This window comes from Xyrauchen texanus, chromosome 28, assembly GCF_025860055.1.
Source record: "Xyrauchen texanus isolate HMW12.3.18 chromosome 28, RBS_HiC_50CHRs, whole genome shotgun sequence".
NCBI lineage: Eukaryota > Metazoa > Chordata > Actinopteri > Cypriniformes > Catostomidae > Xyrauchen > Xyrauchen texanus.
The window spans coordinates 24936005-24997395 of record NC_068303.1 but is presented as its reverse complement, the minus strand read 5'-3'; the positions used below and the strand labels follow the sequence as shown (position 1 = coordinate 24997395).

The 61391-nt window shown below is 38.4% G+C and overlaps 1 protein-coding gene across 1 annotated transcript; it reads right to left on the bottom strand.

The window, feature by feature from the left end:
* Nucleotides 1-3207: 3207 nt before the first annotated feature.
* prkchb (protein kinase C, eta, b) lies at nucleotides 3208-39114 on the bottom strand. Its single transcript, XM_052095570.1, has 14 exons — nucleotides 38262-39114; nucleotides 24458-24521; nucleotides 22281-22440; nucleotides 22125-22159; nucleotides 21867-21946; nucleotides 21560-21689; nucleotides 21327-21460; nucleotides 19429-19569; nucleotides 19025-19198; nucleotides 15963-16117; nucleotides 11562-11700; nucleotides 11261-11449; nucleotides 5304-5450; nucleotides 3208-4694 (listed from the first exon to the last, which is right to left on the bottom strand). Exons 1-14 carry the CDS (start codon nucleotides 38601-38603, stop codon nucleotides 4548-4550), a joined length of 2037 nt encoding a protein of 678 aa, XP_051951530.1. The 5' UTR covers nucleotides 38604-39114; the 3' UTR covers nucleotides 3208-4547.
* Nucleotides 39115-61391: the final 22277 nt, after the last annotated feature.

Below are 61391 nucleotides of genomic sequence, written 5' to 3'. Positions count from 1 at the left end.
TTTTCATAAAATGTATATTTGTAATATTTTCCATCAGATGGCGCCATTTGACTCATGTTTAGTCTATGGAGTAAATACATGCTTTTTCCCTATTTTCTGTTAGCAGCATTATAGAGCACTGCAGGCCAGTTGAATAAATGATGCAGCTAAAATTGTGTGGGTGTGTTGGTATGGATGTGTGTGTGTGTGTGTGTGTGTGTGTGTGTGTGTGTAAAACAACAGTGGTATTATATAAACAAACTGGCATTTAAAGGGTTAAAATCCTGAAAATGAATTCATATTTGTTAGTTATGATCAGGACTGATGTTGGTTAAAAAATTAACTAATTGAAAGTGGAAAATAATATTACCACTGGAGATATCACCACTATATACTATTATTATGGCAGTTTTTTGACATGGACATTTTTGTCCTCAAAGGACCTCTGAGTAACTTGAGTGACGCACAAGGGTAAAATGAATGGGGAAATTTATTAACGGTTTCCAGTCACCCTCTTTTTCTTTCTCTCATACTAGTCATATTTCTTGCATTCTTTCACTCACCTACTAAAATTATGTTTTACTGTTTTATTTGAATGTCTATAAACACTGAGTGGTTAACTTTGGGCAAATAAATGGTTGTACAAGGAAGTACAGGGGTGATGATGCAATATGTTTTGCAGAAGTGCAATTTCCTGAGGTGTATTGTTTTTAGATTTCTTCCTTGTGGTAAGCTCTCATCCTGCACTTCATATATATTTTCAGTTCCAGAATTAAGTCGAATACTCTTTGGCACAAACAGTGTCATGTTTCAAATGTTTCTAAGACCACAAGAGAGTTAAACAGATGGGAAAATTTTAGTCACAACCACTCTATTACAAAGGGACAGTATTGTGGGTCTTAAACATGAAATATAATTTCTGTTGAGGCCAGACATCTTAGGGAAATTAGTCTTGTTCATTTCCATGGAATCATACAGGGAATCGAAAACTCCAAAGAGCCAAGAAAATAATGTTAATAGAAGCAGTCCATGCAAAAGATTTACTTTAACCAGAAAGAGGGGATTATAGCTTTTATTTAAATTGCCTATTGTTGCCAGTAAGTCTGCTGTTTTAACCATCACAATGGCCTGGGTTTCAGTGTATAGCATCTGACAGCTTTGAGCAGGTGTTAAACTCTTTCAAGCTGGTTGTGAAGGGCTTAAACGATCTAAAAATAAGCATTTGCTTTTCCTCACCATTAAGGAAAGAGTAAATGAGGAATTGCCTGGTTGCTCCTGGGAGAGTATGTTTGAAAAACAATAACCGGTAAATCATCTTTTAGTGTAAAAAAAAGGAAAAAATTAAAAAATTAAAATTGGGTTGCAGTCAAGACCAGCTCATCCAAGTCAAGACAGAGACCAGAGTAGGTTGAATCCATGTCAAGACCAAGATCAGAAGAGGGTTGAGTGAGTCAAGACTGAGACCAGAAGAGGGTGGAGTCTGAGTGAGACCAACACCAGAAGAGAGTCTGTGTTAAAACCAAGACCAGAGTCTCTTATACAAGAATCTTAATGAAAAACTGAATCAAGACTGAGACCAGAAGAGGGTTGTGTCTGAGTCAAGACAGAGACCAGAAGAGGGTGGAGTCTGAGTGAGACCAACACCAGAAGAGGGTTGAGTCTGTGTTAAAACCAAGACCAGAAGAGGCAGAGTCTAATACAAGAATCTTTATGAAACACTCAATTAAAAAAAATCTTCTCAAGTGTTCTATTATTATTCCATCCATTGTAAGTCAAGTAAACATTCTAGCTATACTCATTTTTTGGTAATGTCCTATACTTTCCTGCACTACTACTATATTCCCCTCATCATAAGTCAAGTAAGCATTTCTGCTTAAGTCTAGCTGCAGAATTTCATCTTGGGATATGGTATGCACAGAACAACAATAAACCATTTAATTCTGATGATATTTAGAGAAGATTGTTTCTTCGGTATATGTAGCATTCATGTAAGACTTCAGTCTGAACACGTTCTTTAGCTGCAACGAATAGTAGAGCAGAGCACAGTTTTTAACAGTTGAATTTGTTTTGAAATTGAATTGTTTGGCCAATTCAATGAAAAAAAAAATCATTTGTGAATCAGGGATCACTATGATTCTAAACATCTGACAGAAATATGGGACAAAGGTCAGAATCGCTGAATGCTGAATCGCAGTCAGAGAAATGTTTGTCAGGTAAGTCGAAGCATCCATGGTATATATTTTCAAAGGGACACGACTGGTCTCGGGGTAAAGTCAGTGTCCACACGTGTTAGTCAAAACTGAGTCAAAACGCTCTAGAGTCCATGACTAGACCAGGACCAAAAAAATATGGCCTCAAGACTAAGTCTAATCTCCAGTACTACAGCACTCGTTTCAAGTATAGAATGGGCGATGAACCAAGGACTAAATTATAAAATCTAGAATACCACATATGTACTGTGCTACTCCACTTCTAAATATTACAGTATGTTCATCTCTGAGATCCAGCAAATCTTCAAAAATAACCTCTTTTCTAGTTGGTCGTGGGGAGAAAGGGCAGTTGATATCATGTTTTCAAAAAGTGTTTTTCTGTGGTTAGTGCAGGGTTTTTTCACCAAGGCAGTGTGATCTGGACTTTTGTTTAATTTATAGTTAAGCATGTGAGCATAGCATTTCTGAAGGTGATTGAAAATGAACAGCCAAACCATGCGATACACTGGAAAACTGCTTAGAGTAAATCCTCTCAATAAAATGAGCAGAGGCTTGTAATGAAAACATTACAAGTCAGTAAGATCATAATGTCCACTTGCCAACACCATGCAACTCTTGAATTTGAGCTGCTAAAAAACTACAATACCGTTGGCACATTTTCACAGAGGAACCCAATGAACTTCTCAGCAATGCTGACTCAATGAATGGTTTATGAAGCCACCTCCCAGCCAGACACGGCTGGTTTTTAGCAGTTTAACACTATAAGGCTAACTAGGAAAAATCCCAGACTGCCTGATTTACAAATATAAATATTTCCCTGCTTCATCACTGAGAATTTAGTAGTGAGTATTTTGTCATATGACCCGCAGAAGAATGGCACTGAAAACAATATAAATATTTAACTTGCTGTAAACATACACTCAAATTCATAAAAAAAAAAAAAAAAAAATATGCATTTAAATTTCACAAGTTATCTTTAACAAAATAAAATACAAAATATTTTACGTTTTATTAATTGAATTTGGTTAAAAATTACACAATTTTATTTGATGAAATTTGTAATTAAATTTAAATGCTTAACTCTTAGAAATTGGCCAAAATATCCTTTTATGTATGTATTTACTGTAACTAGTACATATTCTACCCTTTATCAAGAGTGCAGATATGTTTATCATGATGCCAAAAACATGCGTCACAATTCAGCCTTACTGTGTTTCCAGTTACAACCGGTTTGGGGCAAGTGCGTAAAAATCCCTGTTGGGTAATATTATCACAACGTCATTCTTTAAACAAGGCTTGGATAGAAAAAATATGCTGATTAACTACAATAAAATCTCCCAAAATTCAAATACAGCATAAACAAAAGCCAAAAAGAAACAGGGAGCGACAATGAAGAGTCTCCTGTGAATACTGGCTTTTACTCAAGTCGTACTTTGTCTAAGCTTTATGGTCACTTACTAATATGGCTATAGATTGACAGTGCAGGCATGAGCTTTATAAGGTTAAAAATGGCATGTTAATGGTGGATGACTTTCCATCGAAGACCACTTGTATTGCACTGGTATATGGGCTTCTTCAAATATAGTTTGAGATTGTGAGAACTGCAAATGACTAGAGGGCAATTAATCATTCATGGGAGGACTTGCGTGTCCACAGAGCTCTACTGTTAATTTGAGGTGAAAATTATGTTTTTTTTTGTTTGTTTGTTTTTCTCATGAGAATTTCATGCTCTTGCACAGGTTAAGCTCCCCTGATTCATTATTCAATAAACTGGACAGACATTATGATTTCTTGCAGTGCTATCGCATGAGGTTTAGATAAATACCTTTACAACCCTTTACAAAAGGATTCTCCTGTACAAGATGCGAAAGACAAATGTCTCTTTTCTACAGTTTATAACTCAGACTTTAGTTAGCAATATGACACAACTCATAACAATTTATGACATTTTGATACATGTCATTCACGTTCAGGTACTTGTGGTGCATTAATTCACATGCTCACTAAAAAGCTGCAAAACAAAGCACTTTGCAACTTCACAAGATAAGCAATTTGCTAATGAAAACACTCCAACACAAACTTAAATTAAAAAGCACACTTGGAAAAAAAAGCCTCAGTTCTTCTTAGAATATATTATATTCTCCCTTTCTTTGCTTTGGTCTGTATAGTCCTGGGGAAGTCTATTCCATAGTATGTATTAATAAACTGTTAGGAACTTAGTACCTTTGTGCTCAAAAAGCAGTAATTTAAAACTGTATATTTAGAGAAAAGCCTTAAAAGTGAATTACAGTTTATTAGGGAAAGAAACTAAGAATATCATCTGTGCAAGCTAAATACATGAGGCATGGTGGCTGTCTATTAACTCCATCGCAGCTCTGGAGCTGTGAAGGTGAAGTCTTTAAAATCATCCTGGTTGAAAGGGAAAAGTCCATCTTCTATTGGCGTAAGAGTGGGTTCCTCTTGGGTGAAATCTGGGTCAAAATTGCTCACATCCTCAATAGATTCCTGCATAACACAACAAAGAACGTTTCTAATGGAGCATTTACCGTTTTGATTAATTCACAAATACAGTACTGTGCAAAAGTCTTAGGAACATAAAATGTTTCTCAAAACCATTTGTCTTAAGATGGTTATTTATATCTTCCGCTTTAGTGTGTCAATAGGAAATATACATTTTTGACTACCAAACATTCCTTTTGCAAATAGAATAGAAGAACAGGGAGCCCTGCAACAGATGTCATGGCCCCACAGTGACCCCTACTGAACATCGGTCTGTCTGGGATTACATGAAGAGACAGAAGCAGTTGAGACAGCCCAAACAGATAGAAGAACTGTGGCAAATTATCCAAGAAGCTTGGAACATCCTATCTGTCAACAACTAAGAAAAAATTTGTCCATTTGTATGTAGGAGAATTGGTGCTGTTTTGAAGGCAAATGTGCTCACACCAAATATTTATCAAGATTTTTTTTATGTTTACTGGACTTATTATAACGTTATTTGATAAATGAAAACTATTTGTGGCATTTGTTTTTGAAGAAATCCTTACTATGCAACATTTTTCACAAGTGCCTAAAACATTTGCACAGGACAGTTGTGAGATGGGCTTGGCTTACTATTCGAGGTGTGAAAGGTGGTTTGATCTCTCGTTTGTTCAGCTTATCCCAGTCCAGTCCTGCAAAAAACACGTGCGCAGTGATGGCCTTTTCTCCTCCATTTCTTTGCATGCAGCCCAACCGGCATGCCGGATCTCTTGTCAGGAACTGGGGAGAAAGCAAGCAGCACTCACTAAGTTTCACTGTTCAAACAGAGTTAACAATCTTTCTGCATTATTAAGCTTTTGAATACATAAACAAGCTATTTCATAGCAACCAGAAAAAAGACTAACCTGTAAAAAAAAGGGGGAAATTATCTGCTGTCAAAATTGTTAGAACTAAACAGCCTAGAATGGTATATGATAGCATATGATCTCATTTGTTGCACATAATAATAAATGATAAATAGCGAGCATAATTTGCACATTATCAATATGCACGCTTGCTATTACAGTGGCCACAAAACATATTAGGACACTGAATAACACTGCACAGATTACAAAATATCAAAGAAAGTGTCATCTGCTAACAAATGAAGTATTTTCAAAAAGAGTATTTTATTACATTAGTCCTCAAGAGGTAATATTTAGCAATATTACAAAATATGTAGTAATATTACTCTTCAATTGCCCATTTAATACAGGTCTGCTAAGATTACCGTGTGCAAAACTACACATTTATTTAAATGACTTAAGCCTTTGGAAAGGAGACAGAATTAGGGGTATTACCACACTAATGCAAGGAAGAGCCCTCTATTTAGTCACATGCTGTTAATCCTTATACCATGACACAGCTTTTTAACACTTCCTGTGGCAGAAAGAAGCCAAAATCACGAGCACAACAGAAACAATACTTTTATTGATATTCCACATCAAACATTCTACAAATCTGGTGTCGGGACTCTAAAAATGTCTTAAATATAACCATTGTTAGCAACAAAACAAATAAATTAACACAAAACATCCATAGATCACAACCTTAACTTGACATGCTGTTATAAATGTTGTGATATCTTACACCTGATTTATTAGCATATCGTCTTTCCAATGAGGTCAAGTGCAAAGCAAAACAGATTATGTCCCTATCTCAGGCCTTTGCCAATGAGATCTTTGGGTATTAACTAGAGGGTTTACCTCTAATAATAGCTTATATAATAAGGTACAAAGGGCTGTAATACTAAGATCCTGTCTGACTGGGGATAGTAGCAATGAAGGTTAGTCTAAAGGCGGGTGCACACTGTATGATTTCTAATTGTCCTTTACGATTGTTGCTTGTCAGACTGTATGATCTGAACGCATTGATATCGCCATGACACACTGTGCAACATTATGTCAGACTGCACGATATACATCATAGCTGACTGTGGTCCCAATCATCCCGATCAGTGAATGTGACTCACGTTACTGGAGTGTTGCGGAATAGAAGCGAAATTTGGCCACCATGGAGGAGCATTTTTTTTCTCTCTCTGAAAGTCAGGACATCAGCATTTCCATTGCTCCAACACCACTCCATCACGAGCACTGGCTAACATTTACAAGAAAGTTGGATTTTGTCAAACAGGCCTAAGACAGCCTGATCCCAAATACAAAACAATTACTGATGTTGGGAATGAATGTGAGTGCAGGAAGTTGCCTATATTAATAATGAGCGTCCACAAGCAAATATTCATTGTGGAAATAAAAAGACTTGTGGCACGAAAAATTACAAACTTCTCCATTCACATTGGAGAAAACAAAAACTTCTAGGTTACGTATGTAACCTCCGTTCCCCGATGGAGGGAACGAGACGTTGTGTCAGAGAAGCGACACTAGGGGTCTCTCTTGAGAGCCGATATATACCTACGTTTTATGAAAAAAGGCCAATGAGAAGTTGGCAGACGGTATTTGCATATCCCGCCCCAGGACGTACGGGTATTTAAGCGGGGCGAATACGGGAGTTCATTCAGGATTTTTCTGAGGAGCCAGAAATGGTCCGGCCACAACAGTGGCTTGGCTCAGCAACGTGGCGGGGAAGACACAACGTCTCATTCCCTCCGTCGGGGAACGGAGGTTACATACGTAACCTAGACTTTCCCCTTCTGTCGCTCTCTCCACGTTGTGTCAGAGAAGCGACACTAGGGGTCCACTTTTAAACGTGCCATGCGCTGAGCCGTGTACGTGCTGCTGATACAGGAGTGGGCAGGTATTTCTTATGTGCAAAGGCGGCCAGCTGTATCAGGCTGCACGTACCCTTCCCCAATGCCCCATTAAAGCCATCAGAATCCTTCTGGTTACCCTGGAGAGGGGAACAAGGTGATGCTTGCCAACCTGGGAACAGGCCAAGCCTGGCTGGGCCTCGTTTCTCTCTATGTTTCTTGCATAGAGCAACTACGGCCGGGGCCCTTACATGCATTAAGGGAAGGGGGTCTTACCCCGTTTCCTATTCTTTCAGGGGGAGAAGACACTGCGGAGACCACACCTACCCTGCAGGGGAGGCAAAGAGTGGCGAATACATCACATGGCTGCTTAGGACCTATGTGGGAAAGTTGGTGCGTTAGTAGATCCAGCCTCGTAGAGGGGGGAAGCTTACAGCATGGCAACCGAGGCAGCTGTAACTGCCTAAGGGAACATGGGAGTCCGCTCGTGAGGGGACAGTACCGCGGAATACACACAGGGGGAGTCCGAACAGGAGGCCTTAACCTGTGGAGCACCTATTCCAGTACAGGGTAGAATGAGTACCCGTAGTGGCTTGGGTCGGCGAGTTCCTCCGCCGAACTGCGGACCCAAAAGGGCTAGGGAGGAGTCAACCAGGGATCCGAAGATGGGGTCTCCTGGGAATAAAGGCGCACTATTTTACCTCGGCTGAGGGAAAGAGCGCTAGGCACAAGCGATTCATCCGGCCAGAACGTCAGCGTGTTACCGAGTTCTACGGGCTCGGACCTGAGAAAACACGGGACGATACTGACTCAATTAGGAGATTGTAGAATCTCGTGAAAGTGTTGGGTGTTGCCCACCCTGCTGCTCTGCAGATGTCTGCTAGGGCCAGTGCCCATGAGGACGCAACACTCCTGGTTGAGTGAGCTCGGACCCGCAAGGGGGGGGCACGACCTGGGTGTGATAAGCCAGTGAGATGGCGTCGACAACCCAGTGGGCGAGCCTCTGTTTGGAGAGTTCCCTTTCTGCTGTCCCCCAAAGCAGACAAAGAGCTGCTCAGAATGTCTAGAGCTCTGGGTGTGGTCCAAATAGATACGCAAAACACGTACCGGACACAGCAAAGAAAGGGCTGAGTCTGCCTCCTCCCGGGGCAGCGCTTGCAGGTTCACTACCTGGTCCTGAAGGGCATGGTAGGAACCTTGGGCACGTAGCCCGGTCGCGGTCTTAGGATCACGTATGTGTCTGCCGGACCGAACTCCAGGCAAGTGTCGCTAACAGAGAACACTTGCAGGTCCCCGACCCTCTTGATGGAGGCGAGCGCGATCAGCAGGGCAGTCTTGAGAGAGAGGGCTCTGAGTCCAGCTGAATCTAGCGGCTCGAAGGGGGGTCTCTGGAGGCCCGTGAGGACGATCGAGAGATCCCAGGAGGGAAACAGGTTAGGCCGGGAGAGAGTTAGCCTCCGGGCACCGGACGGTAGGCCGTTAAGCGGACCGCACTAATCCCAAGCTCCGGGGAAGCAGGCAAGTGTGCTGGGGAGGCGGGAAGTTTTGAGGGGATTTACCCGGCGAAAGCGTCCCGTTATTCTCCCCAGATCGTCTCTTTCATCGCCCGCGGCGCCTGCCTCAATCCCGTAGGAAGGAGGCGAGGCGCGGGGGGCGGCTGAAATGGCTCTCTCTCACTACAAGAGAAAGCAGAGATCGCAACGCTGCTGAGGTTATGTTCTCACACTGAAAACATAACCCATTGGAGAGAATGCTCCATGGAAACAAGCAAGCTCGGACGGAAACAAGCAAGCGTGCCGGGGAGGCGGGGGGTTTCGAGGGGGTTCACCCGGCGAAACTGAGCCCGTCATTGTCCCTGGATCGTCTTCACCGCCCGCGGCGCCTTCCTCAATCCCGTAGGAAGGAGGCGAGGCGGGCGGCTGAAGTGGCTTTCTCTCACTACAAGAAAAAGCCTACGACCATAATGCTGTCATGGCTATGTTCTCGTACTGAAAACATAGACCATTCATAAAAACGCTGCCTGCGTGTGATCGCAACCCAGGTATGCAAGGCAGTTTTTATGACCGTCAGAGGTGGGGAGAATCAACCGCATCCAGAAACTACACAGGGGCGGAAAAATCGTCTTTAAAAAGAAGCGTCCTGAGAAGGACGTTCAACGCCGCTGTGTTTTGCTCTTTTTTTAGAGCGAAATTACTCTTTTAGAATAACTCTTTCGAGTTGTCTGCTCTGTCGAAGCGCCCAGGGGCAAGAATGCACAGCCGTGCACGAAGGAGAAAGCCGCTGTTGTCCAACAGCATGCAGAGCATCAGAGGATTTAAACAGGAACTTGGTGTGTAACTCGCAGCAGACTGCATGCACGACCATCGGCTCCGAAGAAATTTTCTGAATGAACTCCCATATTCGCCCGCTTAAATACCTGTATGTCCGGGGGCGGGATATGCAAATACCGTCTGCCAACTTCTCATTGGCCTTTTTCATAGAACAGAGGTATATATATATATATATATATATATATATATATATATATATATATATATATATATATATATATATATATATATATATATATCGGCTCAAGAGAGACCCCAAGTGTTGCTTCTCTGACACAACGTGGAGAGATGACAGAAGGGGAAAAGTGGGTTACTGTCTTTCTCCTCTTTTAGATTAGTAAACTAAGATTGCCAATTTTGCCCTTCAACGAGAGAAATCAATTTAGGATTCCTGAAATTTGTCTCAGATGGCAGAATCATGGCCAAAATCGTACAGTGTGCACCCGCCTTAAGTCTGGTCTTCACAAGGTGAATATGGGCAACTGTTACCTTAAAGGGACAGTTCACTTAATTTAAAATTATTTTATTTACTCATGTACTATGTTTGATATTGTTTCAAACATGTACTATTTTCTGTCTTCCACAGACCACTAAAGGTGGTCACAATTCACCTTTATATCATCTTTTTTCATGCAGTCAAAGTAACTGGTGACTGAGGCTGTAATAACCTAACATACAGCCTTACATATGTGTTATGTGTTCTATGGAAGAAAGAAAGTCATACAGGTTTGGCACAACATAAGGGTGAGTAAATGATGACATCATTTTCATTTTGGGGTGAACTGTCCCTGTAAGGAGCCATGTCTACCTCATCTAAACCTTACTTTCATTGTTGTAACTTAAAGTAGGCAGGTTTATTTAGATATATTAAATAATATTTTAGATCAAAACCAGTTAATTAAGAGGGTACCACATGAAGAACATTTCTATATTTCTTAACATCATGTTTTCCTGCTGCTTACTAACATCCTGTTCACTTGCTCTTATAATGAAGAACAGCGAAGTGCGGTTACAAAAGCTGGCCAAGACCTTCAAAACACCCGACTTACTGCATTGGTAAAAAAAAAACATGTTCACTGAGAGCTCTTAAACTTGGCAAGTTCTTCGGTTATTCAGAACTGGCTTTAGAGGAAGAGGGTGGTTTATTTATGAGAAGTCACTGCTAGGGAAGTCTGAAATTTCCCAACATAGACGTTAGTCAAATGATGACCTACATGATATGCAAAAATAATGCAAATTGCCCAGAACAAAAGAAGAAAGTGAAAATGTAGATTTATATTAAAAGGCCTTAAAAATGTATCTGTTTCTTAACCACACCTATCATATCTGGATTCTAACTGGAGTATTATGGATATTTTTTTTTGCTGCTTTTTAGAGCTGCAAAGTTTTGGTCACCATTCACTTGCATTGTATGGACCTACAGAGCTGAGATACTCTTCTGAAAATCTTCGCCCATTTATTTTGCTTGCATTGATGATCAACTGAATCTAAACATTGTATCTAACAAGACTCACCCCTTTAAGGATATCCTCTGCCTCATTACTGAGCCAAGATGGACAGATGACCTCATCTCTGAGGATACACTCAAAGAGCTCGTCCTCTGTCTCTGCTTCAAATGGAGCATGACCTGACAACATCTCAAACAGCAGCACGCCAAGAGCCCACCAGTCCACCGATACACCATATGGCTCCTCCAGGAGGATCTGAGAGAGACACACAGTATTAAACATCCATACACACTGCATTATATCAAGAGTGCACACACTCACAAATTAACCACAATCTTTCTTAAAATCTTCCTAGAGAGATGCTCACCTCTGGTGCAATGTAATCTGGAGTACCACAGAATGTGCTAGTCAGTTTTCCATCAAAGATATCCTCTTTGCACATGCCAAAATCTGCCAGTTTGCAGTGGCCATCTCTGTCCAAAAGTACATTGTCCAGCTTCAGGTCCCTTTTCCAGAAAATATAACACAGGACCATTATTACCATGTTACACCAAGTAATAACTGCAAGGATTTTTCACAACAGCAAAAACGCTGAATAATCACAGTCATCACAATTCGAAGGGTAGCCTGTGGTTGCATACATACAAGTTGACACAACATTTAAACAAGACACTGCAAATATAATGGTGATTAACTCAATGCTAAATTTAGCATGTAGCATGCATAGGTGTGGAGTAATCAGCATGATACGGAGCATTCTGTTTCCTATCATCAAAGAAAGAGAGGCAATATTGACCCAGTGGAAAAAAGAATGACAGGACATAAATGGATTAATAGCATCCTTGTGGACAACGGCTCACAATGTAATGGGATAATTTAATTAGAACGCAATTAACAGAGAACACATTGAGAGGTGACTTCTTAACAATGTTGTTAATAGTTCAAAACTGTGCCCTATTACCTAGTATGAAATACTGATTAAAGCGTTAAAGAGTAACATTAAACACATGCTTCATTATTCATTACATCCAATCAGGGTACACTGGGAATAATGGCCCTCATTCAAGAAAAATGGACAGAACGAATGTCTCTGTGTTTGCAAAATCATTCTCATGTAAACTGTGTCACACAATGCAACAATTAGCTAATAATGCACTGTAAAAAGTGGTAACCTGCAATTGTTAATTTAAGGAGCTATTCCTACTTAATCTAACCCTTACATTTCTTTGTTGATTCAGTTATGTTAAATAATATTTTAAAGTTCAATCAAACCAGTTGTTTTATAGGTTATCAAATGAAGGTTAACATTTCATTATGGAAATTCTGCTTGTGTTTTACCAATGTTGCTCAATGACACAAATGTCAGAGAGAGAAAGAGACAGAGATGAGAAATCAAAAATATATTTGAATTTTCTGTACTTCATCATGCCTAAAGAACAAGCACAGAGACGTGCTGAATCTCCCGCCCGCAGTGGTGGAAATTCTAGCACTGGTAGCATAGCACACTCGCCAGACTGGCCATCAGCCAGAGAGAAATTGTGCATCTTGAAAATAGTCAGCACTATCTGCAACCATCACACACTGCAATCTGGACAACTCTCAGTTCTGCCCATCCTGTGATTACATGTGATTACTCTTGCAACGTTGCAGCAAAAGCTTTATTTGTAACACTTTACAATAAGGTTGCACTCGTTAAAATACACTGTAAAAGTGGTAACCTGCAATTGTTACTTTAAGGAGCAACTTCTACCTGATCTAACCCTTAAATTAGGTTTGTTGGTGTAACCTTATGTAAACCAGATAATTGACAGTAGATGTTATCACATGAAGCACATTTTAGGCTACCAGACAAAATGTTTAAATAGCCCACTGAAAAAACAATTTAATTAAAAATGTGCTTCATGTGGTAACACCTAAATTAACTGATTTTTTCCAAGGCAAATTTTATTTATCTGGCTATATCAACCTAACAAATAATTATTACAACATTTATTAATATTAGGTAGTGTTCATTTACAAAAAGTAGCAGCAGTATGAAAAATAAATGTTAACACTTTACAATAAGTGCGGCCGAATCACAGCAGTGCTGATATAGGGCCATATCGCACTCTTGCTCGTGTGATATTGCTTAAATATAAATATATATTTATATATCGCACATAAACTGATTGAAATGGAGAAATGTTATACATTTATAGCAGAGTGCAGGGCAGTCTCTCTCTCTCCCCCTCTCTTACCCTCCCTCTCCCTTGCTCTCTGTGTAAACAGCTTATGTAAGAATAGCTCCATGCCATGACAGTCAGGGAATGAGCAGTCTAGTGACATCGGCTCAGGTCCACACTCAAAATGTCTCTACAGTGAATTCTAAAAGATGCAAAGTATTTTCCAGTAATAATAAAAAAATCTAAACCTTAAAACAGATACATTTACTTGAGATGCAAAATTGTGTAAGATAGTTATAGAGAATATATATTGAATTATTTGAAATTATATTTGAATGTTTTTAATTTTATTTTTAAATTTTTCTTACTCCATTGGTCCATCCAAGTACATACTTGTTTAAATTAGGTCTTTTTTTTTTACAAGAACAAGATGGTTTGCAGTGAGCCATCCTTCCCTAAATCCTATAGAATTCTACCCAGAAAGCACACTTAACTGAGACTTTATAACTGGCCTAAATTAATTGACTTAAAAAGCTAAACCAAATTAGAGAGTGGCTACAAATGAGGCTGTATCATCATAAAGATGACAGGGGTGTCAGCTAAGTTCACAGAGGCATTCTCGTAAAGGCCCCGAGAGGAAAGTTCGCAAATACTGCAATTCACGGAATGATTTGGATACAGTTTGTTAAATCGGTTTATTTTTGGGTTTGGCTCTGCTCTATCACAAGAGTGATTGCAAAGCTTATCCAAGAAGATAAAGGTTATGTGATTAGAGGCAGGAAGTGCATAATGTACAGGCACAGAAAGGAAGACTAAGCCAGGGGCGGGAACTGTCAGTAAAAACACACTAACTGTGCCAGGACATGCGCAGACAAGAATGAACACATGCATGTCAAAACAAATAACTGGGAGCAGCAGCACTGGGGTGTGAACATCAGCAGTAAAATCAGATGCACATTATGAATTTCGAATATTCTTTCCTTTTGACAATGGCATCGAAGGTTTTTGTACATTAAAACAGTGGAGAATTTTAAGCCATTAATGTAGCCACTTTAAAGACAACAGAAATGTTCAGCCATGGTGTCAATTTGTGGGTTCCCTTGGAGTTTTTAGAAAAGTGGTTTTGATCTATCAGTAAACTCAGGCTGTGATTAATATAACTTGAAGATACTTTTATGTTTTTCTTTACAGCATATATTAGTTATAAAGTGGCTAGAAAACTTATGTATACCCTTTGGAATTACCTGCATTTATGTATAAATTTGTCTTAAGATCTGATTTGATCTTCATCTAATTTACAATAATGAACAAACACAATCTGTTTTAACTAATAACACACAAATATTTGTATGGTTCTTGTACATACGGAATACTTCATTCAAACATTCACAGTGTAGGCTGGAAAAAAGTAAGGCTAAAGACTTAGATTCAGTACTGTGGTTCCTCTCCCAAGACGTAGCTGTCCAGCTCAAGATGACTCAAAGGACACACCGGAGAATGCTCAGTGAGGTAAAACAGAACACTAGAGTAACAGCTAAAGACTTAAAGGAATCATTGGAACTGGTTAACATCTCTGTTCATGAGTCTACTATACGGAAAACATTAAACAGGCATGGTGTCCATAGCAGGCCACCACGAAGGAAGCTGCTGCTTTCCAACAGAAACATTGCTGCTTGCCTGAAGTTTGCCAAAGACCACCGTGACACTCCACAAAGCTATTGGGAAAAATGTTTGTGGACTGATCAAACTATGGTTGAATTGTTTGGGAAGAACACTCAGCACTATGTATCACATAAAAAGGCACCGCATACCAACATGAAAACATCATCTCAGCGGAATGATGTTTTCTCAGTACGATGAAGGGAAAATCATGATTTGGGGCTGCTTTGGTGTTCCGGACCTGAAACACTTGCCATCATTGTAGGAAAAATATTGTCAAGATATCCAACAGGATAATGATAGGGTGGTTGTGTGCCAACTGAAGCTCAGTAGAAGTTGGGTGATGCATCAGGACAATGAACCTCAACATCGAAGTAAATCCACTATAGAATAGCTTAAAAAAAAAGTTTTTTTTTGGAGTGGCCCAGTCAGAGCCCAGACCTTAATCCAACAGAGATGCTGTGGAATGACCTCAAGAGAGCCGTTCCCATCAGACATTATAAGAATACAGCTGAGCTGAAGCAGTTCTGTAAGGAAGAATGGTCCTTCAAAGCGTTGTGCAAGTCTAGTCCGCAGCTACCAGAAACATTTGTTGAGGTTATTGCTGCCAAAGGAAGATCGACCAGTTATGAAATACAAGGGTTTACTTACATTTCCCATAGCACTGTGAATGTTTAATGGGATGTGTTCAATAAAGACACTAATGATTAGAATTATTTTTGTATTGTTAGCTTAAGCACATTGCGTTTGTCTATACTTGTGATTTTGATGAAGACGAGATCACATTTTATGAGCAATTAATGTAGAAAACCAGCTAATTTCAAGGGGTTCACATACATTTTATTTCCACTGTAGCTCTCTGTTAGAGGGAAATACATACATTCGGACACATGACACTTAAACATGTGTGAACACCATTCCATTCCATGACACACCAAATTCCTAACCTGTAAATGATGCCTTGGGAGTGAAGAAACATAAGGGCCGAAGAGATTTCTGCAGCATAAAACTGTGCTCGTGGCACTTCAAAACGCCTGACCTTCTGAATATGGAACATGAGGTCACCTCCATTTACAAACTCCATGACAAAGTATAACCGCTCCTGAGAAATGAAGAACAAATGAGGAATTGTTTGTAGGTCATACAAATGGAAAAACATTGTTGAAAATCATATAAATAGTACAAGAGTCAATTTAGAAAGGAATAATCATATTTAAACATGGTAAACCTGTAGCATCTGTGTGAATACATTTTTTAAAACACAGGGCAGTTTTTAATATACCAAAATATATGATTTGATGGGGTTAATTATCCCTTTAAAGCCATGTTTTGTAGTAGTGTTTTTGGTCAAGGCTGATAATATGTGTAAGTTGACAGAGGTCTTGCATAATTTCTCTCTAACAATTTCCCTTTGTGTGAATCAGACTGGCTGCACAGACTTACAGCTCTAGTATGCACAAGATGTGACCACATCTCCTCAGCAGGAAGTGATTACCTCAACTTATTAATCATGTGCTTCCATCTACTGTTAAGATGTAGTATTGCAATGGCGACCAACACTTTCATTACTGCTAAGTGCTAACCTAACCATTTAAGTTATCCTCAGGGGTTGTATTATTGAAGTAAATTACTTAAAAGGTGCACTCAGTAATATTTTTATTATGATGTGCTAGCGGTGCAGATGCAATATCTGCAAACGTTCTCAGTAGCCTCAGTACCCTCCAATCAAAAAAAAGATATCTGATGTAGAAGATTAAAGATAAAAACCAAGGCAGCCCAGGAATTTGAACTCTTTTCCTTTATCAAAATATCAAGATGTCAAGATAGATTTTTGCTTAATAACATGTTTCCTGGTTGATTGAGGGGAAACTGAGTGTCTATATTCAACAATACTTCTCTCCTGCTTGTCATTCAATAGTGGCAGTGGAGATGATATGGCAAAACAGTTCTTAGAAATCAACCTCTACTGGTACATCTAGTGAGATTTATTCTGGACTAATCTTACAGGATATCAACCTGAAGGCATGTCAAACCCTCATATCGTTCCAGCCCATTTTACTTGCTTTATCCGCTGGACACAAAAATATAAAGTATGTTAGACGACAAAAGGACAGCTTCAGTCATCATTCATTTATATTGTATGTGAAAAACGTGAATGGTGAATGAGGATAACATTCTAAAATCTCCTTTTGTGTTCAACTAAAGAAAGAAAGTCAAATGGGTTGGAACCATGAGAGGGTATAGATGTTTATTTTTGCATGAAATATCCCTTTAAAGGGGTCACATAATGAGAAACAAATCTTTTAATATATTATGAAAACATGTTACATGGCCTTAGAAGTTTGTGTGGCACATTTCAGCACAACTGTTTGTAAAAGTGTCACAAAGTAATGTAGGCTTTGCTAAAAGGCTGTTATTGAAGAATGTCAACAACATTTTGGTCATCTACCTTCCACTGTGGTGGACGACCTGTAACACATTTCGGAGTGACATATGACAAGAAAATCTGTTTTTTCTCACCAATTTGGAATGCCCAATTCCCAATGCCCTCTAAGTCCTCATGGCAGCGTTGTGACTCGCCTAAACCCGGGTGGCAGAAAACGAATATCAGTTGACTCAGTGTCTGAGACTGTCAACCCACGCATCTTATCACATGGCTTGTTGAGCGCGTTACCGCGGAGGCATAGTGCATGTGGTGGCTTCACGCTATTCTCCGCGGCATCCACACACAACTCACCAGGTGGCCCACCAAGAGTGAACCACATTATAACAACCATGAGGAGGTTACTCCATGTGACTCTACCCTCCCTAGCAACTGGGCCAATTTGGTTGCTTATGAGAGCAGGCTGGTTGGCTGGAGTCACTCAGCACACCCTGGATTTGAATTTCCGACTCCAGGTGTGGTAGTCGGCATCTTTGCTCACGGAGCTGCCCAGAACCCCACAAACGACGCTCGTTTGAAGAAACACACTTGATTAACTTTTTGAAGAACAGACGAAAGAAAAGCCATTGATGCGCGTGTCTGATTCGCTATGTGTACAGAGATTCAGTGCATAGAACTATACAGATGTGCATCCATAGAATTCTCACTCTCTCTTCAGTTTCAACCATCTTAAAAGAGTTTGGAAGAATAGTGTCCTCTATGAGAACGCTGCAAATGATCACATTTCAGAAGGTGCTCTGAGTTTAGTTCGCTTTATTTCCACCAAGCAGATCATGTTTTACATTCATTGTGAACACAACTCTACAGGTTCACTTTATTTCGACATTGCTTAATTCCAAATAGCTTTATATGTTACCATACATAGCAAACAACGTGCAATTGTATTAGGTGATTTGTTTTGTGTGTCATCATAATTACAGCCTCAGAAACAGCGCTTGAACAAGAAGTTTCTCTTCTGTGCTTTTCTACTCTTTAGCGTCCATTTGTTTGTTTCTAAATGATTATTATTATGATAATAATAATATGGTATTATATTTTATATGACAAAATAACACATTTGGCAATTGGACATTCACCCGTGGCTGGTGGGCAAAAAGTAAATTTCATACCCTGGTCATGATCAACTAAATTATTGCAAAACCTTGATAAATATAAGTGGCACAAAATATAAGTAATACAGTATAAGTGGACATCAGGGGGAAAATGTAATGATAAAAAAACTGCAAGATATGACCTCTTTATAGCCACTAAAACTATAAATAATTTAAAGGTGGAGATATATAACATTACATGTCATAATACATTAACTGCTAATGTGAAAATACAGGCAAATAAAGCTTAATTTGTATACTTGGATTGTTAATTAGCACCTTGAATCTACTTTACTTTACTTTATTGTCCAGTCTGTTTTCACAGAGCGGAAATTTTTCTTTGACACTGTAACATAAGACACATCACATATCAACAACACAAATACAAAAAATAATATAGTTAAACACTATAAAAAAGAAAAATTTAAAAAGGCAATCTATCTGTGGATGTGTGGGTGTAAGTATAAATTCTTACGGCAGTCTGAAAGCAGTAGAAGAGCTGTGTGAGGAATGGGTTCTGGTGGGCCAAAGTCAGCACTCTCTTCTCAATCATGGTTGATTCGACATCATCGTCCTGCAGTATGACATCCTTCTTCAGCATTTTCACAGCAAACACCCTGTGGTCACTTTTTAGACGGGCCAGCATCACCTACAGACATATATACTGTATATAATATATCATACACTTCTGGGATTTAAAAAAAGCATGCTTGTTTATGCTTGTTTGGTAACAGACTTTAAAATGTCTGACTGAGCTGATTTTTTAGATGAAAGTTCTGTAGACTTGCTAACACACAACACTTGCTGTTTATCAAATAGTAGTACAGGTAAGTAGCATTTATGAAATATAGCAACATGGGTGATACCATTGTGTCTCACCTTGCCAAAGCTGCCTTTCCCCAGCACCTGCAAGAAACTGAAGTCCTTCAGACCTACTTTAACAGTCTCTTCCTCAACCTCCTTAATCATTGGTGGTATCTTTTTAATAGAGTCTCGATGATTTGGTTTGGTACTGTGCATCTGTGAAAAGATATGGAGAAATGTACCCAAACACAAATTTGCACACATAAAAATGTAGGCTATTCTTAAAAAGAATGATCAATATATTTACAGTACATATACAGTTGAAGTCAGAGGTTTACATACATCTTAGCCAAATCCATTTAAACTCAGTTTTACACAATTCCTGACATTTAATCATAGAAAACATTCCCTGTCAGAGGTCAGTTAGGATCACTACTTAATTTAAGAATGTGAAATGTTAGAATAATAGTAGAGAGAATGATTTATTTCAGCTTTTATTTCTTTTATCACATTCCCAATGGGTCAGAAGTTTACGTACACTATTTTTAGTATTTAGTAGCATTGCCTTTATATTGTTTAACTTGAGTCAAATATTTTGGGTAGCCATCCACAATCTTCTCACAATGTAATTTTTGCCCATTCCTCCAGAGAGAACTGGTGTAACTGAGTCAGGTTTGAAGGCCTCCTTCCTCGCTTTTTCAGATCTGCGCACAAAATCGGATTAAGGTCAGGGCTTTGTGATGGACACCTTGACTTTATTGTCCTTAAGCCATTTTGGCACAAATTTGGAGGTATGCTTGGGGTCATTGTCTATTTGGAAAACCCATTTGTGATCGAGCTATAACTTCCTGGCTGGAGTACTGGTATGGGCTGCTATAATATTAAGGATGAGGTAGTTGGACCTTTTCGAGTAGAAGATGGACTGAAACTCAACTCTCAAACATACTGCCAGTTTCTGGAAAGTACTTTCTTCAAGCAGTGGTACAGGAAGAAGTCCTCGGCATTCAAGAAGGCAACGATATTTATGAAGGACAATGCTCCATCACATGCATCCAAGTACTCCACTGCTTGGCTAGCCAGCAAGGGCCTCAAAGATACCCAAATAATGACTTGGCCCCCTTCCTCACCTGAATTACATCCTACTGAGAACTTGTGGGCCCTTCTTAAATGTGAGATTTACATTGAGGGAAGACAATACACCTCTTTGAACAGCATTTGAGAGGCTGTGGTTGCTGCTTCAGCTCCATGGATGGAAGGCTCATGGCAGTTGGCTATATTGGTCAGTGAGTATTTTAGAAAGGTCAGAAATGTTATTTAATTGTCATTTTGTGTTTCTTACTTAGTGTTGCACCTACTCTAAAATTGAGAATAAACAATTGAGTTGGGAGAAATTATTTTTGTAAATATTTAGTTGCCTAATTATTGTGCACACATATATTCCACTGAGAAAGACAAAACTCACTTTTTCTGTGTTAAACATTCAGGTTTGAGGTTCAATAACATTTTGGATTGAATGAGAGCATTATGTTTGTTCAACAATAAAATGAATCCTAAGGAATACAATTTGCCTAATAATTGGGGACTAAGTGTATGTAGATAGATAGATAGATAGATAGATAGATAGATAGATAGATAGATAGATAGATACACACACTCAGTTGTAAACCTATTTTTCATGCTATTATGTAATCAGCCAATCATGTGGCAGTAGTGCAATGCATAAAATCATGCAGATATGGGCCAGGAGCTAATGTTCCATCAGCATTGTAATGAGCAGAATAGCATCTCAGAATGCACAACATTTCTGCCTTTTGGCGGATGGGCTACAACAGTAGATGACTACGTGAGGAACTTTTTTAGGACCATAGTTTTCCTAATAAAGTGCTAAGTGAATGTATATACATACATACATATATATATATATATATATATATAAGTACACATTCCCTTTGAGACAATTCTTATGAAGTTACCTGAGACTTTCGTTTGGAGAGCCTGCCTGCTTGCAAACCAATCTCAGCCAATTTGCTGGCCAGCTCTGCACTGTTCACCCCACAGTTTGGTGCAACATTCTGTTCACAACGTTTGTGAATGTTCATCTTGCAACCTAAATAAACCACACAAACACAGGTGAAAATAACAGTCTATAAACACAAAGCAGTGGTGTTGCATGTATACCAAACAATTCAGGGAAATATATGCTTACTCTTGCATTGGAGTCCCTGTCTCACAATCCCATAAAGGAGAGATCCGCAGTGGTTACAGTATGTGGGAACTCTGTAGTTGTGCTCTCGGAACTGGTGGGGTATGTTAATGCTGAAGCCCTGACTTGTACTCTGTGGAAATGGGAGTAAGTGGACAATTGGACCAACAGCATCATTTTGTTATAACAAACAAACAAACATTATGGAATTGGTAACACTTTACAATAAGGTTCCATTGTTAACATTAGTTAACCTGAACTAACAATTAACAATGCTTTTCAGCATTTATTAATTACCATGGAATCTTACCTCTTTTGAAGTTTCCTTCATACGTTGACACTCAGTTACAACCAAATCATGGCACTTCTTATGGACCACACATGTACACACTAATGAGTAATGACACAAAAAAGAAGCAAATTTGTGTAAGTGTGAATGTTTACATTTTCTATTTAGTTTATGTGCTAAAAGAATTACAGAGTGCCTATTTGCACTAAGTGAAGATAGCACTGGCCATATAGCGCAGCTATTTTATATATATATTCTGCCACTGCAAAACTTACTCACCTTGACATTGATATCCTTGCTTTCCAAATACACCCCTGGGAAAAATGAAAGTTAAATATTCAGAGAAGTTATAACCACATACCAGATAATGAACGAGGCAGACTTTTTTAGTTTGACTGTATGTGCATTAAGGCAAGCTCTCTGTGTAAGCCTCACCAGATGAAGTTTTTGCAATGACAGCAAAAAGTAGGCTGGGGAAGGAAAGTTGCCATAAACTTATGTCCATTGACTTGATGGATCTTTCTTCTTTTCAAAGCTTTTTGCCGCTTTCTAGTAAACCGTTTATGGTTCTTCAATCGATTTTCTACAGCTTCATCTGAAATTCATGGCAACACACTGTTACAATGTTTGTCAGGTAACCTAAAAATTGTGCTTTATGTGTTAACATCTAAATGTATTGTTTTTAGTAATAAAAAAACAAAAATAAAATCTTATTTAATATAAAGTAAACAACCTAATTACAGGTGAAACTCGAAAAATTAGAATATCGTGCAAAAGTTCATTAATTTCAGTAATTCAACTTAAAAGGTGAAACTAATATATTATATAGACTCATTACAAGCAAAGTAAGATATTTCAAGCCTTTATTTGATATAATTTTGATGATTATGGCTTACAGCTTATGAAAACCCCAAATTCAGAATCTCAGAAAATTAGAATATTACATGAAATCAATAAAAAAAAAGGATTTTAAATACAGAAATGTCGGCCCTCTGAAAAGTATAATCATGCATATGTACTCAGTACTTGGTTTGGGCCCCTTTTGCATTAATTACTGCCTCAATGCGGCGTGGCATGGATGCTATCAGCCTGTGGCACTGCTGAGGTGTTATGGATGACCAAGATGCTTCAATAGCGGCCTTCAGCTCTTCTGCATTGTTTGGTCTCATGTCTCTCATCTTTCTCATGGCAATGCCCCATAGATTCTCTATGGGGTTCAGGTCAGGCGAGTTTGCTGGCCAATCAAGCACAGTAATACCATGGTCATTGAACCAGGTTTTGGTACTTTTGGCAGTGTGGGCAGGTGCCAAGTCCTGCTGGAAAATGAAGTCAGCATCTCATTAAAGCTTGTCTGCTGAAGGAAGCATGAAGTGCTCTAAAATGTCCCGGTAGATGGCTGCGTTGACTCTGGACTTAATAAAGCACAGTGGACCAACACCAGCCGATGACATGGCTCCCCAAACCAACACAGACTGTGGAAACTTCACACTGGACTTCAAGCATCTTGGATTGTGTGCCTCTCCATTCTTCCTCCAGACTCTGGGACCTTGGTTTCCAAATGAGATGCAAAATTTGCTCTCATCAGAAAAGAGGACTTTGGACCACTGAGCAACAGACCAGTTCTTTTTTTCTTTAGCCCAGGTAAGACGCTTCTGACGTTGTTTGTTGTTAAGGAGCGGCTTGACAAGAGGAATACGACATTTGAAGCCCATGTCCAGGACCCGTCTGTGTGTGGTGGCTCTTGATGCAGTAACTCCAGCCTTAGTCCACTCCTTGTGAAGCTCCCCCACACATTTGAATGGCCTTTTCCTGACAATCCTCTCCCAGCTACGGTCATCCCTGCTGCTTGTGCACCTTTTTCTTCCACACTTTTCCCTTCCACTTAACTTTCTATTAATGTGCTTTGATACAGCACTTTGAGAACATCCAACTTCTTTTGCAATTACCTTTTGAGGCTTTCCCTCCTTGTGGAGGGTGTCAATGATGGTTTTCTGCACAGCTGTCAGGTCAGCAGTCTTCCCCATGATTGTGAATTCAACTGAACCAGACTGAGAGACCATTTAACGGCTCAGGAACCCTTTGCAGGTGTTTAGCTGATTAGTGTGTGACACTTTGAGCCTACCATACTGAACCTTTTCACAATATTCTAATTTTCTGAGATTCTGAATTTGGGGTTTTCATAAGCTGTAAGCCAAAATCATAAAAATTATATCAAATAAAGGCTTGAAATATCTTACTTTGCTTGTAATGAGTCTATATAATATATTAGTTTCACCTTTTAAGTTGAATTACTGAAATGAATGAACTTTTGCACGATATTCTAATTTTTCGAGTTTCACCTGTACACTAGGTTACACCAACGAAAGGAATTTTAATGATCAAATCAGGTAGAATTAGTTTCTTCAGGTAAAACTGCACATTTTCACTTTTACAGGAGGCTGCACTCGAAAAGCACAGTTGAACTGTTAAAACAAATGAAGCATAAAGTTCATGTGTTACCTGTTAACACAGTAACACCAAGAGTTCAGTGTTGAAGGCCAGTGTTGCAATAGGGAAATTAATAAAGGACAAAATCTGAATAAACTAATAATAGCACATGAAAAACAGCTTACCATCTGTAAAGGAGCCAGTGAGAGAGATTGAGATATACACACTGCCCTCTGGTTCCAGATTCACCTGGAAGAGGAGACACACAGTGAGTTATTACTTAACAATTTTAATTATAGCTATTAACGTTATAAATACCTAGCTGGGAACATTTAAAAAAGTTATTCTTTTAAATAATCAAACTTATTAACCACATAATTAAATATATAATTTTGTAAATATTTTATGCAGTACGGTCTATTATTTTTACACAATCACTGCTTAACTAATCAGGTGTTCATTTGCAATTTTTAATTTACAAAAATGTATCTGTGGCTGGTGCAAGCTTGTAAGGATTAACCGGGTGACCACTAGGGGTCGTGCCTTCTCCAACAGTACATAGATTATGCCCTACTTCTAAGTTCCTCCCCCTACACAGTGGGATAGTGCTCCAGTTCCCATGCGGCTCTCAAGGCTTCCTCCTGAGAGATTCAGAAAACAGAGGTCCCAATGGTCCCCAAATCGGTGGTCCAGCTGACCATGCCTGCCACAGTCAACGAGCCAGCGCCTGAAGCCTCGCCCATCCCAGAGCCAGTGCCTGAAGCCTTGTCCATCCCAGTGCCATGGGATGGACAAGGCTTGGGACATCCCAGTGCCATGGGATGGACAAGGCTTGGGACATCCCAGTGCCATGAAGGCTGTTCCCACATGCTATGTATGTTTATTGTTCATTTCATGACTTTTGTTTGTTTATGGGTTTTATAGTTCTTTTTCATGGTCTTTGTTCATTGGTCCTTGTGTTCATTAGTGTCAAGTGTCACTCGTTAGTTCTCTGTGAATTTCATCCATGTGTTTTCCTCTGTTCATTGTCAAGTCAATTTTATTTGTATAGCGTCTTTCACAACACACATCGTTTCAAAGCAGCTTTACAGAAGATCAGGCATTAACAGACAATAAAATTAATGTCTTTAATGTTGATGAATCATCATTGTGTAATTAGATAAAATACGATTGTTTATCGTGGTTAAAAATAAGTAATTATTTTTAAACATTGTTGGTTCTTGTTCTGTTAATTCAATCATCTAATGTACTTTGTGATCTAGTTTTCCATTGTCTCTAGTGTTCTGTGTTTCTTTTTGAGTTTTTAATAAAAAAAACCTGCAATTTGATACTGCCTTCTCCAGTCTGCCATCATTACAAAGCTTCAGGGTCAGTGAAGACTATACAAAAATATTCTGCCAGTAGGCCTATTGCAAGTGTCCAACAGAACGATGGAAGCACTTACATAGAGAACATGTGCTTAAATTCACTGATCAAGCAGATATCTGCTCCCAAACTGTTGACATTAGTGCAGCAAAACAATACTGTGGTGCGGGTTACAGCACCCTTTGGTGTCAGAGAGGAAGACGAGAAGGGTTGTAGAAAAAGAGAAAGGTGGGAAGATGAGCCAACAGAGACAATTTCCCTCTTAATTATAACATCCCCATTTCATCTGAATTTTATTTTCTATTAATTTGAATAGTAAGGCTAGACAATAAGGCTACAAATATTATATCTAGATATTTTTCAGCCTATTGATTATATCTGACATATTTGAGCAATAAGGCATTAGAGGCCTACTATATTGTAAATAAACTCACAGCTGAAGGGCCTTGTTAGGCACGAAGTGAAGCGGAGTACCTGCAACCCATTCAGCCGTAACTATATTAACAATATGGCACAACCTCAAGTAACTTATTGCTTTTCTAAAACAGTTATCACATAATAAAAATATTAAGGAAACAAATGTTCATTAACATTTTATATTTTAGACGTAAAATCATTAAATCCCATTCTTCCACCAGAAAATATACTCCCTGGCAGTAAACAGTAATAATGATTAAAAACAGAAGTTCTGTGAAGAGGGCAGAGCAGTGCTCTATCATGAAAAAAGCACAGCTGTTGACCAATCAGCATTAAGGATCGGCTCTATCCATTTTGTGAATTTCAATATAATTTTTTTATCTCTGAAATGGTTTGTTTTATTTTATTAGAGAAACCATAATTGTATTCATACAGCCATTGTAGCCAAGATGATTAATTATATTAAAGGCATTATATAAAACCTTTATTTAAAAACAATGAAGGCATGTTTCCCACAGGTTTTCACAAAGTGAACACAAGAGAGAATTAATAATTTTCTTTGATATGCACTTTTATATTTATGTACAATGATACATAGTATTATAATAAAAAGCAATATTTACATTTGTACAAAAATAAATGTATAAAGAGGTGTGCAAAATCTACTTGACTTTTTTGGAACCCAGTTGAATACTAAATATTACTGTGGTGCCCATTTAAGTGTCTTATAATACAGATTTTTCATTATATAAAATAAATCTAATCCTCAAAATAATACAGTATATATATATATATAATTTATTTCTGTCCTGTTTACTTCACATTCACCTAGAGCTTTTATTTTGACACTGAATCTGCATCGTCAGTGTAACGAACCAGACTGAGAGGCAGATGTAGGATCCATATGCAGATTTAATAGCGATCAAGCTGGCAAAAGGTCAACACCAGAAAACAGTCCAGCAAGGCAGACAAATCCAAAATGGAGAACGGAGGCAAAATCCACAATAAACAGGCACAGGTCAAAAATCCAAACAGGAATAAATGCTCAGAATAGTAGACTAAGAAAGAACTGGCAAGACTTCGCACAGACTGGTAGAACCCCAGGGCTTAAATACACCGATAATGAGCTATAATGAACAGTCCCATAGCCCTCCCAGTCCACTAAGTACTGAAGTTGAACCCCATGCCACCGAGATTTTAGGAGAGTTTACTCGAAATGCAATGTCTTCATTAACGTCCAGAGATGGTGGTGGAGGACTGTGGGAGAGATTTCCAGGTGACTCAACCAGGGGTTTGAGGGGGGAGACATGGAAAGTGGGAGAAATACGATAGTCAGGCAGTAGTTGGAGCTTGTAATAAACTGGGTTAATTTGTTTGATAACTTTGAACGGACCCACATACCTGGGTGAAAGCTTCTTGCAAGGTAGGCATAGGTGGAGGTCCCGAGTAGATAACCACACACGCTGGCCTGGTTGGAGAGTAGGAAAAGGTCTACAGTGTCGGCCTGCTTGTGATTCTGCAGCCCTTTGAAGGTGAACATGAGCGGATTCCCAAACCTGGTCACTTCGCTGCATTCAATGTTGGACAGAGGGCAATTCTGTGGGTTCTCCTGACCAAGGGAAGAGGGGTGGTTCATAGCCTAGCATGCACTGAAAAGGAGTCATACCAGTTGAGGAATTATGTAAGGAGTTCTGTGCATATTCAGCTCAGGGGAGAAACAGACACCAATCATACTAGTTAATGAGACAGAAGCTGCGAAGGAAGCGGCTCACCTCCTGATTTAGACGTCATGTCTGGGCATAAGATTGTGGATTGCTGATGTTGACATTGAGGAGTCTGCAGAATTCTCTCCACACCCTTGATGTAAACTGTGGACCCCGATCAGAGACAATGTCCTCAGGCAGGGCACAGAATTTAAATACATGATGAAAGAGGGCCTCTGCCATCTCTAGAGCAGAGGACAAATTTGGGAGAGGAATGAGGCGGCATGCCTTTGAGAACCGGTCCACAGTCACCATAATGGTGGTGTTACATTGTGAGGGAGGTAAATCTGTGAAGAAGTCAACTGCTATGTGTGACCAGGGTCGTTGAAGGACAAGTAGAAGGTGAAGAAGTCCTGTGGGGAGAAGCCTAGAAGACTTCGGCTTTAGAGTTTTTAAAGCCAGGACGTTAGGTAACTGAGAAGTTGAATCTTGAGAAGAGGCCAGCAGGCCTATCTTGAATTTGTCCTTATGGCAGACTTTAGATACTCAAGATTGCGGTGGTCAGTCAAGAGAGTAAAGGGATGGTTTGTGCCCTCTAACCAGTGCCGCCAGTCCTCCAGAGCAGCTTTCATTATCAAGAGTTCACGGTTTCCCACATCATAATTTTGTTCTGCTGGAGCTAGTTTGTGAATAGAAAGCGCATGGATACATTTTAGCAGGATTACCATGACGCTGGGAAAGAACTGCTCCGATGCCAATATTTGAGGCATCAACTTCAACAATAAAGGGCAGTGAAGGATCAGGGTGTTGGGAGTATGGGGGCCGTAATGAAGTGATATTTAAGTGATTGAAATGCAGAGGTGGCTTAGGAAGTCCAGACAAGAGCTTTTGGTTTGCCTTTGAGAAGAGAGGTGAGTGGGGCTGCGATGGAACTGAAGTTGCGAATAAATCTTCTATAGAAGTTTGCAAAGCCCAGAAACCTTTGGTGTTCCTTAACTGTGTTGGGATGGGGCCAGTTTCTGACACCTTCGACTTTGGCATTGTCCAGATGTGCCCCTTCTGGACTGATCACGTACCCCAGGAATGTAGTAGTGGACACATGAAACTCACATTTCTCAGCGTTGCGAAGCAAGACTTCCCATATTTCTTTCCTATGGACTTCCAGAGATGGGGAATATATGAGGACATCAATGTAAACAATGAAAAAGTGATTCAACAAGTCTCTGAAGATTTCATTCATAAAAGCTTGAAATACTGATGGCAAGCTAGATTGGCCTTAAGGCATGACACAGTATTCAAAGTGACCCGATTGTGTGATGAAGACAGTCTTCCATTCATCTCCCTCTTTGAAACGAATGAGGTTATATGCATGACGCAAGTCCAAATTGGTGAATAATTTAGCCTCTCGTAGTTATTCTAGGGCAGCAGCAACCAGAGGAAGAGGATAGGGGAACTTGATGATTGGATTTAGTCCACGGTAATCAATGCAAGGATGGAGAAGTGGGAGGATGAATATACCCACAGCGAAGGGCTTCCTCTATATACTCCTCTATGGCCTTAGTCTCAGGGTTGGATAAGGGGTATATGCAGCTTTTATGTGGCATGGTGCCCGGAAGGAAGTCATTTGCACAGTCAACCGAGCGATGAGGTGGTAATTGGGTGGCTTTGGTCTAGCTGAATACAGAGAGAAGATAGTGGTAGCATGCAGGAATGGATGAGGGTTCTGGTACTGGGGTGACTTTAGTGATGTGGAGTTCTACGGGTAGAATGGTTCTGAGGCATGAGGATAAACAGGATGCTCCTCACTTAGTAATATCTACATTAACACAGGAAATTTGTGGATCATGTTTAGCTAACCAAGGGTAACCAGAACGACAGGATTGGAGGGGGTGTTGGTGACCAAAAATTAAAGCTGTTCTTGATGTAGGCTTCCTACTTGCAGAGAGACAGGTTGTGTTAAGAGTTGAGTGGTGCCCGTGTACAGTGGTCATCCATCTAGCGCTGTAACAGACACTGAAGGTACACAAGGAATTGTCACTATGGAGAGTAGTTCACAAATGTGAGAATCAATGAAATTTTGCTTTGCAGCAAATTATCAATCTTAATGAGAGTGAGATGAATTGATCTAGGGAGAGTTTATCATCTCATCTGGCCATTTTGGTCTGTAGTTGGTGAGATAATCCATTACGGTATGTAGTCTTTAAAGGTGCATCTGGCCAACCACTCTGAGTGGTAAGTGTGTGGAAGGTGAGGGCATAATATGTTGTGGTGTCACCACCTTCTGTGAACTCTCCTCCACTGGAGTCTGAAAAACACTCTTAAATTGTGATGTGAACAAATCAAACGAATCTCAAATCTCAAGATTCTGATTTCACACTGCCGTTGCCCACTCTAATGCTCTGCCAATGAGTAGTGATGTAATGAAACCCACTTTTAAGGCTTCGGTGGGGAAATTGGAAGGGCATTGGGCAATATACATGGCTCTTTGCAGCAGAAAACCCTCACACTGACCTGGAGTGCCATATAATATTTCTGGAAGAACCAATTGAGGAGGACAAGAGTACTGCATCTGTGAAGGGGTGGTAGGTGATACAGGTTGTGGAGTCGCCGAGGCAGCATTATCATTCTGCCCTGAAGGTCTACTGGGAGAAGCAGCATACTTCTTCCATAGCAGTAGAGCATTGTTCTAGCCGATGGTGGTGGGAGGCTAGTAGTTCCGATGGAACATTGAATGCCTTATGTAAAGACAGATCTGCTAGATCCATTGGAGGTGAAGTCTTCTGTAACGAACCAGACTGAGAGGCAGACGTAGGATCCATATGCAGATTTAATAGAGTGATCAAGCAGGTAAAAGGTCAAAACCAGAAAAAAGTCCTGCAAGGCAGACAAATCCAAAATGGAGAACACAGTGGCAAAATCCACAATAAACAGGCACAGGTGGTGAAAGAAAGAAAGAAAGAAAAGGAAAGAAAAGAAGGAAAGAAGGAAAGAAGGAAAGAAGGAAAGAAGGAAAGAAGGAAAGAAGGAAAGAAGAAATCCAAACAGGAATAAACGCTAAGAACTGCAGACTACGAAAGAACTGGCAAGACTTCACACAAAATGGTAGAACCCCAGAGCTTAAATACACAGATAATGAGCAATAATGAACAGGTGTGAGAGATAATGGCAGGAGGCAATGCATGATTGGAGTTGTAGTCCAGTGAAGGATTAGTATTCAGGGGATGAGGATTGTTTGAATTTGCTAGCTGAAGAGACAGCAGATTATGTGACAGTCAGTGTGTATTTGCCAGTTTACAATGAATCGCATCTGGTGAAATGCTGTCATCTGTTATACTGTGCAGAGTTTCTAGATTTGTATAATAACTTGCATGCTTGAATCTGCAGTACATTTCTTTCAAAATTGTGTGCATAGGATAGCAACAGTGTGGGGGTTTCTCAACGCTAAGAACACATTCTTGTGTTCTTGTGAAAATCTGTCTTGCCTAACTACCTAGAAAGAGTGAACTTAGAAGACATAATGACGTAAAACACACCCATGTGAGTTTTGAGATGTGCTGCAATATGTAGATTCAACAACCTCTTAACTGTTTTATTTTTTTAAATAAACGTACACATAAACGTAAGAGCGCAAAAAGAACAGACATTGAGAAACAGAAGCATCTGTCTATAATCGCAGTCTTTTGGTGTTTAAAAATCCCATATGACCACATTGCCATATTGATGATATTTTGATTCATTGTGCAGCTCTGAATAACCGAGAAATTAGTCTGAAACTGATGCTCTTTATGAAACTTAATGGCCAAATAAAAAGCACATTAAAATCATGATAGCATTATTCAAGATATAGCTTAATTTTATATTGTCAGCAAAATCATCATGATTATGTTTATATTCAATATATATATTACCCAAACTTATTGTATAGGCTAATTTACATGATAAGTAGTAGACTTATATAATTAGATTATAATTAAATATAAACACATTTTTAAATGAAAGTATAATGGTCACATTGTATAAAGCTGACTCAACCTTAACTGTATTAAATTGTATGAAGTGTAATTTTGTGATTGTCCAACAAGTGTTTGCTTAAGTCTACATCCAATCTATGTTACGATGCTTTTAAAGAGGTCATGCGATTGTGGTGATGTGGGCATTGGCGAGCAACATCGGTGGAGAGCAAGGCCAGGAGAGGAAGAATGGTAAGGATTGACACCTGTGGGAAATTATCTCTAAAAACTGTTCTGTGTTACAGTGAGAGCTGGAGAGGTAGGGAGGAGAGAGACAAACACAGGAGAGTGTGTGATCATTTACATTGTGCTAAAAAAAAAAAAAGCAAAATGTTTTGTGTTAAGCTGAAACGCAGAATTATTTTTTTTAACGTGGACTGTTCACCTGGCCCCCGCTTCCTCTTCCAGTGTAGCAAGAGATCTGTCACAGTGGTGCCGAAACCCAGGATTAGGAGGAAGAAACACCATCATGGAGTCCTCACCATTATCCAAAGTCATCAAGCCTCTTGCCGGCAAACCTCCATCCACCAATGCTTTCTTCAATCCAAAGCTTTTGAATACGAGCCGGCGGTTGAAGGTAAGTTGTGTGCACAGGGATATTCAAATGTACCCTTTAGTGATGGTCATTATTACATTTCGGGGACAAAAGCATAGAGTCAAGGAGGCTGCGGTTAGTCCCAGACTCCCATCCACTAATTTTGGCTATGAATTGGCCGGAATTTACAACTTTATTGAAGGGAATTTATATGGATGGGTCCTATAACTAAACGTATCGGTGAGTGGTATGCAATTCGCTGGCTGGGGAGGCGGTGCTGGGGCCGTTTACGTCAGGATGACACCGTGGCTTCCCTGCTCTTAGAGAATAACCAGCAGGGGATTTCCCTCTGGAGCAGACACGAGATGAGACACTTAGGCATGCATTTGACTCTCATACCGTATTTTTTATTATTAAGTATCGGTTGTATCAATTGATGCAGGACACTCAGACAAAGGAGGATACAACCCCCTCATTAATCCCAAAGAGCCGTCGGGAAATGCTTTTCCAGACGGCTCATCGTAATCTGATGGCGGGTCACTTAGGGAAGGAAAAAACACTAAACTGTCTGATGCCCCATTTCTATTGGCCAGGCATACATGGGGATGTTTGCAGGTGTGTGAGGCATGCTGTTTATGTCAGCTGGTGAATCCCATGGCCAGCCCAAAAGCATAATTGTGCCCCCTTCCATTGATCAAGTTCACCTTCGAAAAAAAATGCACTGGACATTATCAGGCCATTAAAGCGGATGGCATGCGGGCATCGCTTTGTGTTGTTCTGGTGGACTACGCAACGCAATATCCAGAAGCAGTGCCTCTGTGTACCATCTTAGCACGAAGTGTTGCAGAGGCACTCTTCAGAATAATCCCAACGTCCTATGGGAAAATTGGGAGGGGGTCTTCAAACAGCAAAAACTAAATTCAATATGTTCTTGACCTGAGAGAAAAACTCCACACACTGGTCCATATATCAAGCTCTAACCCTTTCAGGTCACACGGCGAGTTGGGGAAATCATTCATAATGTTAAACAAATGGATAGAGGCAGAGCATGTCAGATTTACCTCCTAAAACAGTGGAGAGAGGCGTCCCCGAGGCTTTGGGGACGGTGGTTCCGGAGAGGGAGGAGCTCGGACCGGAGGTGAACTTAAAAGCCATTGATCGAGTCAACCTGGCCAATTGTGGAGACCACCTCTCACATCATAAGTCTTGTTCTCGCCTCTTCCCGGTCATACGAATCTCATAGTTTTCCCTGAGGTCCACTTATAAAGTTTTTTACACCAACAACAGTCAGAATTTTGTTATATACAATCATTTTAAACCCTGTCTCTGACTAAAACCTCTGACTAAAAGTTTTTGGCTCTCTTCCCCTTTAAGACTTCAAAGTGAATGCCCACTGTTATGATTGGCTAACATTGAACAACCCCTCGAATACAGCCATATATGCATATTTGAAACTCAATCAGAATATAGAATTAACCTGCTCCACAAAAACAAAACAAAAATATTTTGGGGTTTACACACAACGCACATCCAGCACGAAATAACAATAGCAAAGAAGTCAGTAAAACATTGCATCTAAATGAGTCGAACTGTTTACTTAAATCTGCATTATGTAACTGTGCTCTCTAGCGACATCTGTGGTTGAAACTTAAAATTGCAAACAATTTGCAGAAGAACTCATTATGTCAGTTGTGTTGTGGCATTGCTCTTCTGGTGGATGAATCCTCCAATTTGAGCTTACCTTGACACTGCCTGTGTGTGATCATGACTGGAGCCAGAGTCATAATGTGCTATTTTCATGTTGATATTATGTTATTAAATTAAATATTTGAAACGGAAATATTTCTTGCTTTGACTAATATAATCAACACTCTAAGTTACATATTTGAATGAATTTTACACTTAAATCGCATTTCTGACACTACACTCAAAGCACTTTTAAATATAGAACAGGAGACTCTCCTCAGCCACCACCAGTAGACCTTAATAAAGATTTTCAAGTGTATTATCTACTATTAATGGTTTAATTGTACTAAACTTTCAATTTAAGAGGTTAAACTCATGATATGGCTGATATGAGTTCAAAAGAAAACATCCTTTTTTTATACCATATTGTCCAGCCTCAGTTACTGCAATTTCATGTCTACACAATGCACACAATAAAACCCTAAAAATAAGAATTCAATAATGATGGTGATAAAATATACTTAATTAAATGTAAAAATAATATGCTTAAATATGCAATAAATAAGAAGTATAAGAAGTAGTAGTATAAGAATTCATATATATTAAATGTGTGACAGAAACTTAACCGGACAATGTAGACACATCGCGATCGTTTAACACACGAGTAATGTTCGATTCATAAATGCATGACAAGCAATATAAGCTTCAACAACCATACCAGAAAACATATCCAAGCATTATAGCAGGTAAACAACTTCACCAGACGGATAACAGATAAACATCCATCTAGACTGCAATGATGCTGTCCTTAACTGTGTGAGTGTTGCTGGACTGAGTTGAACAGCGTAGTTTCTCCAGCCGAAACATGAGACAGCCGGCACTTCTTTCCTGTGTGTGCTGACATGACGTAATGACGCAAGGTTGAATGTCATAAGCCAGCAATTTCGCGGCAAATTGAATCTGACAGCTCAAAATACAAATAATTTTTGTAGGCTTACGGTAAGGTAAGGACATTATTTTGAATGCTGATTGTTGATGTACTCAATCAGTAATGGCAATTTGTTCATTTTTAACCAAAAATTATTACATAGTGCAGCTTTAAGCCTAGCTGCATCATAAATATCAAACAGTCTTCATCAGATGAGATGTTTATGAATGAAACTGGTAACTTATGGTGTTGTGGTCAGGTCCAATAGTGTTTTTAACTGCCCTTAATCTTTAAATTACAGTTCCTTTGTTTCCAAGCAATCCACGCTGTAAAGCATGGATATAACCCACGGTGGCAACAGTGAAATGGAGCAGAACGAGACATGTTGAACTTGTTCCGCTCTTTAAACGTGGTGCACATCACTGGAATGCATCAAATTGACCCAAGACATCCATTTAGTGCATGTTTGCATAGACCAACAATCAAAAATAGTGAAACTGGGCCTAAGAATGCATCCAGGATGTGTTTATGTTTAAAACAACAAGAATAGCTGAATTCAAATGAAACAGAATAGGGGTCTCCTTTTAACTTGACATAAAGCCTTTTAAAAGCAGTGTGAGATGCATAACAACACAGCCAAAGACATCTTTCTAGTACACGTCCTGTGGAGGTGTCCTGCGTAGGTCCCTTTTGATGTGCAAGAATAATAGGCCTATCTGTCCTGCTCTCCCTCATGACATGACCCCATTAAGCGCTCTACAGTGTCCCACACCACTCGTAGATCTTTGATCTCCAATTTTCAAGTACTGGTACTTCATAAGTTATACACACTCGCAAAAGTGTCATTCCGTTGATGAGGGGGTTGGGGGTCTAGAGCATAAAGATAATTTGGGAGGGCAAAGCCCACCCCTGCACCCCACTAGATCGGTCCATGCATAAAATGAGGCCCTGACAAAGGACCCAAGAAAATATTTGAAAATAATAAAAAAACCCATCAGAATTTCATGTCCACTAAGCTGATAAACCTGATGTTCTATATGATACTATCAGCTAAATAGATTTTTTATCTTGAGTGGAAAGAAGAATGTGGTTACTTGAAAACCACGAGAGGTCACATAAGAACACTGATACTCTTATTATTTTCAGTATGAGTAATTGTTTTGTGTACAACAGAACATTAAATTAAACTTTGGCACATAAACTCAACAAAACGTCACGTCTCTGTGTATCTCGTTACATTGACCTTCTATCACGGTCTCATACACTATCTTGCAATCTCAGTCATTTTCTCAGCCTTTCAATTAGCTTGCACTGCAATGTGGGAGGAATTCCCGAAACAAGGAAATCAGGACAAGCTGGTTCTGGGAGTCAAGTCCATAGCACGCACCACAGAGCACAACAAGCACAGGTTAAAAAAAAAAAAACAGTTCATGTCAGTAAGACATTCCTTTTATGTTGAATAAACAACATGTATGTAATTCATAAGGAAAGCAAACATAACTAGTATTTCCTTGACAAATACTTTAGCTGCGAAGCCTATTAATGATAGCCGCACCAGCCACTCCAAAACATGTTTAAAAGCAGGCTTCGAAATCAAATGCCAAACCACAAACCTGTTAGGAAAATAATGTCAAGATACTTAAAGTCCTGGTGAAAAATATTGTATTAAACATGGGGGAACTTTAAATGTATAGGACATAAAATGAATGATTAATGGGAGATATAAGGGGAATTTTTTTAGCAACATGTCAAGAACAAAGTGAGAGAATCATACTTGCAAACTAGTTCCACTGACAATAATTCTCATCTGTGCCATTCATTGTGTTGTTATACATGTGTATTAGTAAGTCATTGCATAAAAAATGGTTATATTGAAAGATAATCCACAGGTCAAGTGTACTGTAATAAAATGTACATAACATAAATACACATAATCTTTCCTTACTGTTCTAATGAAGCATAAGTAAAGAATTATCTGCATATTTGCTGTACAATTAATGTAAATATAAGTGTAAAATGTACAGTAAAAGTGATTTAAAACTGAAGCCTACATATGCAGAATATGAATTACATATTCAACTCTTACACCAACCAGATGAGGCATTCACACTAAAAACGATTTTGTCAGGTAACCTAAAAAACATGTTTCACGTGGTAACATTTAAATTAACTGGTTTTATTCCAGTGAAAATGTTAATTTGATAAAATCAACCTGATAAACTATGTTATACCAACAAAAGTAACGTTTCTGGGTTAGATCAATTAGAAATAGATCCTCGAGGTAACAACGGCATATTACTATTTTTTTTTTTTTTTTGTTCTAAGCAAAAAGTTTTATAAATGTTTATGGATTTCTAATCCATGTGTAATTTTAAGCATGCTGTTTTCGAATTAAACACAATAACTTTATAGACCCGCACCATTATGGTGGGCTGTATTGCCAGCATCTTTAGAAAAAACAAACTCGGTAACACTTTACAATAATGTTTCATTTGTAAACATTAGTTAACATGAGCTAATAATGAACAATAGTTTTACAGCATGAACCTTGGTTAATGTTTATTTCAATATGTAGTAATAACTTTTGATTTAAAAAATGTATACATGTTAACATTAAAGCACTATGAACTGCATGAACTATGAACAATTATACTTTTGTTTACTAACATCAACAAAGATGAATTAATGCTATAAAATATATATTGTTTATTTTTAGTTCATGACTCCTAATGCATTAACTAATGTTAACAAATGGAACCATATTGTAAAGTGTTACCACAAACTGTATAATCAGATTTCCATATAGGCTACAAAATAAATAAATAAATAAATAAATAAATAAATAAAAAAAAATACATTTACAAAGGCCTTTACAAGCTAAGCCTGTTTGAAACTACACTTGAGTGCTTGGACTGAAGAAAATGCAAACATACAAAACCACACATCACAGTGCAACATTAAGCATAAGGCTGAGAGTTTTCGTGATGCATGATGGGGGGCATGTTTTTATTGTTAATTTTTTGCACAAGCTAGTTAATGCACAAATGAAAGAGACATGACCCTCAAACATGACCAGTGAGAGACATGCCTGAAATACAGCAGTAGGCTATAAGGAAAGAAACAAGGAGGTTCTTGTGGCATTGATGGTTTCCACATCTCTCATACGCATTTCAGTTTAATCTGCAAAGTTATCTCATACAGTAGGATACTGAATGTAAATGTCTAAAATAGCCTTTCATAACCAAAATAACACTTCTGCATTCATTTAAAAATCTATTAAACTCAGCAACACTACATAATGCCTTATGTATAACCATAATTCCATTCCATAGAGTAAAAACTCACCCATTCCTCAAATGTTTGTCTTGTGTTTGATGACTTTATTAACTCGTCAAGCTGGATTCTGTAATTGGCCACAAAATCATCATATCCTATTGGGGTGCTGTGAAAAACAGCCACTTCCAGTTCTTTGCCATTGGTGATGTATGGGCAGAATTCCTCATCGAATTTCGGTTTGTTTGTCTTCGAATGTGTAGCAGTCTGTCCAACTTTCACATTGTCTACTTTCACAACTATGTAAGGATCCAGCTGGACTTTCCTTTGTAAAGTGTGACGGGTTGAAGAAGTTGTTGGTTTCAAATCCACCGACTCCCCGATACGTAGCCTCAAGTATCCATTGAATTTCATATTGTACCTCCAATATTCAGTAGTCAAAAAATAGCAAATCTGTACAGTTTTTGAAAGTCATATATTAAATAAAGTATTATTTAAATGAACTAATAATAAAGGTCAAAACGACGATCCAGTTGAGATTTCAATTCAAGATAATTATGTGCTGCCCAAATATTGCTGAGCAAAATATTATGTTTCTACAAACGACGTGGAAACATCAAACAAGTCTCTACGCGTAGCGCAGTCAGTTAATAGTATTAAAACTAGAACAACCAAAAGCGGCAAACCACTGCTGAGTGCGAACTCCCGTCCTTTGAAAGAAACCATCAGTAGGACCCATTTTTCTCTTTCTCTCTGTGTTTGTTTAGTAGTATGAGCTGTGCATTTAAAGTACGCCGTCAGACTCGCATGATGAGTAGCCTACATGCCTCATTCAGTATCTATGCCGTCATCTTCAATAGAAAGTATTCAAACAATGCGACCTTCGCAAACACAAAGCTGGTGATTAGACACACCTGAGACTCTGCGCTTACCTTAGCAACGGAGAGCATGAAAATTAATTCATGCCGAATCAACTACATGTACGGGCAAGACTCCAGAATACGCCCAATGTAACAACGTTAAAGGGAGAGTACACCCCAAAAATAACGAACTGATCATTTTGTCATCCCAGATGTGGATGACTTTCTAGTTTCTTCTGCTTAACACAAACGAAGTGTTTTAGAATATTTTTTCTGCTATGTAGGTCCTCACAATGCAAGTGAATTGGTACCAACATTTCAAAGCTCCAAAAAGCACATAAAGGCAGCAAGAAAGTAATCCATACGACACCTGTGGTTAAATCTATATGATTAGAAGAAATATAATAGGTGTGGGTGAGAAACAGATCGACATTTAATCCCTTTTCTACTATAAATATCCACTTTCACTTTCACATTCTTCTTTTGTTTTTGGCAATTCGTATTTTTTGTGCATATTGCCACCTACTGGGCAGGGAGGATAATTTATAGTAAAAAAAAGTACTGTATATTGATCTGTTTCTCGCCCAAACCTATCAAATATCTTCTGAAAATATGGATTTAATTACTGGAGTCTTATTAATTACTTTTATGCTGCCTTTATGTGCTTTTTGGAACTTTACACATTTTGGTACCCATTCGCTTGTATTGTATGGACCTACAGAGCTGAAATAAGCATATTCTTCTAAAAATCTTTATTTGAGTTGAGCAGAAGAAAGAATGTCATACACATCTGGGATGTCATGAAGGTGAGTAAATTATGAGATCATTTTCATTTTTATATGAACTATCCCTTAAGGTTTCAAAAAGAGATTCACATACACTGTCTCATCACACAATACATGTTGTAAAATTCTCAACTCAACAAAGTCACTGGTTTCACAACGGTGTATATTTTATTCAAGGCTGTGTTTGGCCAAATTCACGCCATACACATAGGAATCTTGAATATATGAGGTAGAAGAACCCCTGGTACATCTTGCAGTAGTACTTTGCATAGTTGTCCAGGAGAGGGCAGTGTCGTGTAATGTTTCATAGTGAGATTAACCTATTCAGCCCTGAGATGGAGCACTTGTAAGAACATGAATAGGAGAAATTGGAACACCAAATATGGCCGGTGTACAAACGAAAGTAACAATCTAGCCTATATGTCTGTATGTTTGTGTGAGTGTAATCTAGGTGTGTCACATTGATGATTGCAAGCATTTCATATGTATTTGTTTGAGCATTCCATAGTATACATGTAGCCTACGTGTGAGTAATTTACATGCGTATGCAAGTATGTCATATATGAATTTGATTTACCCCCTATGCGGTGCCTCATAGATTTGTTTATGAATCAGATATCGTTATTTCTCTTATGAATGCGCCAAAGGAGAGCAATGGAGGATGTCAAGATTTTCAGTGAATAACGTCGTTAATGACTTAGATTTCGGTCTGTTCCTCACACAAAGACGAAGTCAACACACAGTCTAATTAACTACTTTTATTGTGTTTTATGGTGCTGTTGCGTTCTATTTGAAGCTTGACATCTTCAGTCCCCATTCTCTGTAAGTCATACAGGTATGCTGGCTGTAAAGTTGTCTGAACACAGGTGTTAAAGTAATATGCCCTTTAGTAAGAGAGGGATATGTTAGTCATTATTATGTCACAGCCATTGTTACATGTCCCATTAACAATTTATGATATATAATAAGTAAATAATTATGGCACATCTCACCACACAAATTACCATTCAGAAAGGACCTTTCTCGTGATAGCTGAAATAATTACTAATATCAATGTTATACAATGAATAATAATAATAATGGATAGATAGATGTTACATAGACAGCACTAGATGTCACTGCAGCTCAAGAAATTAATATTGTTAGACAATATTATTGTTAATATTGTTTTCACCTGAGACCAAACCTATTTACTGTTTCAGATTTGCACAGACAAAATGGCAATCAATAATTTGTGCTTCCTTGATGATAAACTGTTTTATTCTACATTGAGTGCATCACCTCAAAAGGTTCAGCATGTCGTAACAGCTCACAAAAATAAAGTAATCACGGCTGACTGTGAATAGGTATTTCTAGAAAGGCATCACTAAGCAAACAGGTGCTTTGCTTGATGCTCCACGGTGCTGGGGAGAAATAGAAAGGTGGCAATGCATTGTAATAACTGCAACAGGTGGTAACAAGACTGTGTGTGTGTGAGACATCAGCCAAAACATTACAGAGAAATTCTTGCATGCATGTAAGCATGTATGTATGTGTAACCGGCCATGCTGGCTCACGTTACATATGCACTGGGTAAAAAGTGAAAAAGAGATATTTGTAATAATGTTTGTGACAAAACAAACAACAACTTTAAATTAAGATAAAAAACTAAACACAACACCTGTTTTGCTATCACAGCCCTGCAATGTAAATGTCAGCGACTGGGCTACTGAGTTGGCAGATGAACAAGTCAGGCCTCAAACTGTGAATAGCACATCATTCATCATGCTCTGTAAAAAACCCTAGGGAACACATGCACCATAACACGGACATAAAAATAGACACTGCAGATTTACAAAGCCACCTCTAATACACCTTCATATTCATATATAGTTATATTGATTTGAGGAATTGAATGTACTGTATGTTTCTTTTTTGTGGAATTAGAGCAGACCATGCTTGATATCCATCTGATGTGCTTTTTGATTGTGATTCTTAATTGCGCCATATGGTGTCTGAAACCGAACCGAAGATTTAGTGGATACTTCTATCTCAAGTCAAGTCAAGTCAAGTGGTTTTTATCTGAGAGTAGTTTTCCAGTGTATCCAATGTACGCCACCCATTTTGCCTACAAATAGTGCACTACAAAGCCAAAATGCCGTAAGTGCTATGAAAATGTTTGAAAGTTTTTTGATTGTCAGGTCAAATGTGGATTATAAAATAGTTGACTACTAAATTTTGCCTTTTGCTTGCTATTCTTTTGTGGACACCCAAAATACATGTTTAAGTGATATACATTTTGGCTGTGTCTTGTTTCGAAGGCTGTGTGCTAGGTAGGACACGTCCTTTTGAAGGCTGCAGCGTCCTCCTAAACATGTCTCGTTTAAAGGAAAGGAACGTAACCTGGTTGCTATGACAGCACGCCACTCTTTAACAAGAGCAAGCGCTTCGAGTGAGACGGTAACAAATTCCACTTGGAAGGGAATGTATGAGGTAAATTTTAGGAGAGTAATAAAGAAGTTAAGAGAAAAGAAAGTAGATTTTATAGGTGTATTTTAGTCTAAGACTTAATTTTAATGATATAATAATATAATAATACATAATCATATACTCTGCACACATATAGTGAGGTACTTCAACTTGGGAATTAACATTACTTGCGTTTGAACATCATATTTACGGGAAAATTGGCGTTATTTTTTGTTGTTGTTTTTTTGTACATTTCTGTTGAACTAAAGAATTGTTGGTTGTGAGTGCCCACAAAGGATAGGCCTACACCTCATGCATCCTCTGAATTCCCGTGAAAGATCGTCGCATTCAAAGTGTTCTACTCGCATTTATGAACCGAGACAGCCTCGATGACATATGCGGCCGAGAAATGCGACCTCCGGAGGGCGCAGCCTTCCAAATGAGACAGTCCTAGTCACATTATTGCCTTTAAAGAACTTTAAAGTTTTATTAATCCTGTCTTGGACTTACAGTGCCACCTAGCTGTGTGGATACAGTGTCATTCAAATGCAATAGTTTTGAAATACATATGCCATTGTAGAAATTCACTAATCACAATCAGTCATGATTCATTTAATTCATGAGTGAAAATGTCCAATAAAAGGTTACTGAGATTAAGCAAGTAATATTCGACTGGTCATGTGATCCAAACATGGTAGCCTCCATGAGACTTTTAAAAGGTTACTATTATGCCTAGAGTGATCATGATTTTATACATATGTTTCAAAATTACCTTTAATTTCTTTAAGAGTAAAACTTCTTAATAAGGAAAATTACTTAGTGCACCTTTAAGAGTTATCGACCTCATCTGTAAAGATTGCCAGCAGGTCATCTTAATTCACCTTTGAAGGAAAAAAAAAAAAAGCATCTTAAGGATCCGATTTAGGAAATTATGTGTACACATGTAATCCAAGCTCCCTGCTGCACTTTCAGATGATAGATAGGACCCAATAAAAGCTTCATCTGTTCCCTTCACTTATTCCTTCAAGGGCAAATAAGCTTGCATGTCTGTAAGTGTGTATATGTGTGAGAGCGAAAGAAAGAAAGAAAGAAAGATAAAGTTCTGATTACATTAGAAATTAGAAAATATGTTTTGCACTCAATCAATATACATATTGTACAGATGCCAGTAAAGAGGTTTGTTGAAATATGTTTTATAGACTCCTGCTTTTAGGACAAAGACAAAGATCCCCCATTTAGCCTTAACAGACTGTAGGGGCAAGTGCTGTTAGCGAGGTCTATGAAGGCCAGAACGGTACACGAGGGGGTGGGTGGCCAGCACCACGCCCGACCGCCTTTGTCTCCCCAGTGGCAATGTCACACACACACACACACACACACACACACACACACACACACACACACACACACACACACACACACACACACACACACACACACACACACACACACACGTTAGTGCGTCTATCCTTATGAGGACTCTCCATAGACATGTGGAGTACTGTACTAACTACAGATTCTATCCCCTAACCCTACACCTAAACCTAACCCTCACAAAAAAAATTCTGCTTTAATATATTTTCAAAAGAACATAATTTTGTATGTTTTTTAAATGACTTGAATTATGGGGACACTAGAAATGTCCTCATTAACCACATTTATAGCATAATACCCTTGTAATACCCCAGTTTGTAACATAAAAAAATGTCTTTGTGAACCACTTAAACCCGCACACACACACACACACACACACACACACACACACACACACACACACACACACACACACACACACACACACACACCCAAATACAAGCAAATATGTCACCTGTACTTGTAAATGAGCAGAGGTGGGTAGTAACAAGCTACATTTACTCCATTACATTTACTTGAGTAACTTTAAAAAAAAAAAAGTGGGCACTTTTTACTCTCAAGTAAATTTCTAATATGTTTTCTTCGCTCCGCACAGTGAACAAAATAATAGTTTCATCATGCAATGCCTTCATTTAACACCAAGACAATCTTATATTTCAAGATTAAAATCACAGCTTCAATTTAAGGCAGCACGCTGAGGTAAGATTTAGCTCTAATCCTAATGCAGGCTTTTCTGTGAAATGTGATGGTCTTTTTCAGGGTAATAAGGTAACTGGGCTCTTATGACACCAGTTTTTAAGTGCACATTTTTATATCAGTGCAGCAATGTATCAGTGCGCTTTGTCCCGTGTCCCGCATGTCATGAGCTGTATTTATGCATTTATCTTGCTTGGATACTGGAAAATATTGCAGCTTCTTCAGGCAGATTAACTGTATATATATCCATGTAAACATCCAAATTGAGAGTAAATTAATTCCTTTTGCTCTGCCATTGATCGACAACTGGAGCATGAACAGACAGCAGTTCTGCATGTGCACAGCGAGGTGTGAGATGTGCGGGCATGAGGCAATGGTCTAGCAAAGAGAGTGGCTGAAATCGTTCACTCATTCACTATTTCCTATATAGTGAATGGCAGATAGTGCACTATATCTCAGCAGTAAGTGAACAAAATGAGTGAGTGATTTGGACGCTGATGTATACACCGAGCATCGTAGCTCTAATGCTGTTGCAGATACAAAGTCACATATGAAATTTTTAAATACTTGTTATTCTTATTAAATATTATATTAATACAATAAATCTTCATTCTGTTTGTCATTTTTAGTATATACTGTGTGTTAATATTAAGAGTAAACACATTTTATCAAATAAAAAGTATATTTTAAAATGTATCTGTAAGTTTTGCCTCTCTATATGTTATTATGTTATTTTAATCAAGTAATGATTTATTAAAAAACATCCAGATCTGACAAGAGCCTTTAAGAGATAAAATTAAAATTCTCATTATTTACTCACCCTCATGCCACCACAGATGTGTATGACTTTCATCTGCTGAACTCCAGTGAAGATTTTAGAAGAATTTCTCAGCTCTGTAGATCCATACAATGCAAGTGAATTAGTGGCAAGATTTTAAAGCTAAACAAATTCACATACGTCAGCATAAAAATAATCCATAAGACTCTAGTGGTTAAATCAATATCTTCAGAAGTGATTGGTGTGGATGAGAAACAGATCACTTTCACATTCTTCTTCTTGTATTTTTGGTGATTCACATTATTCTCTGTATATCACCTCCTGCTTTGTAGCAAAAAAATGACAAATATTGATTTGTGAAATTTATGTGCTTTTTGGAGCATCACAATTTTGGCCTACAGAACAAAAAATTCTTCTATAAATCTTAATTTGTGTTCTGCAGAAGAAAGGAAGTCATACACATCTGGGATGGCATGAGGGTGAGTAAATGATCAGAGATTCTCATTTTTGGGTAAACTATCTCTTTAAAGTTATAGCTCAGCCGTAATTTAATATTATGCCATAATTTCACTACCCTCATGTTGTTTCAAACCAGTGTAATGCTTTGTATTATGTGGAACACAAAAGTGTTAGGAGTGTTAGGGGCTGACAGTATCAGTCACCATTCACTTTCAAAATATGGAGAAAAACATTAATTGAAAATAAATTCTGTCTAAAATCTCCTTACTGTGTTGTATGGAAGAAAGAAAGTAAAACGAATTTGGAACAACATGATGGTGAATGATGACAGAATTTCCATTCATAATAATAATAATCCTGTGGTACATGTTCAATGTGTATTATGTAATGGAACATAGGGGAGTTAACATCTATTATGTCATTTGTGAAAGTAACAAGTTACTCACTACTTGAATACTCTTTTAATTGGATACTTTCTTACTCTTACTCAAGTAATTATTTTTGTCAGTACTTTTACTTCTACTTGAGTAATAATGTTTTTAAGTAATTGTACTTTTACTTCAGTACAGATTTTGGCTATACTCTACCCACCTCTGTAAATGAGAATAGTGCAAAGCTGTACTTGATATCAATTTGGTGTAGAATATCAGCTGTATTAGTATTCATCTTAGTCTGTTTTCAAATTCTGAAGCAAGGACTTTATTACATTTGCTAATATGACTTAACATGTTTGGAATGTATCAGGCAGTGCCACACAATTGAGGAGGGCTCACTGTAAAATGAAAAAACTAAAATCTTCAGTAGTATTTACTGTAATTTCCTACAATTTGTGGAAACATCTCTGTGTAATAAGAAAGTAAAGCTTTGGATATGCAAGTCTGTACACTGACAATCCTACTTTCAAAAGTCAAAGTTGTGTTTCTTTACCTTTAGCTAAATTTCCACACTTATGCAATATGAAGCCATATGTCCATGACTGTGAAACACGTGGAGCGTTTGCCAAACAGAGTCGAATACAGCCCAGCTGTGTGGAGATGCAACTGTGAGGATGAGGCTTCAGACACTGCATGAATTTACTCTCACCAGAGGAAAGAAAAATCAGATCAAAATGTAATTTTCTCAACCCGGATCTTAGTAGCACTTTCCAGTAGAGCCTTATCACAAGCTGCATTAAAATCCTGGTCTGGACTCAAGAGGTCTGCCTTGGTTTGTAATTAATTAGATTGTTTCTCACAGTAATACTGTGAATGATTTTTGAATGATTTAGTGGATTTGCTGCAATAAATGTATAAATCTGAATTAAACTATAAATCTGAAGCTCAATGTGCAGTCTAAAATAAAGTGTAGAAATAAGTGTAACTAGTAGCACCTAATAAATATATTTCTGCACAGGAAAGCTATAGGGTGCTCCATTGTTCCCTATTTCAGTAGTTTGTATGTTAATATAATCTTGTATAGAAGAGGTAAACATATTTGGCTTGTTGTCCATATACTGGAGGGCTCAGAGCTGGAGACTCGAAATGTTGAATCTAGAGAACAGGTGGAGATGTGGTGGAGGAGGGATATCAGGAGAATTGTCAGAGGAAGCAGGTAAGCAGCGGTTTATATGCTCCTAACCACGGGCTGTGATTTGTCATATTAAAATTAACATTCTCCTCCCGAACCTCTGTTAATTAACTCCATTTAGCGATTTAACCTCCATTGTGCTATCTGTCTGCACTGTTCTCAAAACAATTGGAAATGCACCGTATTTCCATCCTACCTCCATGTACAGCCTCTGACAGCAACAATGTTCAGATTTTGGATGAACCCATTGAATCTCAATGTGATAATGCACAGTAAATATAGGATTTCTAAGGAAAACGTTTGCTAAAGTACACATTAGTGTACATTATGTTTTGCAGCTTGAGGTTTTTCAATAAAACGCTCAAATTTTAAAATTGGCGTATCAGATGAATCTAGGGACTTTAATTTTTTGACTCAAACAGGTTTCAATGTAAAATCGTAATTACATTTCTTACCATGATATAGTTGTGTTGCCCAAAAATTTCTCCCAAAGACAAAGTACGCTGTGATCAGGGCACCATATTGTTTTTTCACATGACTAACCCTCAGTTTGAATTAATGTAAATTTTGCACTGCGTTTATCAAAGCCAAACTACCACATCCACGCATCAAAATAATAATTTAAATTTTTTTGTGGTTTTATACAGTGCATCGTGCCCCAACCAGCCTTGAACCTGAGCCAATCTGCATTTTTTGTGCTTCATGAAAATAAACACATCCAAAGCCATTCTTATTCACAGTCACACTGCATACCAAAGTTTAGCCACAGTTATTAATACCAGGCCTCAAGCTCTATACATCAACTTGTGAACCTTTGAAAAGTTTACTATGAACCCAGATGGAAAGGCACATTCCAGTTTCAACGTCTTCACTGTAAAGGCAGGTAATCAAGGTGCATGTTGATTTGTGGTCAGTAAATTTGGCCATGAGGTCAAGCCTGAGGTGAACGGCTATTTCTGGAATGACTGAGCGCTGAGGACTACAGTTCAGAGACATTTCAAAAATTATCTATGAACTTTCTCCAAAACAAACATTTTTCTGTGACCTAATAAGAAATAGTGATAACCATTCAAAATAAAATAAAAAATTGGATTTGAGCCAAGAGGCATTTTCCGCATCTTACAGAGAGAGTGGACCAGCAGGTTCAGGAAATCTCTTGGAAAGCCATGAGTATTAGTATCCAGGCCTCGACCGGATGCCCAAAAGCTCAGGGTTAAAGGCTTTTTCAGTTTTTCCATGTTCCAGTGTTGAAGATGTGGAAACAGAAAAAATAGAGATGAAAAGAGAAAGAGTGGGATAAAATAGAAAACAGAAATCTTTTGCAAAGTTTTTTACTATGTTTATTCACTATGTGAATTGTTGTTACTGTGACTGTACACATATTTTCATATTTAAATGGCAATCCCACTCTATCCAATTCTATCCCATAAGCTTCACATCATCCATGAGACTTAAGCTTTCACAACACTGCACACCATCCTTCAGGGATGTTTTACTCCAGGTCTCTGCAAATGTTATCCCCAGGCCTTAGACAACATGTAGTTCTCTTACACTGTCCCATTCAGAACCACCCTCCCTCCTTGGCCACTCCCTTTTCCCCCACCATCAGCAGGCCAGCTGTCACTGTAAACCGAGCCGGGCATACCCTCATGAACAGCTCAGCCTCTGCCCAGCTGCCGCTTCGGGATCTTATCAGCCACAAGACCATGCAGCATGTGCAATCTGGACCTGGTTTGGGTTTCAAGGCCATGCTCAGAACATTCTGGACTGACCTATTTGATATCAATAACACACTTGTAGTGGAAACAGGTGAAAAAAATAGACTTATACCTATGTGTTGTGTGCCATTCTCTTGATCGATAGCATTCAAAATCAGACAACAGCAAAAGTGAGATCTTAAAGGGTTAATTCACCCAAAAATGAGAATTCTCTCATCATTTACTCACCCTCATGCCATCCCAGACATGTATGATTTTCTTTAGAAGAATATCTCAGTTCTGTATGTCCATGTGAATGGTGGCCAGAAATTTGAAGGTCAAAAAAGCACATAAAGGCAGGATAAAAGTAATCCATATGACTCCAGTTGTTAAATCCATGTATTCTGAAATTATATGATAGGTGTGGGTAAGAAACAGATCAATATTAAAGTCCTTTTATAACTATAAATTCTCCTCTCTGCCCAGTGGGTGGCGATATGCACAATGAATGCAATTTGCCAAAAACAAAAGAAGAAGAATGTGAAAGTGAATGTGGAGATTTATAGGACTGTAATTAATTGACATCAAAGAATAAAAGAATGACTCTCTGAAAGTGGTGGAGGCCCTCATCAAAGCAGTGGAATTCATGAAACACCATCTCCTCAAACAGCAGTGAACAGCTCCCCCTCTTAATTAGAACAAATGCCTTTCCTCCAGGCTTTCTTTCCATAACAGTGGGACTGTAATTAAACTCAATTAGCTCATCAGCTTTAGACTGGGTTAAGTGATGTTTACTCAACATGGGCTAATTGTGTGGCAGATGGTAAGCTTGGTAGATGGAAGTGTAGAGGTGGGTTTGTTATTGGAAATTTTGGGATAGGTCTACTGAGCTCTTGCATGAAGGCAATTGAGGATTACCTGATTAATGGTGGTAGTCCTGATGGCCCTGAGGGGACGTGGGGTTTGAGAATTCTGATTCCGCCCTGTAAAATTAGCAATAGGCTTCAAGGAAAATAAAACATTTGTGCATGTAGAATATATGAAATATAAAATATACACTTAATATGTGATATTTACATTGCTATCTAAAATGTATAGTTTTGATACAGAGGCTAACTAAGCTCTCTAATGGCATCCATGGTAAACAAACTGATGTTAAACAATGTATTTAAGCATCATTGAACACGATAGCCTATGTAGTTGTTTAAGAGAAGACAGGGACACTCCTTTCCTCAAACCCAGGGCACAGTGACAGCTGTGGGGGCACCAGTGGGCCAAAGCTCCCCTGCAGCTGTCCTGCGTGCCTAGGGTGGAATGATTTGGTGATCCTCCTCTAACTGGACAGATCCGGACCACCACAACACCTGCTCTTTTCTGACAAAGCACACATTGGGCAACCTTGGCATGGGGTTATTGTGCAACATTAACATAGTGTGAATCATAAGATTACAAGCTTTGATTTGAAGCAAAAATTTTTTTGAAAATTAGACAAAAAGACAAAAGTACAAGACTGTGTATTTAAAGTCTTTAATGAAGGAATGAACTACAATCCCATAAAGCATTGTGACATACATTAAAATTAAAAACTATGGAAACTGAAAACTCTTTTAAGATGTTGATTATGAGAATAGAAGCATTTTTTTAATTATTATAAAATAATACACAAATACTGTACATAAGTATTTTGAGAGTGTAAATTGACTCAGTTGCATCATTCGGAATGCATCATGAAAGTGAGCGGTCACTGCAGGGCTCTTTTGCTGTGCCTTCACTGATTTGTGGATTCTCAATCCTCAGGATCATGGGTAGTGTAGTTTTTTACCAGGAATTCTGCTATTAAACAAAAAATTTTTTACCAATAAAGTTGAAACAATGCTGACTGATGGCTTCAACAGAAGCATTAACTATCTTATTCCCTATCGATTAACAACCTCGGATCCCACTGTTGCACTCAGTTGTGTTGTTCTCTCATTTGGTCTCCTTTAGATTTTTCAAGCAGAGCTACATGAGTGCAGAAGCACAGAGGGATGCTGGTGGAGCAGAGAGAACAATAGGCTGGAATGCCCTCTGTGCTCCTAGATTTGCAACGCTCAGTATTTTCGGTTTCAGTTAGTCAGCGAATGAATCATATTAAAAATTCTGATGACTGCAGAATAACTGGTGCCTTTTTTCCCTCCTTTTTATCAGAGGCCCAAAGGAATTGACTTTGAAAAAAGGTGGTCACTAGATCTTTTTCCTTGAGCTGGTGTAGCTTGATTTATCTCCATGTCTCATCATCTTCTATAAAAATTGGTAGCTTTCTGATGATTTTTCTTACTGTGTTTCTTAGAGGTTAGGTGATTTCTTTATGTAGAGTCAGCAGAAAAGGACAGCAAGGTGTGTGGCCTTTAGGGTCCTGTTGGGGTCTGAAGTCTACAAAGTACAAAGTAAAATCAGATTCAGTACACTTTAATCCAGCTCTAAAGGACACAAGGTTACACACAACAAAACAACTTTGATTCTCATTCATCCTCTACATATTCTTGGGTAGCAAACATTACTGAGGTGTTGAGAAATAAGAGTAAGGGTTTCGGAGTTCTTGGAAATTGTTGAAGTTTGTCAACAGTATCTGAAGTTTGCACAGAAACTACCCATTGTTGCCGATTGAATATGCAGATGTAAAATAAAGAACCTTTAACACAACCTCTCCTTGGAGGATGTGTGTTAGCTATGTTGACAGACAGATATTTGGCATGGCTACCATCCGCAAGGGAGTGAAAGGCTTAGCAAAGGCTTTTTTGGGATCCTACCCTTGCCAGGTTTGAGGAAGTATGTATTTAGAGCATTCATAAGGATTGCCCTCTGGAGCTTATGATTATTGACATGTGAGAATATATGGACTACCATACTGGTGCCCTTCTGAATAATAACCTGAAGTATGGAGGAAGAGTTTTGGAGAGAACAAAATGCTGACATGCCAAGGTGATGCGGTAAGACGAGAAGAGCATGGCACAGCGTAAATTGAGTTGGTACCACACAGAGAGACAAAAAAGATTCACAGTAAACGACCCACTAGCTGGCTGGCACTTTTTCGCAGCTTTCCAGCAGAAAACAGCATCCATCCATCCATCCATCCATCCATCGTCCATCTGTCCATCCATCCATCCATCATCCATCCATCCGTCCATCCGTCTATCCGTCTGTCTGTCTGTCTTTCTTTCTTTCTTTCTTTCATTCTTCCTTTGATCACACATCAATCCTTTCTTTCTTCCATCCATCCATTCTTCCTTCTTTGATCACACATCAATTCTTTCTTTCTTTCTTTCTTTCTTTCTTTCTTTCTTTCTTTCTTCCATCCATGAATACATCCTTCCTTCCTCCCTTCATTACTTTCTTTCTTTCTTTCTTTCTTTTCTTTCTTTCTTTCTTTCTTTCTTTCTTTCTTTCTTTCTTCTATCCATTCATCCATCCATCCATCCAGCCTTCCTTCCTTCCATCTATTCAGCCTCCCTTCCTTCCTGTCATCCATCCATCCTTCTATCCATCCATCCATCCATCCTTCCTTCCTGACTTGAGAGTTTTCTAAATTTTTATTAGTGATGAAATCTGATAAATGAAATAACTAAGAAGTACATAAAAAAAAATAGAAAGGGATGAAAAAAGTACTGCAAGTAAGCATAAGCATCATTACAGTAAATAATTCCTAAGACTCAACAAGCAAACAAAGTTAAAAAAGAAAAAGTTTTGACAGGATGTGGTAATCTGGAATTAATTGTTTAAATAAATCTAAAAGTATTTTCTTAAAAAGGGGGTCTTGAACATTTGAGGTTTACTAGAAAATGAGTTCCCAGACATGAACTATAAAAACATAAAGTAGTTACACAATATTAACAAATGTGAGTGTACAATTTGCTGTATAAGGATTTTTATTACTTCAACATGTCAGAATGTGAATAAGAATACATTTTCAGATGCTATAAGAGAACTATGGACCCCACATGCATCACATCAAACTGAGGGTTCACCTCATCGAAACCAGACACCAATATAACTGTCAAACAGCTGACCTCTGACCTCAAATTACACTAATACTTCCTGTGTTTATTACATCATACCTCCTAGCACAGACTGACATGAGGGAATTTCAAAACACAGACTAGATATTCTACCAAATGGGAATAAACACAGTTTGAACATACTGGGTGATGTGATTGAACACATGTATAAGGAGATACTGGTGGGTGAACCACATTATGAGGTAAGCAAAACTTAAAAGCATATCATCTCTAAGAGTCCATCAGCATATTGATTTGCTCATGCTTTTTTTTTTCTCTGTCAGAGCCAAGGCTATTTCCAGCTCAACCGGGGCGGCTGTCCTTCCTGGTTTGATCCCCTAGGCAACCCGTGCGGTCATTCCTTCCAGAAAATGGAGTGCTATGTGTAACCAAACACCAACAGGGGCCCCTGCAAAATCAGTGGTGTGTTTATATGTGGGTGGGTGAGGTACATTATGGGTGAAAAGGGGAAAAAATGTCAGATTTTCCCCCCCTAAAAGCAGAATATAATGACATATATCTGTAATTGTAAACCAATTTTACAATTGTCATTATTTTCTTTTTACATTACTCTATATAACATTCTATTCCACTATATAACATTTGAACAATCCACTTACTGTTAGGGTACATTTCACATTGTTATGTGCAGAAATACATACACCAAACCCACATATATCCACCTACACTGACACAAATCTACTCTTGTATTAATGCACACATGCAGTCACACACAGTTACTATATGAATACTGCTTAATTTTCTTTGTTTCCGTCTCCCATCCTGCACATTTATTTTTTCATCATCTATTTTATTTTCCTTCCCCCTCTCAGTTTCTCCCCCTCCCTCCATCTCTTACAGTCTATTTCATGCACAATCATTTCACCTCCCTGTCCTTCCCTTCCTGCCCAAGTGGCTTTCATATTCTCTTTCACCCTCCCTTTTGCCCTCCCTTTTTATTTCCCAACTCTCCCTCTGTATAATTTCCTTTCCACAGGCAGTGCTCTGCTTTGTTAGGTACCTTGAAACCCTAGCTGTTTCAAATAGCAATGTCTTTCAGCAGCAGGTCCTTGCTATAGCATTAGGTGCAACTCGATCTGGGCCTTCAAGCAGAGCCTTATTATTGGATAAATACAGGTCCTCCTGCCATTACCAGTCTTTCCCACAGGGGGCACTAGAGGAGAGAAGATTCAATAACCACACAAAGAAAAGTGTTCTCATGACCTGTGAACTTTATCTTTTTGCAGTATCTGATAAATAGCATCTTGCTAGTTTTTATATATTGTCCATTTAAGTGTATATTTATCAGTCTAAACTGTTAAAGGGACATCTAGCTTCTCCATTGGAAGCCATTTTACCCTAAGTAAACAGTCACAGTGGGAGGCTGAAGATGTCCGCCGGCCCCACATCAGCAGACACTCTCTTAGCTCCATTAGGGGCATAATGAAGATACAAATCAATCTAATCCTATTGTGGAGTCGTTCCCTCCCACTCATCCACATAATCCCACTGCAGTGAGGCTGAGTTCTGCTGGAATGCCATGCTGAGGGAATACAGATCTCTTGCTGAGATAATTAGCATCTCGCAGCTCAGAGTAAAGCTTGCCTCACCCTTAAAGCACTGCCACTGCCAGGGATCCCACACCTTTTGACTAGTTCATTTGCATCACTGTTCAATGACATTTCCATTATTTTTTGTGATTATTGGGTAAGGAATTAAATATATATATATATATATATATATATATATATATATATATATATATATATATATATATATTACAGACATTGCTCTGACAGCAATTTAAGCTGATTGAGTATTTTAAACTGAGCATAACTGAAACAACCCAAAAAATAACTTTTGTGTACTACAGACGGAATACATCAGGGTTTGTAAAAAGACGAGGGAAGCGTGTTACAGGTTGTTGACATAAACCAGTAATTTGATGCCTATTGGATTAATAAATATGGAATGAGTAACCAAATGTAATAACAGACATTTCCTTTTTTATATAAAGTGTTGTATAGGAGGCTACCTAAAATTTGATGGCTGTATCAGTTTAATATTCTATGTGTTGATTGGTTTGTCTCTATGGGAATAAGAGTAGTAGTACCTTTTCAAGTAAAGTTGCACTCTATCTTATGATTTCTCATAAAAATGATTATGAGTTGTCATGAGACTGAGTTGATAAAAGTTTTTTTTTTTCTGTTAAAGTCTCTTTAAGTTGTGTGTTTTTTCCCCATTATAATAGAGAGGAAGATTTAGGTCATGATTGAGAAGGGAGAGTGAGAATAGGGGCCTGTGTGAGACTGATGGGAAGCGATGCAGAAGAGAGTGAATTGGGGAGCCGGGTCTTCAGGTTCTCTCCCACATGTGTTCCACATAAAGACTTTCAAAGTCTGAGACACCCTCCCTCCCCTCGGAGCAACAAGCCTGCCCTGCTGTAAAGAGCCATCAAACGAAAGTGTGACAGACTGAAGGAGCTGTAATGGGTAAATGAGGGGCTGCAGAGAGTCCAGACACACACACACACACACACACACATGTTGTGTTTCCATGTTTTATGGGGACTTTCCATAGACATAATGGTTTTTATACTGTACAAACTTTATATTCTATCCCCTAAACCTAACCCTACCCCTAAACCTAACCCTCACAGAAAACTTTCTGCATTTTTACATTTTCAAAAAACATAATTTAGTATGATTTATAAGCTGTTTTCCTCATGGGGACCGACAAAATGTCCCCACAAGGTCAAAAATTTCGGGTTTTACTATCCTTATGGGGACATTTGGTCCCCACAAAGTGATAAATACACGCTCACACACACACACACACACACACACACACACACACACACACACACACACCACGCACACACACACACACACACATTGTACACATGTTGGTCTACCTATCATTATGAGGACTTTCCATAGACATAATGATTTTTATACTGTACAAACTAAATATTCTATCCCCTAAACCTAACACAACCCCTAACCCACCTAACCCTCACAAAAAACTTTCTGCAGTTTTACATTTTCAATAAAACATCATTTAATATGTTTCTAAAGCTATTTAAATTATGGGGACACTAGAAATGTCCTCATAAACCACATTTTTAGCATAATACCCTTGTAATTACCAGTTTGTAACAAATGTTTTTTTCCTTTTAAAGAACCCCCATCACACACACAAATGCAGGTCGCATGCAGACATAAACTTCAGTTTTTCCTCTATTACTGTCACTTTGTCTCACTCACACACACTGGCATACTTTTTAGGCCTGCAGTTAAATGAGAAAAACACTGAACTTGTACCTGCTAACCTATTATTTATGGCGCTCTTGAAATATCAAAGGGTTTGACTGAATTTGAAATAACAGGCCCTTCTTTGTTGTGCTTCAGTCTCTTTATTAGTTACAGTAGTTCTTAACTGGGAAGTTCTGTATTTTGGCTGATAAGATGAACTCATGGTTAAGTTTTGTGGCAAAGCTTTATTAGGGGAGCACTGACTTCTTAGATCTCAGGGCAGAACTAGCATCAGTTTTGCCTTTAAAAATATAAAATCAAAATTCACTCCTCATTTACTCACCCTCATGACATCCCAGATGTGTATGACTTTTTTTCATCTGCTGAATGTAAACAAAGATATTATAAGAATATTTCAGCTCTGTAGGTCCATACAATACAAGTGCATAGGTACCAACATTTTGAAGCTTGGCTGCAGCATCATTTAAAATCAATAGTTTTCAGTTTCAGATGCTTTTGTAGAAAGTAGTGTAGTATTCACAGTCAGCCATGATTCAATGAATCAATGAATCAGTGAGTAAAAGTGTCAAATAACAGGATGGTTACTGAGATTAAGCGGGTCATGTGATTCTAACATTGCAGACTCCGTGTGCTGACCCTCTCCATGTAGAATAAAACAGCTTTTACAAGGTTACTGACATGACTGGAGTCTTCATTTTAATGTGAGTGCTCATGATTTTCTACATATATTGCAAAATTACAGTTCATGTCTTTTGGAGTTAAATCTTTTTTTATTCTTTTAAAATTAGAGAGTGTTCCTTTAAATATTGATGATGGGATGGCATGAGAGTGAGTAAATGATGAGAGGATTACAATTTTTGGGTGAAGTATGTCCCTATCCCTTAATACACTGATAAATCTGCTTATATGAATAAAACGTGACCTGATCCTAGAATATTGTGGGTATGGAACTGTGCCTGAAAGCTGTAGAGTTGTGCGGTATACAGCAGTAGTGTTGGCTCTAGTATGAGGGATGAGTCGCACACCTGCTGAGTAATCTGTCATTACAGCTGGGGGACAAATCTCAGCTGCCCACACTAATCAACCTCTCCCCTGCCCACCCCTGAAACACCCCTTACATTCCTCACACAGCTCTGTTTTCAGACCTCTCTGTGTGCGTGAATTTATATGTGTGATCTGTCCTGTTGTTTATGTGGGCACATTTAAATAAGGTTGGGTACCTGATGTGAGAACAAATATTACATAAGAACAATGTACATATGGTTATACAAATAAACACATAATAAGTGAAATAATAATAAAGATATAATAATTAGCATGAAAAGCCCTGAATGTTATGACAAGGTTACCTAATCTTTCATTACTTACACATTTACATGACATGTAACTAGCCTCTTTCAATGAATGAAAGGTGCAAATTAGTGACAGTTTCAACATATTCTCTTGACAACTTGTAATCATTTGTATAAAAGGCAAATCGTAACATATTTTTAGACTTGGTTTCTCTTTCATCCGTGGTACACAACAACAATTTTCCTTATAAAATCATTTATAAGTTTAGAGTTTGGGTATAGACTGATCTTACAGTGAAATCGGAAACAGTAGATTAACTTTTCTTCAGGAAAAATCAGGCTGTGCTTAGTAAAATGCAAAACACTGCCCCCAGTGGCCAAATCAGTAAGTGTTGTTGGACGTATGGGCACATCAGTGGAGTAAAGATCTAATGTTAGTGGGGAAAAATACAACCTCTGAATCGCACTCATCAATGAGTATGCTAATGCAATTACTTCTTCTGGTTTCAACACATAATCCAAATTCGGGTCTTCCACACTGCTGACACAATGTGCTTCCAGTTGTGCCACAAGTATGTATGTAGGAATGTAAACACGCTGGAGCCGATGCAAAAATGTCTGAAAGGAGATTGCGCTTGTCAGTGAGTCGATAATAGGGTACTGGAACTCTTGAAAACAACAAGTCGACTTCCTGTGTGCTCGTGGTTGTTTGGTTGTTTGCAATTATAGTTAGGTGTAGGTTTGGATTAAATTTTGGGAACATCAGAATCGTATTTTTCTCCATTTTTCGCCATCTCATACTAGTTATTACAACTTGTGTATATATATATATATATATATATATATATATATATATATATATATATATATTTGCCTTTAATACAAAGGATTACGAGTTGTCAAGAGAATATGTTGAAACTGTCACTAATTGGCACCTTTCATTCATTGAAACAGGCTAGTTATATGTCAAAAATGTGTAAGTAGTGGTAGATTAAATAACCTTGTCATAACATTCAGGGCTTTTCATGCTAATTATTATATCTTTATTATTATTTCACTTATTTTGTGTTTATTTGTATAACCATATGTACATTGTTCTTCTGTAATATTTGTTCTCACATCAGGTACCCAACCTTATTTAAATATGCCCACATAAACAACAGGACAGATCACACATATAAAGACACGTACACAGAGAGGTCTGAATTACTTCTTACCCCTATATATAAAGCAAAACAAAGTCACTTTTTGACCATTTGTATTGTCATGTACCAAGTTTTAAAGTTGAAGGTTCTAATTGATTATTCTATGATAGCTACTGGTTTTTGCCTATTTGTCCTGGTGTAAAGACCACTCCGACTTTCTCACTCCATCAGTTGTCAAGTCAGTGTCCATAGGTACAGAAAACATGACCAGACATGCAGTCCAGGCAGATAATGGTTTCATTCACCTCATCTGACTCTGTCTAACATATCACATCACACTTTGGTTTTGGCCCTACAGCCAAACCTCAAGAAAAAACAAACTGTCCAACCTGGTCTAACTAGTGATGGTGAAATTGTAAGAAATTGTACAAGATGGCTCATACAAAAATGTACGACTTGAAAGGTGTTGGGATATAGAGGTTGTTGAATTTAAAAAAATGAAGAAGAGCAATTAGAAGTTACCTTTCTGAATGGTTTACATTAAAGCGGTGTGGTTGCACTTTAAATGATGAACTTTAGGCATCCTACAAATTTGCATGCTTCCACCCCTGCCTAATTTACTACCATAACTACCATATTTAATATGATATATCTTCCTTCCCACCACCACACTCAAACACACACACACTTACACACACATATACATGTTGGTGAGGCTATCCTTACGAGGACTCTCCATAGATATAATGATTTTTATACTGTAGAAATTATAGATTCTAAACCCTACCCCTAACCCTAACCCTAAACCACCCAAACCCGCACACATGCACACACACACACACACACACACACTGATACAGTTGCATGTCCATTAACAGCATAGTATATTGAGTGCACTCTGTTTTGATTGCACTCGGTTAATATATAAAAAAAAGAAATCATGAAAACACGGCATAACCATGTGACATATATCAAATTGGGCCTACAGAAAGAGAGCCACTTGAGACTCCCTCCTGTTAGTGAAGCAAGGGCGTTAGCTAAACTAATAAACATTAAATTATTAATTATGACCTTTTCCAGCCACTCAGTTTCCCAAAGGTCCATAAGGAGGGTTGGCTGAGGCTGAACTTCTTGCTTTGTTGTCATGTTGCTGTTACTTGGAGAAAGGGTGAGAGCAGACTAAACATTCATCACTGCTGTCCTTCTCTTCTCCCTAAGAGGATTAAAGATGATTTCCGACAACTGCTAAAAAAAAGAAAAAAGAAAAAGAAGGTTGAAAATGTTCTGTGTACACTACTAATTAACCCGAAAGGGGGAAAAAAAAAATGTTTTTGGAATGTATTTCTGATTGACAGTTATAGTGCCGAGAAATCTGCGTTTCTTAGAGATGAAATCATTCTTTTACGCAATGCCAACAGCAACATGATCTCTCTCTCTCTCTCTCTCTCTCTCTCTCTCTGTCTCTCTCTCTCTCTCTCTCTCTCCCTCTTCTTTGCTCACTCACTTGTCAGCACTTAAGGTTTAAGTCAGGTTTGAGGAACTACACTGGTAACTCTCACAGCCCTCCTGTGGGTTTTTCCCCCCTAACACAACACATGGTGTGCCCATACACCAAAAAGCAAATCAGAACATATGAGTCAGATCACTTAAATATATTGTATATATATATTATTATATTATTTGTATATATATACAGTATTATCTTACTTGTATCTCAATCTTTATTTTTATAATCAACAACATATCTATAATACAACATTTTAGAGTTAAAACATCAAACCAGCCATTAAAAAGAAATCAAATTGGACTCTATGGTAAATCTGTCAACTGTATCACTTTTATATTACTACTGCTAATTGATGAGGTGCATGCCTGTTCATAACCAACCTGATTGTGCAAAAACCTAACCACAAGCTTCTTTGTCTTTGATTGTTTGAAGGACAAGTATTGTCCCTGTAGAATAAACAAAGAGCTGAGTAATGGCAGCTGGCCTGGCCACATCTACGGTTCAAGTTCCATATTCATACGGTAATACGCTGGGTGATTTATGATGACCCGATCTAGGTCCCCTGCAGCTGGCTTATAAAAATCTGACAGAAAAAAAACATAGTCCCTCATGCCTAAGTAAAGAAAAGAAAAGAGAAAGCGAGTGTATGTGTGTGTGTGGGGGCAGGTTTAAGTGGTTTACAAGGACTTTTTTTTAGGTTACAGATGGGTAATTACAATGATATTATGATATATATGGGGTTTATGAGGACATTTCTAGTGTCCCCATAATTTAAATCTCTTAAAAAACATACTAAACTATGTTTTATTGAAAATGTAAAAATGCAGAAAGTTTTTTGTGAGGGTTAGGTTTAGGGGCAGGGTTAGGGATAGAATCTATAGTCCATACAGTATAAAAATCATTATGTCTATGGAGAGTCCTCATAATTATAGCTGCACCATCATGTGTGTGTGTGTGTGTGTGTGTGTGAGAGAGAGAGAGAGAGAGAGAGAGAGAGGCAAGATGAGGAGAGGCAGAGATAATGGGCAATAGTAATGGCAAGAGAGCACTCACTCGCCAGTTCTCTAATGACTATTTCTCATCCTTCTGGAGAATAATATTGATCACAATATGAGAAGTGGACAAATAAGCTGACTAGATTAAGGATACCATAGGAAAAAATAGAAAAATTCACAGAAGTATACATGCAGCGTGTTTGTTGGAACTACAGTTTAGGGAAACAACAAATCGCTAAACTATGTTGGTAATGATTTGCGACCATAGCTGGCTAGCGATGCTTTTGAGAA

Bases quoted from the DNA above. Each gene is read 5' to 3' on its own strand.
- prkchb (XM_052095570.1), bottom strand. From the start codon at position 38,603: ATGAAATTCAATGGATACTTGAGGCTACGTATCGGGGAGTCGGTGGAT. The intron at 22,160-22,280 runs GTGAGGCTTACA...CATTTTTCCCAG, and splicing joins CATTGCAAAAACTTCATCTG to GGGTGTATTTGGAAAGCAAG. The intron at 11,701-15,962 runs GTTAGGAATTTG...TTTCTGGAAAAG, and splicing joins TCCCAAGGCATCATTTACAG to GGACCTGAAGCTGGACAATG.